General features: G+C 30.5%; 3 protein-coding genes, 1 long non-coding RNA gene, 1 other non-coding gene and 1 pseudogene across 5 annotated transcripts; 4 read left to right on the forward strand and 2 right to left on the reverse strand.

Moving 5' to 3' along the window:
* Positions 1-7689: 7689 nt before the first annotated feature.
* On the forward strand, positions 7690-9143 carry LOC125843126 (uncharacterized; annotated as a pseudogene).
* Positions 9144-23733: 14590 nt separating this feature from the next.
* LOC125878379 (transcription factor MYC2) lies at positions 23734-26150 on the forward strand. Its single transcript, XM_049559624.1, has one exon. It carries the CDS (start codon positions 23842-23844, stop codon positions 25912-25914), a length of 2073 nt encoding a protein of 690 aa, XP_049415581.1. The 5' UTR covers positions 23734-23841; the 3' UTR covers positions 25915-26150.
* Positions 26151-33811: 7661 nt separating this feature from the next.
* Positions 33812-33896, forward strand: TRNAM-CAU (transfer RNA methionine (anticodon CAU)). Its single transcript is given in 2 exon segments — positions 33812-33849; positions 33861-33896. It is a non-coding gene; the product is annotated as a tRNA-Met (tRNA).
* Positions 33897-39469: 5573 nt separating this feature from the next.
* Positions 39470-41485, forward strand: LOC125878382 (protein HAIKU1-like). The gene has a single exon (XM_049559627.1). The coding sequence runs from the start codon at positions 39965-39967 to the stop codon at positions 41078-41080; it is 1116 nt and encodes a 371-aa protein (XP_049415584.1). The 5' UTR covers positions 39470-39964; the 3' UTR covers positions 41081-41485.
* Positions 41486-54441: 12956 nt separating this feature from the next.
* Positions 54442-55338, reverse strand: LOC125841786 (abscisic acid receptor PYR1-like). The gene has a single exon (XM_049520953.1). The coding sequence runs from the start codon at positions 55268-55270 to the stop codon at positions 54575-54577; it is 696 nt and encodes a 231-aa protein (XP_049376910.1). The 5' UTR covers positions 55271-55338; the 3' UTR covers positions 54442-54574.
* A 14690-nt stretch (positions 55339-70028) lies between these two features.
* Positions 70029-70500, reverse strand: LOC125878517 (uncharacterized). Its single transcript, XR_007447759.1, has 2 exons — positions 70268-70500; positions 70029-70153 (listed from the first exon to the last, which is right to left on the reverse strand). It is a non-coding gene; the product is annotated as an uncharacterized LOC125878517 (long non-coding RNA).
* Positions 70501-72089: the final 1589 nt, after the last annotated feature.

Consider the following 72089-nt stretch of genomic DNA (forward strand, 5'->3'; position numbering starts at 1 on the left):
GCTGCTGTACTTTACTTTTTCTGTTTCACGATTTCCCAAAAAATTTAAAAAAGAATATTCAAGTAGCAGAACTCACATGGCAATGGGTAATTATCATTTTTGGGGGTCAATGTAAAAGTATCATATATCTAGATTAATCTGTTTAATTATGTGTAAAATAAATGTTTTAATGGGTAATTATCATTTTTTTTAGATATAAAATAAAATATAAGTTACTAAAACTTTTGCAAATTCAGTATTTGAATCTCCAACAATAAAAGGAAATATCGTTGGTCTGGCTAGGGAATGTACTGCATTTAAAATAGTTTTTAATGATAATAAATATACATATTAATAAAAATATTATAGTTTTTATTGATATTAGTTAATTGTCATTGGATCAAATGTCATTATTATAAGCTTAAGGAAGACTTATAAAGAGTGTTAGTTATCTCTAAAGATATATATTTAACGACAATTAACTTATTATTAATTAATTATCACTAATTTTTTTTTTGATTTACTGATATTAAGTTCCAGTAAAAAACACCGCCCAAAAAAGGCCCCTCAAATTAATATATGCAAATATCATTTACAACAAGGACAAAATATATTTCATAATTGCACTTTTTTAAACGTAAGGTTCGGAGTGAATGCAATTTAGATAAATGTCCCTACAAATTATACATGTGCTTAAGAATCAACCTCCTTTATATTTGTGAATGGAAGTGATGGAAAAGAAAAAGGAAAAGTTGCAAATTAAAGAGTAATTAACTTTATCATCAAGAATGTGGTGACTGCTTTTTCATTAGTCAGAACTCAGAAATCTTGGTTTCGAGTCTTGGATATAAAAAAGTGCTTACCTTGAATGAGAATTAGATAATAAACACGAATTTAAATTAATCAAACTCCAATACATATACTAAATATCAAATGGGTAAAAGAAGGAGGAGGTAGAATTTTCCCACTAATTGGTAATGTTGTGCACTAGTACATCCACTACATTGAAAGGTGACAACATGATAAATTGTACTACTCTCTCCCACCCCCACCCCCACCCCCCACCCTGGCTATATTAGCTTGATTAAATATAAAACTTAAAGATAGAATATATCGATAATTTCTCAAACTTATTTATATATTTTATCTAGACATTTGAAAAATACAAGCCGATTGAAATTAAAGCAATCAAGTACTATGGCCACCGTGTTTGTTCCTCAGCTATTTTCGATCAAATATATTTTAAGATGTTCAAAGGCTAGTCAAGCTCTAGTTGATGGAGCAAGGGGCTGTTGTTTCAAGTCCAACAAAGTATTAAGAATAATATAGGGCTGGATAGAGATTGCCAATCGTTAGTACCAGACTAATTAAAAAAATAGGCTTGTTACCCCCTCTAGAAAATTTAATAAATAAAGAAAAAGAAGAAGGTTCTCTCCTTATAGTCAAGTGGCTTTCAGCTCCTTTCCTTCTCCTCGCTACTGTTAAAATGTTGAATTTCTTTTTTTACACTGGCGCAAATGATTTCACCTAAGGCACCGATGGACCAACACCTTTGTATGTATGTCACCCGAATTTCTTGATTCACGGCGGTGAGTATTTGCACTTTAGATCTTTGCATGTCCTTTCCTAATTATTCCGTCGACACTATACTAAAAATGATCTTTAGTGGCAATTAATTAACGGCAATAGCTTAATTGCCGCTAAAGATGTATTTTTAGCGGCAATTAACACTCTTTGTATATTCCCCTAAAGCCTTTAGCGATATTAGATCTAATGGCATCTAACTAATGCCAGTAAAGACTTTAGCACTCTTTATTAATGTGTATATTTATTGCCGCTAAAAGTTATTTTTATTGTAGTGTGATGGTATGCCTGAGATGACTGTCTTTCTCCTTGGCTTGTACTCGAGATTCGATGTTCAAAAGACAACCAATCCTTATCCGGTAAAGAAATGAAAATTGATCAGCCAACTTTCATCAATCCTTGTCCTAATCAAATTAGGATTAGAATTCGAGACTTGAAATGAAGAAACTTTGGTGGAAAATATCCTATATTCTTAAATTTTAATTGTAAGAATATTTACTTTATTTATTTGTCTTTAAAATTTCACTCTGTTAGGATAAGTTGCTTAGAATGAGCAATGAACAGTATAATTTTCTTAAAACATCAAATATAATAAAATAAATAAATTTACCTTGTCAAAAAATTAAATATAATAAAGTAAATAAATTTGCCTTGTCAAAACTAAAACTAAATTAAAGAATGTTCATGCATGTCAATTGTCAAGGACCACGTCGAAATGAAGAGAAATAAGATGGAAAGCGTTTTATGCTTATTCCAGTTTAGAATTAGTTAGATAATGAATTTCATATCAATTAGAGACCAAATCATAATAGGAAAAACTACATAACTACACATATATCACTACCATATATACTTTATTTATCTCTAGTTTAAAACAATTACATATACTATCACTTTTAATATTTATACCATATATTTTAAAAACTTTAATTAGATACACAAATCCAATCCCTTAAATATGATTTCAGATAATTATCTTAAATTGAAATTCCTTAATTAATGATCCACATTAACAACTCAAATTTACTCACATAAATCACATGATCTCACATCTGCCGTTCCCCACCCACACGTCCACCAACCCTTTTTCTTCGTTCATCTCCTCCCTCTTTCTTTCTTCATCCTCTCAATACATATTTGCATGTTCAAATCAACATTATACATATAGGCTTGTTTCTGTTATTTTATTATTCTCATGTATCTTAATATTGTATTTGAGTTAAAGTTCATAATCTGACGTTCAATTTTAAAAAGTTTTACAAATTAGGTTTTATATTTTTTGATTTGTTGTTTCTCAAATACTTTAATGGCTGCTTATTCTCAAAATTATATTATTCTTGTTAAAGGTACTACACATTAATAATATTATACTAAATCAAACAACTTTTATTTGTTATTTTCACTCGTGAGTTTCTCATTGCAGGAAATGACTCTTCATCCGTTAACATTCATGCCGAGAATAGATCTAAGAATAGGAACTACTCAATCAAAAGGGAAGAATTACACCAAACTTTACTAAACATAACAAATACACCATTAGATATGCAACAATGTTGGATACACATTAGGTGTACATGTATCTAGTTAAGAGTTGATGTATCTAAGCTAAGATTATATGTATCTCTAAGAAAAACATTCAGATGCTAAAAAAGGGAAGAATATTGAATTTTTTTACTTTTTTTGGATCAATGATAATACAGATACTCTAACATCGTGAGTTATTCCTAAATTTGTGCGTTTCAATTACATTCAATAATTAGATGTACATAATTTATGTATATGCTTACTATGTATCCGAGATACGTGTTTTTGAATATAATGTATGAAATTGATATTTGATACATCAAATTAATATTAGATACATATAAAAGATACATGAAATTAAAATTAGATCATATAAATAGATACATAAAATTTGTAATAGATACATATAACAAATAAACGAAATTAATACTAGATACTTCTATGATACATATGAATATACTTGTATGATACTCATGTATCTAAGTGTTTAGTTTGTATGATACATCATCTATTGATAATAGTCACATCAAATTAATGAATTTATTATTTTAAGAGTAATAAAATGAAATTAATCAAATTACATGATCAAGATATACATATTTTTGTTTTTTTATTAATAATAATATTATTAATAATAAATTAATTAATTAAACATAAATACACTCCTTGATTTCTGCCCTAAGAGATTTCAGTAATTTAATTTCCAGAATTAATTGCCTATTTATTCTAAAAATCATCAATTACTCCTCTAATTAAGGAAATCAATTACAACCAATTAATTTTAAAAAATAAAATATGTATCTCGATTTTAAAATTTGGCAGATACATATATCTGGCGGATTTAAAATCATGTATCCTAAGCTTGAAATATGATAGAGGAAGTAATATTTGAAACTATCGAGAATCTTAGTAATTAGGACCTAAACTAGTGGGATTTACATAATTTGCCCATGATAATATGACTAATTAAGACTTAATGGTCAAACACGACTTTAAAATCACAAAGTTAGATTTTTCAATATTGGTTTTCTGAATTTATTTCATATTCATAGTTTAAATAACTTTCAAACACTTAGTTTAAAATATTGTAAATTAAAAGTGGACGGAGGAGGTAATCAACAGTAAGGGTGTGTTTGGAATAGAGGAAAATAGTTTTGATTGATCAAAACTTTTGAAAAACAAACTTTTTAAAAATGATAAAAATAACTTTACTAGTAAAAATAAGTAAATAAGTTTCATAAATAACATTTCGAATTAATTGTGTTTCCCCCCGCCCCCGGCACCCTAAAGGCCGTAGCCATCATCCCCACTACCCTTATCTCTGTCGTATGTTCTACATTATTTGTTTAAATTATATACAAATAACTTTTTTGTTACATACTCCCTCCATTTCATATTAATTGAATTTTTGAGGTGTTTCACATCCTTTAAGAAAAGTAGATTAAGACATAAATTGAACATAATTTCTCATTTTTACCCTTATTAATTATTGTCAAATTTATTAAAGTCATCACATTGAAAATCCAAATGAAGGGTAAAATTGGAAGAACACTCCAAAAGTAGTCTTGAAAACCGAACAATTAAGTTAATTTGAAAAATGAAAAATGCCTCAAAAATTCAATTAATATGAAATGAAGGGAGTATCAAATAGACAAACGCACAGATAAAAAAAATAAAATCTACTTATTTTCTTAATTGTACAATTAAGTTAATTTGAAAAATGAAAAATACCTCAAAAATTCAATTAATATGAAATGAAGGGAGTATCAAATAGACAAACGCACAGATAAAAATAAAAAATCTACTTATTTTCTTAATTGTACGGAACCCTCCCTAAATGTCTCTTTAATTGATAAATTAAGATTAGTTATCGGGGTTGGTAATGGTCGCAATATATAGTCAATACGTTACATAAAAACAAAAAATCTTTAATTGAATGCCGCCTTTATTAATTTAGCAGGGTCCATATATATAAAAGAAGTTTTCAACTATCATCATCACTAAGCAAAACGCCCATGCCCCATGACTTTTATATATTTCAATTGGGTGTAACATTAATTATTAAACAGGTTGCTTTTATCACACGAGTCACCTTATAATTTTTTTAATTTATTTTTTTTATATTTTTTTGAATATTGAAACTCGATTAATTTGAATTTGTATTGAATGTGGCTCCATTTGAAGGAAACATTTCATATTAAAATTTTTTTCATATTTAAGATAACTCAAATTTAAAACCTCTAACTAAAGAAAAAACGGTCTCATCAACTGCACTATATCAAAAGGATAATGCCTCATTTGATATCGATATTAATCAAGACACTCAATAATTCCACGCAAACAATTAGTACAAATTACTATTTCAAATAATCATTACCTCTTCTTCTTCTTTTAAAACCAAAAGAATATCATTCTCTCTATATACGTGCATTCTTTAAAGACAGGAATAGAATATTCAATTCCTAAACACCCCAATTTGGTGCTACTTCAAGTCTCGAAATAATTGTTTAAGTTTTATTTTTCTAGAGTTAATTTAATTAATTTTGGGAGGAATTATAAGAGTACTAATTAGTCATGTATTAGTTTTATGTCTTATTTATTTTCATTACGGGGTATATATATAAAAAAAATCCATTTTTGTTCAATCTCTAAAAAAAACTCTAAGATTTAAGTAATAAGGGGTTTCAACCCACCACAAGAACACTATGGAGATCAATAAGAAAAACAAGAAAATAAAAGGGATAGAAGATTAGGATTTAGAGCAGAGAATATTACAAAAATCTAATTATGAAAGTTTTTTTTTCCTATAATAAACTAATCAAAGATAGAAAATAGGTGAAAAGCATAAATATTCATCTATTCATTCATTTGGTGAAAATATTAACAATTTTACTGATGAACTGTAGAAATGGGAATAACTGCTTTGTGATAAGAGGAAGAAGAATGGTGTGATTACGGAATTCCTTTCATACTGAATGAATTAATTACAAGCTAATGATCTTCTACATATATATACAACTATGATGCTAACAACTTAGCTACATAACCAATAGGATGATGACAGCTGACTGTACAACTTAACTAATCCAACTCAGCTTTAACTAATTTCAGCTAACAACTTTTAGTAACTAACTTCCAGCTTCAAGATTTAGCAATACTCTTTGCATATTCCTCAATACCCCCCTTCAAGCTAGGTGATATGAAGATGTTCTTCATCCCTAGCTTGGATGTAAGATACTCATGTTGTAGACGACCAAGGCCCTTAGTCAACACATCAGCAGGCTGGTCAGCAGTGGGCAAATACTGAATGAACACAGAACCATCTTGAATTTTCTCTTGAAAAAAATGACAATCAATGTCAATATGTTTAGTCCTCTCATGGAAAACAGGATTAGAAGCAATCTGGATGGCAGCAGTGCTGTCACAATGAACAGCGACAGGTAAGCCCAAAGGCAAACCCAAATCTTTAAAGAGGCCAATCAATCATGTAACTTCAGCCACAACAGAAGCCATGCTCCTATACTTTGCTTCCGCAGAACTCCTGGAGACAGTAGGTTGCTTCTTGGACTTCCAAGATATTAAGGATTCCCCAAACTTGATCACATAACCAGTGATGGACCTCCTTGTGTCAAGACATGAACCCCAATCAACATCACAAAAAGCATGCAGAGAACCATGTTGTTGGGCAGCCAAAAAAAATCCTGAACCTGGAGATTGTTTAATGTACTTCACAACTCTAATAGCAGCATCCATATGAGACTTCTTAGGTGCATTCATGAACTGGCTTAAATTTTGGACTGCATATGACAAATCAGGCCTGGTCATTGTTAGATAGATCAACCTCTCAACCAAAGTCTGGTATTCACCTATATCCGGCAATAATGCATCAGAGGTATCACCTATATGTTTGTCAAAGGCTAATGTAGTCAACTTCACATTCATCTCAACTGGTGTTGCAACAGGCTTGGAACCTGCTAAGCCTAAATCTGAAATTATCTCCAATGCATATTTTCTCTGATGCATGAGAATCCCTGCACTATTTCTGGCAAACTATATCCCTAAGAAGTATCTTAATGATCCTAGATCCTTGATCTTGAAGTTGTTTTGCAACACTTGTTTAGTATCATTTATCAGTTGCAAGTTGCTACCAGTGACCAATAGATCATCAACATAAATCAAAACAAGCACAATGCCTGCATCAGACCTTTTGATTAGTAAAGAGTAATCCAAGTGACTCTGCTGAAATCCATCAGCCAATAATGCCTGAGTCAATTTGACATTCCATTGCCTTGAGCCTTGCTTAAGGCCATACAATGACTTAAGCAGCTTGCATACAGGTTGGGCTGTAGAATTGTCATGAGTGAAACCCTGAGGCAACTGCATATAAACCTCATTCACTAAATCACCTTGTAAAAATGCATTGTATACATCCATTTGTTGGACATCCCACCCCTTAGTGGCAGCTAAGGTGACACTGTCCGGACAGTAACTATTTTAATACAGTTCATCAGTAAAATTGTTATGGTATCAGAGCAGGGGTTCGATTTCTGTGTACTTTCAGCTTGATTTCAACACTGAATCCACAAATCTGAGCAAGCATCAATGGCAGGAAAAATTGATCATGATCATCCTCTGTATCTATCATCTTCTGATGTTCCAGGAGCAGTACAAATTGGAATTCAACTCACAGAAATGGAGAACTACACTTTATGGAGCAGAGCAATGAAACTGACTCTGTTGACTAAGAACAAATTAGGTTTTATTGATGGAAGCATCAAGCGTGCTAGTTATACAGTCGATTCTGAGAAGAAGCAATGGGATCGATGTAACGCGATGGTACTTTATGGCTTATGAGCAATGTAAGCAAGGAACTGGTGAGTTGAATGCTTTTTCGTGCAGATGCAGCTTTAGTTTGGAATGATCTGAAAGAACGTTTCGATAAAGTGAATATGTCCAGAATTTTCCACTTGCACAAGGCAACTGTCACACACACACTCAAGGTACTCCCCTGTTTCAGTCTACTATTCAAAATTAAAGGATCTATGGGATGAATTTGATTCAATTGTTCCTCCTTCATCTTGTAATTGTGCACGATCTAAGGAGTATATTGATAGTATGTTTAGGCAGAAACTTTTACAATTTTTTTTTTATGACAAGGGAAACCCGCAGCCGCTACCCTTTGGGTGCGCACAGGGTAAAACCCCCGCTCCTATTCAATAGCTCGCAAACCACATAGGAGAGGTAACCCGCACTAGGTAAGCCCGGTGCGATGAGCTCGATCCAGAAGGCAAACCCCTTGCTTTCGCTGGCAGGGGGTTTCGAACTTGAGACCTCCAACATGGAAGTCCCAAGCCCAAACTACTGGGCCATAATGGGCCTAAATGACAACTATAGTCATGCTAGAAGTCAGATCCTCATGATGAGTACACCACCTACTGTTAATCAGTGTTATGCTATGATAATTCAAGATGAAAGCCAAAGAGAACTAAGTGAAGATCACTATAATATCGGGGGATAGGTTGATTCTACTGCTTTATTCACTAATAGATCTGGAAGAAAAAAGTTTTGGAAATCAAAACTCTAGAGGTCCGGGAGTGGGAGGTTATGATGGTTCTCGTGGCCCAGGAAATGTAAACTTTCACAGATCACAAAGAGGTGGACACTTGTATTGTGATCACTTTGAGATGATGGGACACAGTCGAGCTGATTGTAACAAATTGAAGTATTGTACTCACTGTCACAAACATGGGCACTTGAAGGAAATTTGTTACCAGCTGATTGGTTATCCTACCAACTATAAGGGAAAAAAGTTAGCAAACAATGTCTCCACAGACTATGGATCTCATGCTCATAATGATGAGATGCAACACTTGGGTGGAAGTACTGCACACCAAGTATCACAACGCTATGGAATCAATTTAGGTATTGGAGCTGGTGCAGTTCCATACATTGCACCCAACCAATACAATCAGATTCTTCAAATGTTGAACAAACCATTAATCCATGAAGGAAATGCAACTAATGCAGCATCTACCAGTGCCCAGTGGCAAAGTTAATGTTGCAGGTACTTTTGGAGGAAAATCTCAATTCACTCCCTTCACTCCCTCAACTTCTAATTTTAATTGGATAGTTGACAGTGGAGCAACTGATCGCATAGTTGGTACTACAAGCTTGTTGAATCATAGATTAACTGTGAAAAGTTCAGGTCATGTGCAACTTCCAAATGGTGACTCAGCTAAAGTCACACATTCAGGTTGTTCTCAACTACAAGGAGGTGATGTAGTTAAGAATGTATTATGTGTGCCAGATTTTAACTTCAATCTTCTTTCAGTGGCTAAATTGACTAGACAATTATAGTGTTGTGCTATTTTCTATCCTGATTTTTTCATTCTCATGGATCTCTTCACTGGGAAATGAAGGAGATTGGTGAAGAGGATGATGGTCTATACATTTTAAAATCTTCTCAACTGCTAGATACTGGACAACATAAGAGTTTGACAGCATTGAAGGACGCCTCAGCTGAGGGTGAAACTTGGTATAAAAGGCTAGGTCACATCCCTATGAATGTACTTAGGAAGATAAATATGTTTGCCAATAAAAGGAATTTCATGTTGAATTGTTATGATATCTGCCCATTAGCTAGACAAGTTAGATTGCCATTTCCAAATAGTAGCTCTAGAAGCTCAAAATGTTTTGATTTAGTTCATATGGATGTATGGGGACCTTACAAGGTTGCAACTCATAATAAAATGAGATTTTTTTTTTTTACATTGGTGGATGACTACTCTAGATGGACTTGGATATATCTAATGCATCTTAAGTCTGATGTCTCTACTATATTAAAGCAATTTATTGTTATGGTTCAGACTCAATATAATGTATAAGTTAAGTGTTTACGATCAGACAATGGTGGAGAATTTTTCAATGCATGGGTGGATGAATGGTTTACTTCTCAGGGCATCATTTATCAAAGTTCTTGTCCACATACACCCCAACAAAATGGTGTAGTGGAAAGAAAACATAGACACATAATGGGGACTGCAAGAGCTATCAGATTCCAAGGGCACCTTCCAATCATATTTTGGGTTGAACGTGTTCTTGCTGCAGTTCATATCATTAACAGGGTTCCCTCCACTGTTTTGAGTAATAAATCCCCTTTTGAGATGATGCATAACAGACCCCCTGACTTATCTTATATGGGAGTGATTGGATGTTTGTGTCATGCCACCAAGTTGTTAAGAGTAGATAAATTTGCCCCTAGAGCTATCAAATCAGTGCTTATGGGTTATGGTACCACACAAAAGGGTTACAAACTCTATGATCTTCACAATAAAGTCTTCTTTATTAGTAGGGATGTTGTTTTTGATGAATTCATTTTTCCATTTCACACTCAAGTTCCTGATGATATGCAGCATATTGTACAGAGTAATGAAACTCAAATGGCACATTTGATGCATGGTGCCCATGTTCCTCTTCCTGATCATGATTCCCAAGCTATCAATAATCAGGATGCTACTGATGATCATGTTCCTGGTAGTCCTATTGAGTTTTTTCCTACTCTTGTTCATGGGTCTCATCCTATAGAGTTACAACCAGCCCCAACTGTTGTTACGGATCTTCATGTGAGTCCCACATTGGGAAGGAGATAGTCCACTAGGACTTACAGACCTCCAATATGGCAGAAGGATTTTGTGACTACTAAGTCCAGATCAAACTCTCATTGTTTATACTCTCTTGCAGATAGTCTTGATTATAACAACTTGTCACATTCATACCAGTGTTGTATTGCTCATATCTCAGCAGACACTAAGCCACACTCCTATCATCAAGTTGTTAAAGACAAGAGATGGGTGGCTGTTATGCAAGAAGAGATCCAAGCATTGGAAGATAGTTTCACTGCCAATTGGCAAGAAGGCCATAGGTTGCAAATGAGTGTACAAGATTAAGTACAAGGCCACTGGTGAAGTTGAACGATTTAAGGCTAGACTGGTAGCAAAGGGCTACAGTCAGCAAGAAAGTTTGGATTATCAGGAGACTTTTTCTCCGGTTGTTAAAATGGTTATTGTCCGGACAGTGCTCACCTTAGCTGCCACTAAGGGGTGGGATGTCCAACAAATGGATGTATACAATGCATTTTTACAAGGTGATTTAGTGGATGAGGTTTATATGCAGTTGCCTCAGGGTTTCACTCATGACAATTCTACAGCCCAGCCTGTATGCAGGCTGCTTAAGTCATTGTATGGCCTTAAGCAGGCCTCAAGGCAATGAAATGTCAAATTGACTCAGGCATTGTTGGCTGCTGGATTTCAGCAGAGTCACTTGGATTACTCTTTACTAATCAAAAGGTCTGATGCAGGCATTGTGCTTGTTTTGATTTATGTTGATGATCTATTGGTCACTGGTAGCAACTTGCAACTGATAAATGATACTAAACAAGTGTTGCAAAACAACTTCAAGATCAAGGATCTAGGACCATTAAGATACTTCTTAGGGATAGAGTTTGCCAGAAATAGTGCAGGGATTCTCATACATCAGAGAAAATATGCATTGGAGATAATTTCAGATTTAGGCTTAGCAGGTTCCAAGCCTGTTGCAACACCAGTTGAGATGAATGTGAAGTTGACTACATTAGCCTTTGACAAACATATAGGTGATACCTCTGATGCATTGTTGTCGGATATAGGTGAATACCAGACTTTGGTTGGGAGGTTGATCTATCTAACAATGACCAGGCCTGATTTGTCATATGCAGTCCAAAATTTAAGCCAGTTTATGAATGCACCTAAGAAGTCTCATATGGATGCTGCTATTAAAGTTGTGAAGTACATTAAATAATCTCTAAGTTCAGGATTTTTTTTGGCTGCTCAACAACATGGTTCTTTGCATGTTTTTTGTAATGCTGATTGGGGTTCCTGTCTTGACACAAGGAGGTCCATCACTGGTTATGTGATCAAGTTTGGGGAATCCTTAATATCTTGGAAGTCCAAGAAGCAACCTACTGTCTCCAGGAGTTCTGCGGAAGCAGAGTATAAGAGCATGGCTTCTGTTGTGGCTGAAGTTACATGATTGATTGGCCTCTTTAAAGAGTTGGGTTTGCCTTTGGGCTTACTTGTTGTTGTTCATTGTGACAGCACTGCTGCCATCCAGATTGCTTCTAATCCTGTTTTCCATGAGAGGACTAAACATATTGACATTGATTGTCATTTTATTCAAGAGAAGATTCAAGATGGTTCTGTGTTCATTCAGTATTTGCCCACTGCTGACCAGCCTGCTGATGTGTTGACTAAGGGCCTTGGTCGTTTACAACATAAGTATCTTATATCCAAGCTAGGGATGAAGAACATCTTCATATCACCTAGCTTGAAGGGGGGGCATTGAGGAATATGCAAAGAGTATTGCTAAATCTTGAAGGTGGAAGTTAGTTACTAAAAGTTGTTAGCTGAAGTTAGTTAAAGCTGAGTTGGATTAGTTAAGTTGTACAGCCAGCTGTCATCATACTATTGGTTATGTAGCTAAGTTGTTAGCACCATAGTTGTATATATATGTAGAAGATCATTAGCTTGTAATTAATTCATTCAGTATGAAAGGAATTCCGTAAGCACACCATTCTTCTTCCTCTTCTCACAAAGCAGTTATTCCCATTTCTACAGTTCATCAGTCCAGCTTCAAGATTTAGCAATACTCTTTGCATATTCCTCAATAAATATCTCATGTTTATAATATTATTTTATTTTTTGAATTAATATCTAATCTAATGTATATGGTTGGAGACTTGGAGTTGATTGGATGAGACATGAGAAATTCACAAAGTAAACCGTTCAGAGAAGGCCCCAAAAATATATGCAGCAATTAATAATAATGACACATAAATTATTGAGAGGTGAATATGTCAAATGTATCAAAATATCATTTACTCTTATAATATTAAATATGTTATATGAAAAAAAAGATGTAAAAATTAGGCAAATGACATAGTATAAGAAAGAAATTACTTCCTTTCCCTACTCTTTCATTAATTACCAAAAATCTCTTTTTTTAGTGTTTTTCGAATACATAATATAGCAGTGTGAATACTTAATATAGCAGCGCGGATACTTTAATTAATAACGGGCGGATACTTAAATTATTAAGTTGTTAGCAGCACGGATACTTAATTAACGGGCGGATGCATAATATAGCAGCGTGGATACTTTAATTAATAACGGGCGGATACTTAAACTAATAAAATATCCGGTTAAGTTGAATTGGGGGAAAATAAGGGATTTTTGTATTTTAGTAAAAGAGTAGGGAAATATTGAGAATAGGTAAAGAAGTGTTGTGTATTTAAGTAATTTTTCCAAAAAAGATATCTTCAAACGAACGTCGTAATTAGATACAGGACAACAAAATTGAAATGGACGTAGTATAACACATGCCCGTTTATAATTGTCAGACTAGTTGGAGTGACCTTATTTTTCTTTTATAAAAATGTCCCTACACAATAATACTATCATCTGCGTGCTTTACAACAATGAAAGTGAAAGAAAAAGAAATTAACCATGCACTATTAATCTTTCAACCCCTTACCTACTACTTATCATTTGAGTTGTTTGGCGTGAGGAATAAAAATAAATCGTTATGGGATAAAAAATAGTCCTAGAATAATATTTTGATTTCTTATTTGATTGATCATGTTTGGAATAACTTATCCACTACATAGAAAATAATTATCGCTAAATATGTATTTTTAGCGGCAATTAACATTCTTTGTATATGTCCCTAAAGTCTTTAGCGGCATTGGTTCTAATGGCACTTAACTAATACCGGTAAAAACTTTAGCACTCTTTATTAATATAAATATTTATTGCCGCTAAAAGTTATTTTTGTTGTAGTAATCTCACCATTTATACCATAGTGATAGGATAAGTTATTACATATACATGGTGAGATAAGTTATCCATGACATTTAATGATCGAAAAATAACCTATATAGGAGTTGATATTTTTTAATAATCATCCCCTCGAGCCTAAAAAAGAGTGTAGCTACATTTTTTATCACAACAACATTGTCTAGAGGGTAAAAACTATGAAATAACCAACTTCATAGGGGTAATTAATAAAAATAATTGATACTCGCAATTTAAATGTGCAACTAATAATTTGTGTCAGAGGGTCATTTGCTAGTCTGTTTTTGATTGTTTTACCCTCTTGTGCCTCAGAGATAGACAACAAGTTGGTCCATTAATAGAATTGGATTTCATATTGTGTATTTGTGTGGTGAGGAAATGTTTTATTTCATGGAAGTATCTAGATCTGCTTTAATTGTAGGAAAGCTATGTCACAACTATAGGTTGTGGGGACTTCCATGGAGAAGGATTTATGGTAGGTAGCTATGAAATTACTTCCTCCGTCTATCAATAATTGTTCATTATTGACTTAACATATTCCTTAAAAAACAATAAATAATAAGGATAATATTACTATTTTATCTTTTGACTTTATTAAATAGATTTTTATTTTTACTTGTAATTTTTAACATATAAAAAAATGCAATTATTTTTTATCATATTTTATCTTTAGCATTAATTACTTATTCCCCACATTATTTTTCAAGACATATTATTAAACATTAAAATTAATAAAAGTATTATAGTAAAATATTTTTATCAATCATTATTTTTAAAGAACGTGCAAAGTCCAAAATGGACAAGTGAAAGTGAACGGAAAATATATATGGTTTTTTTTAGTGAATTAAGCATTATTAAGAAAAAATAGTTCTTTAATACAAAGGTATATGTAGTTGGAAACAATTACAATCTCTTGAATTTTTAATGTGACACTTATTTAAAGTCTATTTTTGTTTGTTGATAAAATGGCTTGAAAGACCTTTATACTAATTTAGATTTGTCATTCCAACCTCTTTAATCTACAATGTTTCAACTAGACACTTGAACGTATTTAAAACTATTTGTTATGATTCAATGTATAATGTATGTGATTCAATTGGACTAGACATAGTGTTTAAAAAATATGAAAAGACTTAGCAATGCTTCAAAATTATCCTTAAAAATATTACAAATTTGTGATTTTTCCCCCAAATAAACAGTATCGAACATTGATAAAATATCGATAGTGTCATTAAATAATCGAAAAAAGATTTTAAAAAATCCTTAAATTATATAAAATTGAATAGAAATATCATCAATTAATATTTTGATCTAACAAACCTTTATCATCAATAATATGATTCAAAAATGTCTATATTATTCATCCGCACATTAAAAAGGAAGATCAAACCTAACTCAATATCTGACTAATCAGAAGACCCAGCTAGATTCAATTGAATTTTCAATATACTAGTTAGGAAGCATTTCTTTTACTCTTCTATATTTATTAAGGATAATTTAAATTTAATAAGTTATATTTTTGTTTTTAATACTAAACTGATGCTTATATAATATTTTATTAAAAATATATTTATGGTCAAACATGCTATGTTTAGACAGGCCGTCCAAGAGACCGAGTATGGCATTTCGAAGCGTGTTTCACGTGCAAGCTGCCTCTGCGTCAAAAAAGTAACAAACGGCTATTTTTTAATATTTTACTTAGTTTATTACTTTTACCCTCCGTTCATTTTTACTTATTTCAAAAAAAAATATTATATTTATTTTACTTGTATATTTTTTTAAAAATAAATTTATTTATTATTAACTATAATTAATCTCATAGTGTATTTTCTAAAATAATGAAATTATTATATTTAAGGATAAATAAATTATTATTTTTGAAAAATGAACAGGTGATAATAAACCAAAAAAATATTTAATTAATAAACATAAACAAAATAATCATGCACATTGCAGGCACAAATAAATAGGGAGATAATTACCACTATGATTTGTGGTGCAAAATCTTGTGTATGGAGAAAATTTTGTTCTAATCAATACCCCAAACAAATCCTGCAGTACACAATTCAAATTTAATCAAAGCTTCGATGCGAATACGAAACACCACAAATAAATAGGGATATAATTGAATTACATATTTTGATGACCATACTCGTTTTGGTGTGTGTCCCACTAGCTTTTTACGTACACGTTTTGTTTAAGCCCATTTAATTGAAAGGGTCCTAGTGATATTGAAACGTGTGGCACTAATTTGATGTGTCAAAAATATTGAAGTTACCAAAATTAGTTTCAGGTGAAAAATAGAAATGATTTTTACTAACTTTAATAACAAACAGAACATCTTAAAAGGAATTTTCATATAGGTCAACTGTTTTTCTTAGCCATTTTCTTTCAACCAATTAAGACCTAGGGAAAAAAGAGACAGTGGTAGTAGTTATTTTTGGGCTCATCAAATAGTTCTAAAACTTTCTATGATTTGATCAATAATGACTTTTATATAATATAAACTAAAAAAAATAATACTTTTTAAATAATTTCTTTTATATTGGAAAGCATATTTTGTAAACAAACAGTTATTTTAAAAGAATTATGATGTGTAAGCTATTTTTAATACAACAACCTAAATAGTCAATATAAAATAATATAAGGATAATTAATTTCAACATAATTTGTGTTCCAACAAAACGACCGTTTAGTGCTATAAGAGTACGCTGTTTTCTTTTCTTTTATTTGAGTGTCGAATACTAATTTTGAAGCTTGATTAATTTAAATTTATGCTAAAAGAATTGTTTTTATTTTTAATATAAATTACTGAGTTCTTACAAGCAAAATCAAGTTGATTCTGCTCTGGAGCAATATAGATTTCAAACTCATAATTAGCAATTACTTTAATAGTTAGATTTATATATTAATCTGACTAAGCACATGGACAGCAGAAAAAGCAATTGAGAATATTTTATATACAAACCATTTTATATTTTAATTACTCAAACCTGTTGCTAAGATCCAACGTCTAGAAAATGATTAGGTTGAAAAACCAAATCCTTATAATCTCTTTCTTTAATTAATTAAATCACAGGCCGCAGCAGTTCTAAAATAATAATTATTTTTAATCAACTATTTCAATAAACAAGACTACTAAATAGATCGGGTCTAGTATTCCCTCCTTCTCAAATTATTTGTCATTTTAAACAATTAAGACAAAATTAACTTATAGTTCCCATTTTACCCTTAGATTAGATTTTTGTTGAAGATTACAGTCCTTCAATATTACCTTTTGAAGTTATTAACTTAATTTATTTGTAGATTAATCCTTTCTAGATTTTTTACTCATTTTATTTGATATGCTAGCAAGGTAAATTTGGCAATTGCATACTCATTAAGGAAGAGGACATATAATTAATTGAATAGCTATCAATATTATCAACGGATGAGATGAAGTGGATCGGATGAGATTATTCAATTAATCAAAGGTCTCGATTTTGAGTCTTGGGCATGAAAAAATCCTTAAAAGGAAGAGCTTCTTCCAAATCGAGCCCTATACGGAGAAAAGCCAAAATAGTCAGACTCTAATATGAGTTACACCGGATAGGAAATATTAAACACTAAGCACATGGCCCATGACTTTTATGTAATAGCTGTATCACTTGATATTTAATATTCAAGTCACCAAACAATCCATGTAAAATATTGAACCCTATGATGGAATCTAATTAATTTACTTTTTCTAGACAACAATATCTATTTCCTAATTAAAAAAATTTAGATAACCTCTATGTGCACTCATTAAAGCTGGATTCAAATATTTAATTACCAATTGGGACTTTGGAGAATAAATTGCTCAATCCTTTTGATTAACAAATTAATGAGTAGATTATAGTCTCAATTTGGATGATGAATTTATATAAATGTCAGTTCTTTCTATGGTTTAGTTTTCTTGCTTTAATTTTAGCTATGCGATATGCAAAAAAGATAAGAGCCAGTTTGGATTGGCTTTAAAAAAATATCACTAAATTATGCAAAAGAAAAAAATAAACTATTACTTAACAAGGACACAAATATTTAACGTACTTCATTAATATTATGCTCCCAGATGATACATTGTATTGTGCTATAAGGATATTGTACAAATACGATTACATTTATTATATGTACTGAATACAATATATTTCATTGTTATTATGTGAGGATACAATATATTACGCTACATTTTGTAAATAAATACTACTTCATATATTTGGTAATTAAGCAAAAGCTCAAATTATAGCGCTATATTTATGAAATTTTCTTTCATTTTGTTGGCTAATACTTAATAGTACGTTCTATTTTTATAACATATACATCTACTTTTTTTTTTGGGTATCTTGTATCTCTATTAATAATAATGTACAAAAGTCCTGGTTCTCCATTTTGTTCTCTATCATATGTGTTATATTATTGTCACTACCGATACATATTAGTAGGAACCTGTTGATCATGTTTTTCTTAGTATTCTCCTTCTTTCTTTTTGTTTTTTTGCTACCTAGGTGTAAACAATTTAGAACAAAGATGAGATAAATAACAAGACATAATGTTTTTGAATCGATAGAATACATTATTTACACAATGTACAGGTTGGATATATTACTTTACGCGATATATTGATCGCACTACAAGAAAAATGTGAATTACATGGGGATTTTTCTGGGGATCAATATGAAAATCCGTAAGAAACTTATTTTCCTGCAAATTTTCATACTAATCCCCATGTAATTCACATTTTTCTTGAAGTGTCAGATATATCACTTTACACACTGTATTGGTCGGATACATCACTTTACACGATGTATCGAGACGCTGAGTGATGTATTCTAAACGGGACGTAGTGTATCTAAAATCGGAACGCGATGAATCAGAACGTTGAGTTATGTATCAAAAATCCTTAAATTTTAAGGGATTTTTGTAATTTAAAAAAGAATAACAATAAGATGTATTTAACTCTTATCCCTATGAAGTTTGTATAAAATTGCCGATTAATGCAATTGAGAAGCACACAAAATGATCTGGATATAACAATTTATCAAGAAATAAAATAAAAATCTGATTGGTTTATTATAAAATTTTACGCCATGCACATTAATGTACACAAATAAAAATCGAATTGGTTCAACTACTCCTATTATAATAGCACATTAATGTAATTATTAGGGATAAGAGTCTGAAAAATATCTCAATTTTAATCGAATTTGCTGTTGCGATACTAAACTTTCATAGGGACCTATTACCTCCCTAGACTATTTAATATCGTATTTTTTACCCCCCATGAACTATTTAATAGTGTATTTTAAAGGAATATATGTGCCCACATGGATACATTACTATTTATAATTTTGCATTATTTTTTATGTCCACGTGGATAATTATATATGTTTAAAATACGGTATTAAATAGTCTAGGAAGGTAATAGGTCCTTATGAAATTTTAGTATCGCAACAGTAAATTCGACCAAAATTAAAATATTTTTCAAACATTTATCCCTAATTAAAAGCTATAAGTTCCCTTTAGATAATTAGCTTGATTTGAAAGCTTCCATTTTTTTAATGTGAACACAAATCTTATGATAAGACAATACATTGGATTTAACTTTTTAAGCCGATCAATATAAGTCCACTGCTAAGTGAAAAAGAGACATTATAAGTATCTGACTCAATTTATTTAATGTAGTTTTCATTTTAATCTCTACAAAATAATATCTTTTTATATAAAAATAATTTTATTTTAAAATTCTCTTTATGATCATATAAATATCTAAAATAAATAGATTACATAACTTGAGACGAAAGTACATAAATAAGTAATAATTTCGTGGATCCTGATTCTCTTTTTCACTTTTTTTTCTTTATTCCTCTCGTAAAAGGAAAAGATTTAGCAATCTTATGGCGTAGTATATTTGTATAATAATAATAATGTAAATTATCAGATAGGAATAAGACAGTTTTTATAATATACTTTGTTGATTTCAGTTTTATTTGATATATTCATGTTTTGGGTGGTGGGGGTGGGATGGGGGATATATTTTTTAATAAACAAATCCGAATAAAATAAAGTAAAAAATAGTAGTGGATGAATTAAAAATAAAAATCACGTTATTTCTACGCCAGGCATACCAACAATACAAAACGTGTCTTAACTGTATTTTATTATTATATATATAATAATAAAAATAAATATATCTATAAAAATATTATCAGAAAAAAAATATATTATTCTTCAAAACTATTTGGAAATAGGAACAAACATAGAGGGACCAACTAACCATTAGGATTGTGGTACAATGAATAGAATTGTTCCTACATTAATTAGAGTATCTAATTTGAATCCTGAGTACCACCAGGGATTGTGGTACAATGAATAGAATTGTTCCTTCCTTAATTAGAGTCTCAAATTTAAATCTTGATTTATCGAAATTTTTTTGGTAGGGAGTGCCTCTGGCCTCCCCCTGAATGAGGCCTTATGCGGTATAAATTGGAAATAATCAAACTCTAATATGAATATCAAACCGTTTGAAAAATCAATAAAGAAAAAATAGAGGGACCAACTGGTAACCCATCGTCGTGATGCCAACGCATTTCAATTTGATATTTTAATATATTTTTTCATTTTTTAATTATTTATTGATTAACCTTTTCTTTGAATATAAGTATAATGATTATATAATTAAAATATGGGGAATAAAGGTAAGACGTCGTATAATTAAATATACTTGTTTTAAGTAAAGTTTAAACTAAAGTTGTTAAACTGTAGCGAGTTTTTGAGGAACGCAGCCGACGATTAATTGGTTTCTGATCGGCGGCTCTTCTCGAAGTTCGAAAAAATATATTTACCCAAATTCACTGCAAAATTATAAGAGTAATTAAGTTGAAATAAAAAATAAATAATATTATAAAATAAATATTTACTAATTTTAAGTATTTTTTTGGTTTCTCATCCGGTGTTCGGAGTCCACATTGGAGTTCCGATTAAATCCAGATCGCGCTCTATGGGGCCTATTCAAAGGTGACGCTCCCAACAAGATTTTCTTCATATTCAAAACTTGAACCCGAGATCTCTGATTAAGGGTGAAACACTTTCACCAGTTCGCTACAACTAGGTAACTACAACTCATGTTGATCTAATTTTAACAATTAATATAGGATATAGGATGAAAGAAGTACAAATTAAAGTAACGTAGATCCTTTTAATTTTAACTGAAATGTACTTTCCTATTGATTGACCAAGCTAATTAGCTCTCTCAAGTTAAAATATTCTGACCATAAAGTAGAGAGATTCAAGTATTTTTGTTGGGATCCTCTGATGAATATTTTTTAACTTGTTATCACATAATTTCATTCGTTTCAATTTATGTGGTATTTATTTAAATTTTAAAATATAAATAATTTTTTAAAATTTATTTTTATGTATTTTTTTAAAAAAAAGTTGAATTGTGATTTTTTATAATTTATAATATTTTTATGTAGTTTCAGATAATGTAAAATTTATTTTGAAAAATTTAAATATTTTATGCTCAATTTTAAGGTCAAAATTTAATTGTTTGACTTTTGAGATTTAAAAGTGCTGCATAGATTAAAAATAAATTAAAAAAACTATTTTTTTTAATATTGAAAAGATATAGGAAAATAACTTTTAACATGAAACTAAGTAAAGTATTTTCTACATTTCTCCTAACAAAATATAAAATATTTTTAGGATATGAGTACCATTTATTCATGAAATATGAATAAATATGAGACATATCCACCTTATTTGTTATCCAACCTATTTTTACTCGTACAAAATATAAATAAATTAGATTATTCTTCATTTTGTATTGACTCGTTTTCAATTCACTCAATCCTCATATTTGTATCAATAAATCTAGATTGACTAGATTGATAATTATCGAGTCTTAAAAATAAAAAAAATTCTATTGAGAGCATTCTAGAATGAATCTTTGTAATGCATGCTTCGAATTTAATCGGAGCTCTAATTCGTAAGACTTAGTTCTATGATGTACCACTTCTACTTGCTTTCTTTTTGTCTTCCAAAGATAATCAAACAATCTCTCATACTTTGATTAATTTCCCTGTTTGCTTCTATAATACCATTGCCACCTAACTGAGTAATAATTGCTTATTTGAAAGAATTATCTAATAATTGAAAAGTGGTTAAATATTAAATTAAAGAAAAATTGACACGCTTCTCTTTTTCTAAGTTCTAACTATCAGGCAATTTATTCTTTGCCAAATGCCAATAATATGGTTTGCCACATTCTAATTCACCAACAAAATTGTAATGTTTCATTAAACTTATAAGTTGATTAAATTATTTCATTATTATTTTTTTACTTATTTATGTATTTTATGAATAAACAAACAATTAACTTTTAAACACTTTTTGTTTGGCCAATTATTTTATTGTTCTATTTATAATATCTTTTGTAATTCTCAAAGTATCCTTCCAAAAGAACCATTAATTCAATTTCCATGCAAAATTACTTCAAAATTTTATATTTTTGTAAATAGCTGTTAGGGCATTTGAGTCATTAATAGAAAAAGTATTTTAACGAAGCCACCAATGATTATTGTCAAATTCAACACTCGTATTTGAATACATAACAATTTTATTTATATAATTAGTCTAATATTTTAAAATACATTTTTCATCACTTGATATTTATCAACCTTTTAAATGTAACTGTTGGCTCTCTCTCTATATATATTAAAAATGAATTAGTTATAAATGCACATATTTTCCATTCCATAATGAGATAGCAACAAGGAGCTCAACAAAGCTTCTTGGCATATATTTATTTACTTAACTATCATAGTGATTAAATGAGTATTTCAATGACTAAAAGCTTAAACAATAAAGTAAAAAATCTCTTTAGTAGGAGTATATTTTATTTCTATATTTATGACTTTATTATTAAGTCCTTCAAATATCAATAATTTACTTTTTATTGAAAATAAAGTTATTTCTTTTTCTAAGTTGAAACATTGAACAGTAAGGTTACAAAAATAGTCACTCCATTAAAGTAATTTCTTCTTCTCTAGCTTTACAATTCATTTCCCTTCCTTTTGAGTGGGAAAAAAAAATCAAGAAAATGATTAAAGTATTAGATATTTTTTTCCTTTATTTTTACTTGTTTTGTATTAATTTGATATATCTTAAAAATTAATAAATAAATAATAAAAGTATTAACGATTACAACTAATAATATTTAATATTCTTAAACTATTGGTTATCAGATTGGAAATGATTTGGCTTGTTTATAATAATATTCAAATTTAATCGAACTCTAATTTAATTATCAATGAAAAGGAAAAAAAGATATTACTCCCTCTGTCCCAATTTATGTGACACATTTCGCTTTTCGAGAGTCAAACAATTTAAGTTTGATCGATGATTTGGTCATGAAATCTTCAATATTTTAAAAATGAAATTTATATATTTATAAACTACATAAAAAGTTCTATAAGTCTCAATAATTAATAATTTAAAATATTTAAAAGATATAGGAAAAATTTACGATCAAAGATAAAGAATCTCGAAATTTAAAATGTATTACGTGAAGACAAATGGAGTAGTACGTTTTTTTTACTACAAGAAAATGAGGAGTAGAGTTGCCGATTAATTGGCGGGGCCTTCGTGGAACCCGCCAGCGTTTGTCCACTCTCTTTCTTCACTTCCCTAAATTCAGCTCAAATTCACTTCAAATAAAAACCAAACTCAAATTCTACTCTTAACTCAAAAAAAAGACAAATCTTTTCTATTCTCTCTCATATCTCTCCGCCACCCCCTGTTTTCTCTCTCTCCACCATTTTCACCTGTTTCTTGCTGTGTTTATGGAATGACTGAATACAGCTTACCCACCATGAATTTGTGGAACAATAGTACTAGCGATGATAACGTGTCTATGATGGAAGCTTTTATGTCTTCTGATCTTTCTTTTTGGGCTACTACTAATTCTACTACTACTAATTCTGCTTCTGCTGCTGTGGTTGGCGTCAATTCAAATCTTCTTCATACTAATAATAATAATCCGTCTGTTTTTCCTCTATCTTCTTCTACATCTGTATCCGCGGCTGCGGCTGTTGATACTTCCAAATCTATGCCGTTTTTCAACCAAGAAACTCTTCAGCAGCGTCTTCAAGCTCTTATCGATGGTGCTAGAGAGACGTGGACTTACGCTATCTTTTGGCAATCGTCGGTTGTTGATTTCTCGAGTCCTTCTGTGTTGGGTTGGGGAGATGGTTATTACAAAGGCGAAGAAGATAAAGCCAAAAGAAAATTAGCGGTTTCTTCTCCTGCTTATATTGCTGAGCAGGAGCACCGGAAGAAGGTTCTCCGGGAGCTGAATTCGTTGATTTCCGGGGCACCAGCTGGGACCGATGATGCTGTTGATGAAGAAGTTACCGACACCGAATGGTTCTTTCTTATCTCCATGACCCAATCGTTTGTTAATGGAAGTGGGCTTCCTGGTCAGGCGTTGTATAGTTCCAGTCCTATTTGGGTCGCCGGAACTGAGAAATTGGCAGCTTCCCACTGCGAACGGGTTAGACAAGCACAAGGGTTCGGGCTTCAGACTATTGTCTGTATTCCTTCAGCTAACGGCGTAGTTGAATTGGGCTCGACAGAGTTGATTGTTGAAAGTTCTGATCTCATGAACAAGGTTAGAGTATTGTTTAACTTCAGTAATGATTTGGGGTCTGGTTCATGGGCTGTGCAGCCGGAGAGCGACCCGTCGGCGCTTTGGCTCACTGAACCATCGTCCTCAGGTATGGAAGTTAGAGAGTCTTTAAATACAGTACAAACAAATTCAGTTCCATCAAGTAATAGTAATAAGCAAATTACTTATGCAAATGAGAATAATCATCAATCTGGAAATGGTCAGAGTTGTTACAATCAGCAGCAACAACAGAACAATCCTCCTCAACAACAGGCACAAGGATTTTTCACGAGGGAGTTGAATTTTTCGGAATTCGGGTTCGATGGAAGTAGTCATAGGAATGGGAATGCATCGCTCTCTTGCAAACCTGAATCAGGAGAAATCTTGAATTTTGGTGATAGTACTAAAAAAATTGCTTCCAGTGCAAATGTGAACTTGTTTACGGGTCAGTCCCAATTTGGGGCAGTGGAGGAGAATAACAAGAACAAGAACAAGAAAAGATCAGCTACTTCCAGGGGAAGCAATGAAGAAGGAATGCTTTCATTTGTTTCAGGTACAGTTTTGCCTTCTTCGGGTATGAAGTCAGGTGGAGGCGAAGACTCTGAACATTCAGATCTTGAGGCTTCAGTGGTGAAAGAAGCTGATAGTAGTAGAGTGGTAGAACCAGAAAAGAGGCCAAGGAAGCGAGGGAGAAAGCCAGCGAATGGACGAGAGGAGCCTTTGAATCACGTCGAGGCAGAGAGGCAAAGGAGGGAGAAATTGAACCAAAGATTCTACGCGCTTAGAGCTGTTGTACCAAATGTGTCTAAGATGGACAAGGCATCACTTCTTGGAGATGCAATTTCATATATAAACGAGTTGAAATCAAAGCTTCAAAATACAGAGTCAGATAAAGAAGACTTGAAGAGCCAAATAGAAGATTTAAAGAAAGAATCAAGGCGCCCCGGTCCTCCACCACCAAACCAAGATCTCAAGATTGGAGGCAAGATTGTAGACGTGGATATAGACGTTAAGATAATCGGCTGGGATGCAATGATTCGTATACAATGTAATAAAAAGAATCATCCAGCTGCAAGGTTAATGGCAGCCCTCATGGAATTAGACCTAGACGTGCACCATGCCAGTGTTTCAGTTGTCAACGATTTGATGATCCAACAAGCCACAGTGAAAATGGGTAGCAGACATTACACTGAAGAGCAGCTTAGGGTAGCATTGAAATCGAAAATTGCTGAAACCCCCTTAGAAAGTAGATAGAAATCGTCAAGGGCTTTGAATTAACCCCTTGTGAATTGTGTTCCAAGGCAATGCTTAAATTAAACGATCTGGTTTCTGCTAAAGCTCCAAGTAATGTTTTTGTACTGAAGTTTGAGAGATTAAGACGAAGAAGACTATCTTCGTGTTATTTTTCCAACTTGTACATAGATGTTAAGCCCGATTAACTCAACTTAATCGGGCTTTAGTTCATGTAATTAAAGATAAATTTGCAGCTACGTACGTCTGTAAGATTGCATCCATCCTTGTGTATTCTTTGTTCAGGACATAAATGAAGAAGAAATTTGATGGCGGGTGAACTTGATTTTTAAGTAATTGTGTCTTCTTTCTTTATATACCCAATTTTCGGCTGCATTAGAATTTGGTTTAAGTATTTTAAACAAATTATTCATGAGAAAAATGTGAAAGAGATCATTTCAGAAGCACTAAGCACTATTTTTTCAATTCAAACTTCATGTTCAAATTAAATTTTAAAATAATTGTATGAGAAGTCATTGCTTACGACCTTCATTTCATTATTTTTGACTAAAAAAATAAAAAGGATTATTTCATGAGAATATTTGGATTTAGTTACATATACAAACAAATATACCTTAGAAAAACTATCATCTTTCCTATTGAGTTTGTTTATCTTTGGACGACTCGATTAACATATATTTTGATATATTCTAATTATCTTTTTATTTTCTTAAAGTTTGTATCAAATCTAAACTTGACAAACAAATTAAAACAGAATGAAACCAGCAAGAAAATATGAAAGAAGGAAAAAAGAATTTCTTAAAAAGAATGATGAGATCAGGTGAAATTAGTTTTGTAGACAAGATTAGACTAAATGCATCATCAAAAATAAAAAAGGAAACTAGAAGGAATTAATCATATTTATTCGTTTGGCTGCATGCTTGTTTATATAATGAATTAAAATTGTATATATCCACACATATTTTAGTCTAATAAAAAATAAAATCATGTGTTGTATTTTTCCTTTTGGAGAATTCATTGAACTTGGTTCTTCTTTTGGTCTAAACCCTATTGTATATTATAGACTAAATAAAATTATTTCCATTATAGTATTAGCATATCATGCTGTAGGCTGTAACTGATAGCAACTTTTCAAATGCACTTCATTTGAACACATCCATTCTAAACTAATTAGGCCACTCTCTTTTTCGTAAGTGGCAGAAACAAGATTTTTACTTCATTAAAAGTAGTAATAAAGTATATATACGATAATTTTTTCAGAAACGGAGATGCAAATAAACCCTTTCTGTCCCACACAAGCTCCACCACAACTTTTTTATTAACTTTGCTAGAAGTTCATATGACTTCGATTAAATTCAATAACTTTTAGTTAAATAGATTTTATTAGTATGAACCCGACATCCTAACGGTAGATCCGCCTAGCTTCAACTGCTAATTATTGAACAAATTGTAGGGACACATTTAATGTAATTAAAATCATCTACTTTACTATATATTATAATAATTATAATATTTATAATTTAATACATTTTTCTTTTCATAGACTAGAAAACAAATAATTGTGACGTGACGCAAATTTGGTGGGCAGACAAAAAATAATAATCATGTTTTACATGTGTGATTGGTTAAATAATTAATACTATGTCTTTATATTATATGGCCCACCAATTTATTTGCTCCGATTTTCTTTCTTATATGAACCAAGCAAAATAGAAAAATAAAAGTTTGGTCCATCAAGTTTGTTAATAAGCCAAATTTGTGTGTTCATAATTGTTCAGAGTAGGGTAGGTGGTCTGGCTGCGATATTTGGGTATTGTCATTTTCAATTTGAAAACAATAACTATTTCATCATGCAAATATCTTGTTTGTTTTGTTTTTCTAGAAATATTATTTTATCTGGTTTAATTTATTTGTCTTATGTTTTAGTTGATACGAAATCTAAAAAAATAAAAAATAATAATAAAACTTATGATTTTATACTAAAGATATATAAAATATATCAAAATATACTTTAATCTTGCAATTTTAAATATATCATATGAAAAATTAAAATTTAAAAATTGCTAAAAAAAATGAAAAAAAAACAATTTTCCTTAATGGACTAAAAAAATAAAACAAACAGATTCAAGTGGCGTTTATATTTTTACTTCTATCTATGTTTTATCTTTGCACAAACCATAAAATTTAGAGCTATCAAAATGAGTATTTTAATATGAAATTTTCTCTAATAGTCATAATAATAAATTTAGAAAAAAACTACCTAACTAGACATACATAACTATCATATATATTAATTTTATCTCTACTTTCAAATAATTACATATATTATCATTTTTAATAGTTTATATAGGAATGACAATGAGGCAATGCGGGGCAGGAGGGGTTGAGCTTAACCCACAAATTTTTTTATCCGCCCCGCATAACATTTTTATCATTTTCAACCCGTCCATCCTGCCCTGCATAGAGCCGTCCCGCATAATTTTTTTCTAGTTAAATTTGATACTGAATTTTTTTTTTCATAAAAATAAATTCATTTTTTTATTAAGTTGTATCAAGTTAATATGATAATGACTTAAAGTTTTATTTTTTAAAGGTCAATTGGGAAACATGTAAGAAATTGAATTATTTTTTATTAAACCATTTTCATTTACTATCTTGAATATTTTAGTAGCTTTAAAGAAATTATCTTAATAAATAATGTTCTATCACTCGTATAACATGTAAAACATTAAAATTAAGTTTAAACCCACTTCAATCCGCTCCTCATTAATTTTTTTAAAAAACCCACTTCAATCCGCTCCTCACAACCTAGTCCACCCCCCCGCCCCCCCATTTTTCTTACCATTTTCTAGTTCTAGTAGAACAGATCATTCAGAAATTGTTAGGGTTTACTCGTGCTAGATTTATATGGAGTATGTGTAGTTTTATGCATTGAGTAATCAGTTATAAAGTGTCGTAAATTGAATATAAAGGGCATCCAAAGTGGTTTGTAAAGGACCTTAGATTAGTCGCTACACCATTGTCTGTTTTAGTTGGATGTATAGATTATTCACATAATATCACAACCAATCAGAACTATTTTTTCGTCACTCCATCCTCTTAACATATAAGGTCCCAAACTGTGTTTCTTCGGACTTTCTAAAAATGTTGTTGCATTTGTATCGAGTTCTTAAAAAAACATAATTTTTAGAGTATTCACGAGCAACGGAGGTGGCGTTGGTCTCTGATGTAGAGGAGAGAGATACAAAGGGTATTAGGTGTACATGTATTTAAAAAATATACACATGTATCTAGTTAAAAGTTCATGTATCTGAGACTCTGAGTTAAGATTATATGTATTTATGAGGAAAAAAATTCAAGGTGCTAAAAAAAGGGAAGAACTTGATTTTTTTTTTTGGATTAATGATACGGCATATATTCTATCGTCGTGATTTGTTCCTAAATTCATGCGCTTCAGTTACATTTCATATTTAGATACACATAACTAGTCATGCATTTCAGTTACATTCCGTATTTAGATACACATAATTAGATGCATTTGTTTAACATGTATCCGAGATACATTTTTTTTGATATAACATATGAAATTGATATTTGATACATCAAATTATTACTATATACATATAAATAGATACATGAAATTAATGCTAGATACCGTGCACTATGTATCTTAAGGACGAAATATGGTATATTAAGTAATATTCGAAATTATCATGAATCCTAATAATTAGGACCAAAAGTAGTGGAATTTATGTAGTTTTCCCATAAATTCAATTATGCTTTATAGTTATAGTTTGCATATTTACGTGTTGTAGCTACAATTTAAGTTGTTTCGTTTGTACAATTTGCGATTTTGTATAATTCACGGATTTGTATAATTCGCGCGTGAATTTGTATACTTTACGGGTACATTTGTATAATTGAGCTATTTTTTGTTATATAAACTCGAAATAACGAATTTATACAAAAACAAACATCTGAACTTTAAACAATTATACAAATTATATTATACAAAATAACATTATACAAAAGTTATACAATTTTTGAATTATACAAACATGCGAATTATACAAACTCGAAATTCCAATCTACATAATTATCGCTGAATGTTAATCGCGAGTGGTAATTAATAAAAACTATAGCTATGATGACTAATTAACTTGTATATATTTGCTTAGCCATATAATTTTCCGTATTTTAATCTAGATGGACCGCTATTTAAGTTTTAATCAAGATTTTCAGCAAAAAAGAAGAAGTTTTAATCAAGATATATAAATTACTTAAAATTTAGCCAACACTTATAAAAGGACACTATCACTTCTCCTTCCTCTTAAAAGGACCATTTAAATGAAGGATCGGTCTTATTTAACCCATCAAATTCTACAGCCCACAACGGATTGGTTGGGCCAGCCCTTTCGATGGCTCAATCAGTTGAGAAAAATAATTAAAAAGTTGAAAAAATTAACTAATTACACAATTTATTTCATCATATTCTCTAAAATTTTCTATCATTTGAAAAAATTACAAAATCCCTATTCTCTCTTATTCTCGGATACATCACTTTACGTGATGTATTGGGACGTTGAGTGATGTATACAAAACCGAGATCCGATGTATCGGGACATTGAAGAATGTATAAATATGATGTAATTAGCTCTTAACACTATGGAAATTGTGTAAAATTCCCTAAAAAAATTGGTCTTAAATAAGCTAAATTTAGGAAGTAAGTGACAACCTACAACTAATTCTATCCATGCTACCTTTACTGATCTAGTAGTGATAAATTATCGTAGTTTTTGTTTCTTTATTTACTAACTTGTTGGAAGCGCATAACGCAAAAAATTGTACTATATAATTGTGAGTGATTCATGTAAAACTACAATATTTATTATTATTATTATTATCATGTTTCAATGATATCGTATATATTGATATGAGGTATGGAAGATTTTGTGAATATTATGAGATTCCAAAACTTCTTCTAGTCTCCGTAAAATATTTATTGAAGTCTATGTCTCGTCAAACTGTTAAATGTATTCTTGAGGAATTATTTAGGACCTATCGCCCCTAAAGATTATTTTTCGTCATTTTCTCTCTATTATTCTATTGAAAATACTATATTATTTCTTATAAATGCGTGATTATTTACACATCATTATCATGATTCATGTATTTACAAAGTTAATCTCCTTCAAAGTTTAGAGTCAAAGCTAAGAAATTAATAGTAGCCACTAACTAAAAATTGACATTGAGCTTTAATCTAGGAATCAAACCTCAAAGACCAAAATTTAATGGACATTATTAACACATGCCCTTAAACTTCTCCTTTAAAATGGGGGAGTAAGGGACAAGGGAAGAAATGTGAGGAGATACGAAAAATAAGAAGAAAAAAATTTGAACCTACCTCAAATACTCACCCTCCATAACATATAAAATTAATCCCTCATTTTCTCTTGCAATTACCATCGAGTGCATTCATGCACAAAACTTCAACAAGCTTACACACATCTCGACTAATTTCAAGACTACATTCTGCATGCCACTAGCACAAATAATGAGTAACTCTGTCAGTCAAGATTTGAACAATAACCAATTCTCTTTCCTACCACTACATTTTTCCTAAACCAATTCCACAATCTTTTTGATTTCCATCTCTTTGATTTAATTTAGAGTCAAAAATGAATTTGAATTGCTTGACATGTCAAGTTTTGAGGAGGATAGATTCAAACAATGCTGACAACAATAGTCAAGAAATGTCTAATTTTAGCTCATGTTTGGCAAGAGTTGATAGGAGTTGGTCAGGGAACATGGCACCTAACTCTGGCTATGAGACGTCGAACGAAGGCGCTCACCGCCTTCATAACAGCTATGGTGGTCCGATGGAGTTTCCGAGTGTCACGCCGAGGTTGCAACGATGCACCGGGATGAGAAGAGATTGGAGTTTTGAGGAACTCTGCAGGCAGATGAATGAGGGTTGATCATGGAGAAATATATTGTCACAAGGGTAAATCCATAATTTTTCTGAGAATTTTTTCAATTTTACCAACATCATTTTTCAACATTGTGAATTATACTACTAGTATTTGGTCATTTGGTTAAAGTTCGATTAGAAGGGGTACATGTACAAATATATATAGTACTTGGTATAAATTTGGGTTTTTCGTAAAAAATTGTTCATTCTTTGTAACATATGTAGAGGGTGACACCAATATATTATATTTTGTATTCTTTCCGTTTTGAAATACTTGTTGTCTGATTATATCTGTTTCAAAATACTTGTCATTTTAGGTTGTGAGGCCAACTGTTAATCTAAGTGTTCCTCCAGAACTGAAAAACCACATCTAAAGGTGAACTTTTTATATATATCACCTTGACAAGATTATCATGCATAGAAATTCATTAATCACTAGCAAATCACAACAACAACAACGTTAACATACTCACTCTAATTTCACAAGTGGGGTTTGGAAAGGCTAGTGCGTACATAACCTTGCTCCTACCTGGTGAAGATAGAGAGACTGTTTTCAATCGACACTCGACTCAAGTGAAGTATATCGTAAACAAATATGGGAAGGATATACTGTACAGAAGTGGATGGATCCCATTCTTCTACTTTCAGACAAAAAAGATAAAAGGAAAAAGCTGGTACACATAATAGAATGAGTCCTGAATCCAAATAGACCAAAATAAAAAAATACGCTAAAATTTTAAATAAGTTGGCTATGAAGCAAACTGACCATGTTCCCTATTTAAATTCATTTTAAGCCAATATTTTACAAAAGAAAAATACAATTGAAAATTAACTACATGTTATCTATATATTTCCTAGTGGCATAAAAATGTCTAACAGCCAACACGGGCGAAAAGACTCCTAGAAAGCATATAGATAATAGGACCCAAAATAAACATATTAACATGACTAAATAAGTCTTATTCTTTTGCTAAGTCTGTATTGATTATAAGAGATACAAGTCTTTCGAGATAACTTTCATGCATGCGATTTAATTTATGGTCTACATAACTCATGCACTCACTATGATTTTACATTTTTAGACGGTTGCATCTAGGGATTCATGCAGAAATTGATCAAACATAATGACCTTCTCTTATTGTATAGTACTTAATATATATATATGCTACTTGAACTTCTTTGTCTAATCTTGAATGACCGCACATCACCTTAGCATTAATAGTTTTATAAAACTCATCATCTTGTGAAAATCTTGAACTTTAGCAGCCCAACATTCGATTCCATACAACATTATTAGTAAGCGATCAATGCATAGTTATTTGAAATAATGGGTATTTATAATTCTTATAACGAACCTCAACTAGTTTGTAAGTGAAGCATAGTTATTGTAGCAAATCCTAGTAGTTCTAAAGCATTTCTCACAGTTAGTTGAAATGCAGCCAAGAAAAGAATACTCAATTTTCTCATGCAAAGGTGTAAAGAACACAATATATGAAAGATATTAATTAAAGTAGACTAGCATGTGTATAGTATTCAGGCTAGTTTGTATGCAATTGAAATAATTACACGAAATATATTGCTACCCCCATCAACACAAGTATCGAATAATTCTCTTAGACCAGGATTTGGTCAAATGGGAAGAAAGCACTAGTGTTTCTAACTTTCGGTGCGATTAGAGTTGATCAAAGCTCATGATTCTCAACCTACTTCATTAACTGTGATTGCACATTTTCTTCCTCCCGTTTTGTACCTTATAGGATGGGAAGTCAATTTAAATTAATAAAGGCAATAATAAATAACAGAAATAAGAGCTAGTAGTACAAGATACTCCGTATACATCTAAATTCAAATAAAGAACCAGAAATTTGCTTTTGTACGGTTACAGAATTAACTTATAAATATCTTTTAGGAGAGAGTAAACAACATCATGGGGTGGTGGCGCAGTTGGCTAGCGCGTAGGTCTCATAGCTTCTGAGTAATCCTGAGGTCGAGAGTTCGAGCCTCTCTCACCCCATACTTTTTTTCTCCCCAATTATATTAAAAACCTGTTTGTGGTTCTGTATTCTTTTGGGTAGGGGTGTGCATTCGGTTTTTTGGTTTGGTTTTACACTATTCGGTTTGGATTTTCGGTTTTTGGTTTTGTAAAAGTGTAACCCAATCCGATCCAAAATAAATTTGGTTTGGTTTGGTTTTTCTCTATTCGGTTTGGCTATTTTCGGTTTGGTTATTCGGTTATGTCAATAATTAATAACATATATAACCAAAGTAATAATATTTAATCCCTTAAATATACTTTCTAATATAAATCATAAGTAATACTTAAAACACAATACTTATAAGTATACATATTGTAGATGTAATTCAAACATAAAAGGGAGAAGACACAAGTACCCCCTAGACTATGACCGAAATCTCAGAGACACACCTTAACTAAATTAAGGTCCTATTACCCCCTTGAACTCATTTTTTTTTGTAATTTTGTACACCTTTTGACTTATGTGGCACACCACACGACTCCACGCAGTATATATATATATATATATATATATATATATAATTTGGTTTTTTTTGGTTTTTTGGTTTTTATCTTTTAAAATCCAAACCAAACCAAAAAACCAAACAAAGTAATTTATTAATCCAAAACCAATCCGAAAAACCAAAAAACCAATCCAAATAAAATTTCGGTTTGGTTTGGTTTAGTTATTCGGTTTAATCCGAATAGTGCACACCCCTACTTTTGGGGTTGGTAACGATTCGGCTTTCAATTCTAAGATTTTAAATTAGAGAAAGTACTTAAACATCCTCATCAACTTGACCTAAATTATTAGTTTCATTCTTGAACTATTGACCACTTGGCAAAAATTTAGGGGTATATTTTACTAAAATTGCAAGATCAGTGGTGTATCTAAGTTCAGTTAGTCAAGTAAATGAGTGTTTTTAAGCATGTCAATAGTTCATGATAAAACTAATAATTTATGTCTAGTTTATGGGTGTTTTCAATATTTATTTATGGTTGAATCAATAACTAGATTATACTTTTTTTTATCCCTAATTATACAATAATGGTTTAATATTTTAAATACAAACTCTATTTATTGCGTTTTATAATTGTTATCTTGGTGATTTTTCATTTTTCGTTAATTATTATAGTGCTACTGCATTCAAGTATTCTACTTAACCTAAATGAAGATAAATTTATTTTAGTAATAACTTATTTGAATTTATTTGTTCTTGTACTTCGTGACATACTCTTTTCTGCATGAAAGCAGTATATATATGAACAAATGAAAACAAGAGAAAAAATAAAATAAAATAGCATTTTTGATTAGTTAAATAGAAAATTATACCGTTAAAAATTATAAATCAATTAATAAAAAACTAATAATATATTTAATATTAATTTAAGATATTTGGAAATCAAAAACTGATCAATGAATGATAGCACCTTAATTCCCACTAAAACTAGAATTATAGGTATCTTAGTTTAATGTTAATTAATGATCACTTTTGAAACATCTAAGGCGGCCTCTCTTATTTATATGTTTGATTTTTATTTTTTTTTGGTTTCCATCTGGTGTCCGGAGCCCACATTGGAGCTCCGACTAAATCCGGATCGCACAGGTCCCATTCGGGGGTGGCGCTCCCAACAGGATTTTCTCCATATCCAGGGCTCGAACCCGAGACCTCTGGTTAAGGGTGCAACACTCCCACAAGTGCACCACAACCCATGTTGGTTGTTTATATGTTTATTGGACTTGTAAATCGATTCATAACCTTTTGGGCACAACCAATCTCTATTCGAACTCCCTTTACTTGTAGGAGATCCATCTTGGATTTGTCGATTATGTTATGGCCGTAGTCCTACTCATGGCGACCTGGTTGAATTGGGTGAAGCTGTAGGTATTATTGCAGGTCAATCGATTGGAGAACCGGGTACTCAATTAACATTACGAACTTTTCATATCGGAGGAGTATTCACGGGGGTACTGCAGAACATGTGCGAACCCCATCTAATGGAAAAATAAAATTCAATGAGGACTTGGTTCATCCGACACGTACACGTCATGGGCATCCCGCCTTTCTATGTTCTATAGACTTGTATGTAACTATTGAGAGTGAAGATATTCTACATAATGTGAATATTCCACCCAAAAGTTTGCTTTTAGTTCAAAACGATCACTATGTAGAATCAGAACAAGTAATTGCTGAGATTCGCGCAAGAATATTCACTTTGAATTTTAAAGAGAAGGTTCAAAAATATATTTATTTTGATTCAGACGGAGAAATGCATTGGAGTACCGATGTTTATTATATAGACCTTCTTTCCGTCATTATCACTCTTAAAACCTACGATGTCATAGAATATTTTTTAATGATTTTTTTGTTTCAATTTGTCTTTCAATGTCATCTGGTTAGGGTGCCATTTGGTACATGCTATCATTATTAGATAACATCACCTATAATTTTTTTGATTTTTCATTTGATGTCCAAAGTTCGTATTAGAGTCCGATGAAATTTGGATCACACATTACAGAGCTAGCCCATCTGAAGGTGACACTTCCGATAGAATTTTCTCCATATCTAGAGCTCGAACCTGAAACTTCTAGTTAAGGGTGAACCAATCACATAAAACTTATTAAAGAAAAAAGTGTTCTTTATTTGAATTTTTTGTTTTTATACTTACAGAGGAGTAATTATGAGTTAAATTTGAAATCTCAAATTATTACCAACAATTGAAAAATATCTTTATGTAAAGAGCTTATTATAAGATTACAATAACGACATATATTTTATAAGTGATGATATATTTAAAAAGAATGGTGTGTACGCAATTTATTTTTTCTTGTAAAAGTAATCATTTTTTCTAATAACATAATTAGATCCTACTTTTGAGATTACAATGAATATATTATTGTTACGCTTCAAATACTTAATAAAAAGTAGTCTCAATCTTATTCTTATTCTTCTCTTTTATTAAATTTTATATGTTACATAAACTTAAATCAGTTTAATACATCAAAAAATCATTTTAAAAACACTCTCACTTTAAATAAAATAATTTAATTGAAGACCCTTACTTTCATGTTAATTTAGCAAGTAATTGACCCAATTAGAGTTAAAATTGAAATGATTGGACTGTTGTCTTCTTGACTATCACATCCCCTTGAAAAGTAAGCCCCACACTTTGATGTTAATCTTATTTTTGTCGATGATCTAATTTATCTAACGAATTTTTCAAAGTTGCACCATCTATAATTTTTACGTGTCATTCTAGTAATACCTTAGGTTTTGACTTTTGTTGCTTATGTATATGGTATAATATTAATTTTCTACTCAAAAGTTTCTTTAATCATAGCATGCTGACTGCTATAAACAGTAACCAGACGTACTATATATTCTTAAGCATCTGTCAAAATAATTAGCTACTGGTAATTTCATTGCCTATGAGTAGTGTAAGTTTATGTTTAGACATGCGATATGAAGTTTAATGATAATAACTATCAGATTATTATTGGAGGTGCGTAAATTTGTGTTTTGACATGTAAATGATGTGATGTGAATTTATGATTTTAAATCAACATGCGATTTGAGATCATGATTTGAAATTATGTCTTAAATTCTCCAAAAAATAATAATACATAATTTGAAATCTTATGTTCGGCATTATTAAGAGATTGTCCGTACCATATATTAAAGAATGATTAACTTACAAAACTATGATTGACTAGTGAATCTTTCTAAAATGATGTGAATTTGAAAGTTCGTGATCACAAATATTTATTTTATAAAAGAACATGGAAATATGTGAGTTAACAGCGACGCCTTAAAATATTTAGATTTAGAAAGTATGATTTACTTATATGGTATGATTGTATAAGAATTAGAAAAATTATGATAATTTCCACAAATTATATACAAATATTTCAATTTCAATCAATATAATTTCAAATCATAATTGTATATTACATATTTAAACATGACCGAGTAAAAACTATTAGAGTTTTTTTTTTAATTAAAGAAAACTATTGGAGTTGGTGATTGCAATTTGAAGAAAAAAAAGTTAACGAAAGTCCATATAGTAATAATGCCATTTTAAAGGTCCGGATTTGATAATTCTCATGCTAATCAAATCTAACTCTATTGCCTTTTCTTAATAATCAATTTTTAAATTAATACATGTGTAATATAATGTTAATACTTCATGATTTTAGTAGACGTCTGGACAATATTTAGTTAAAATTGAGTAAATAATTTGATGAATATTTCAAAATTGAAGTTTTTTTCTTCATATATAAATAACTACCGAATTGTCCTATTATTTAGAAAAAGAAAATACTTATTTTTTATATTTTAAAAACTAATTAATATTTTATTGGGTACTTAAACTTAAATATGCCGAAATTCTTTACGTTGTACAGCCGCAACTCGTGCGTTTGGTGAGTGAGAATGTATTCCCTTATGAAAAGAAAAAATATAATTAAGTAGATTTATAAGTAACATTTTAAATTTATTGTCCATTCAGAATTCCCTATTTGTTTAACCCACTCAATTTTCATTCATAGTGTTTACTAGATCGTATATAGTTTTTTAGAATAATATTTTTGAAGGGAAAATAAAAAAATTAATTTATAAATAACAACTTAAATAAATTCCATTTCAGTATTTACTATATGTTCAACACTCTCAATTTTTATTCTTTGACCACCCCATCTTGTAATTTTAGAATTTTAAAGGAAAAATAGAATATTTTTTTTATCATTAACATCTTAAATTCATTCCATTTAAGCATTTTCTATTTGTTCAACGCTTTCAATTTTCATTCTTTGACCATCCCATTTCATAATCTTCTAACCCCCACTCCCATCCTATCCTATTACATAATGTTTTACTAGATAGTATATAAACTCTTAAATAATTTTCCTAATGGAAACAATAATAATTTATAATTAACATTTTAAATTTATTCCATTTTAGTATTTTCTATCTGTTCAACACTCTCAATTTTCATTCTTTGACCATCCCATCTCGTAATCTTCAAACCCCCACTCTCATCCTAACTTATTCCATAATATTTTACTCGATATTATATATATTGAAATAATATTTTTTTCTTTACTTACCAAACATTAGAAAATAAGTTTGATCGTCCTGTTTGTCACTCTAACTGGACCCTACATTCCTTTTTTTTTTTGTCTCACTATTTCTCTATTTATATTTATGTATTTATAGTATTTATTTTCTTCTTGTTCATCATTATCAATTGTTTTTCACTTTCTATTTTTTAGCTTCCAATTTCCGTTTCATTTCCTCGTTGACTAGCAACCCCACCACCCCCTCTGCACCAAGCTAGGGTTTATTCATTTTTTTTCCCCTCAAACTATAGAGAAAAACCTTCAAAAATAGAATTTTTATACTGATTTAAGGAAGAAGAAGAGGTTTCTTGATCAGTTGACATGGGTTATGACAGCTTTACCCCGCTAATCAAGGCGTAAGTTTCTCTTCTCTGACCCCTTTACAGAATTAGTATCTATTTTTTAAGCATATATCTGAATCTTGAAAAATTGAAAAAAGGTGGGATTTTTTAAGTTTTTTTGTGAATTTTCAAGTGTTTGAGAAGGATAAAAGATTCGTTCTTGGAAGTTTACAGAGAGAAACAATAATTGGGTGTTGAGTATTTTGTTGGGAAACTCACTGATTACTCAGATTTCTGTGCTTTTGGTTCATTTTGGGAATTTGAGGAATTTTTTTTTATGCTGAAGCTGGAGCTGATTTGATTTGGGGATTATATACTGGTGTATATTGCTGTTACAGTTTCAAAGATTGCAACTTTGTTTTTGGTACTTGCTTGGGTACCTCTTTTGAATTTGTAAGGATTGGAGACTGCTTTTTTTGGTGCTTTCTGAATTGTATCTCTGGGTTTTTGTGCAATGGTTGAGATTTCTGGAGGGTTTATTGCAGTGGTGTAAGTGCTGAGGTTTTGTGTTGTCTTTAAGCTTAAAGGACTTTGTTTCGATTGATGTTCATTGATGGTTTGATGAAGAGGAGCTATTCTAGGTAAAACAACTGTAGAGAAGTATTCAAATGGATAATCCAGATCGTCCTAACAATCGAAGTCTTGATTATTTAGGTGTGAATAAATTGGGGAAGAATATAAAGAAAAGTCCTATACACCAACCCAATTTCAATAATGCAAATAGCGCGAGACAACAAGCTCAACCCCAAGTTTATAATATCAACAAAAATGATTTTCGGAGTATTGTTCAGCAGTTGACTGGTTCGCCATCTCAAGAACCTCAACCTAGACCTCCTCATAATCCACCAAAGCCTCCTAGTATGAGATTGCAAAGGATTCGACCTCCCCCTTTGGCACCAATTAATCGCCCCCGAATTCCCATGCACCCCCCAGCTCCAATGCCAGCCCCAAGTCAACTGTCAGGTCCTGCACCTGGTGTTGCATACACTAGCAATTTTGTGAGACCTCCTCCTCAGTATGGTCAGCCATCTCCTCCCATGTTACCACCCATTACCCCTGGTGATGCTTGGGCTAATACAGCAGAGTCTCCAATCTCAGCTTACATGCGTTACCTTCAAAATTCGATAATGGATCCAGGGGCTACACAAACACAACTTCAAGGCCCTGCTCATACTCAAGCATATCCTCCATCCTCCGGCTTTCTTCCTAATCCTACAATGCCACCGTTTCCCTCTCCTAGAATGAATGGCCCGCCACCACTTCCTTCTCCTAGAATGAATGGCCCACCTCTCCTCCCATCGCCTAGAATGAATGGCCCGCCTCTCCTCCCATTGCCTAGAACAAATGGTCCACCTTCTCTCCCACCCCCTCGAATGAATGGTCCACATCCTCCTTTCCCATCTCCTAGGATGAATGGTCCGCCTCCACCTCTTCCATCTCCGGGAATAAATGGGCCAACTTTTTTGCCTTCACCCACTTCTCAGTTCCTTATGCAATCACCCACTGGCTTCTTCAACATGTTATCTCCTCGATCACCTTATCCATTGCTTTCTCCTGGTGTGCAGCGTCCTCCACCATTGACTCCGAATTTCTCCTTTTCTCACATGGCTCAGCCTGGGATTTTAGGCCCTGGACCACAATTTCCCCCATCTCCTGGTTATGGATTTCCTTTGTCGCCGTCAGGATTCTTTCCTATAACAAGTCCAAGATGGAGGGATCAGTAGTGTTAAGGAAAAACTACTGACTTTGGACAGTTCCAGTGACTGATATTGGTTTGAGGAATTTCGTGGTGGAAATCTTCTCCAAATTGAATCTTTATACTTGTTGAGATACAATGTACCCTAGCTAAATGTAAGAGATCTCTTTAGTAATTTGCATTTAGTTTTGTTTTTTTAATTTATATTATTTTATTCACACACATTGCCTTCTTATCTTAACTCTTTGTGAGTAGAGTCTGTAGCTGATTCATCTCTTTATTCTCTTAGAACTTTAGGCAATGTAGTTAATTAGGCAACTCAAAAAGGGCTGTAACTTGTTAGATGTTGTTTAAAGTGATCTATATGTAAGGATAAATGCAGGAAAGATTCTTGTACTGTCACATTTGGAATTAAATACTTTGAATTTTCTTCATCTCTTCGCCTTTCATGTGAATAAATTTTCATGTTATGATTCCATATTTTGCGCGATTTTATCAATCTTTGCCACCCTACAAATTCTGTGCAATGTTTATTCATCTTTCATGCATGTGTTTGTTTCAAACCTGGTATGCTACGAAACTCTCAGTGCTTACTTTTCTAAACAGAGGGGAAGGGACAACGGAGAGTGGGAAGGAGAGAGAAGGGAGGGCTGGGCTGGATATAATATTCAATAACAAGTTTGGAGTGGAAGAGTGTTTTATCATCTAGTTTGCTATTTGAGTCATTGCCAGAAGTTTGACAAACAATGTTAAATGGCAAACCTAATTTGAAAGTTCTATTGAATCTGGAATTTCTCGGTCCTGGTAAATATTTCCTCCATAATTTGAAAATTTTGAGCCTCTGAGTGGAGTTAAGCAGTTCCATGAAGAATCCCCTGTCAATTGTCAAGGGAGAAGAGAGATAGATCCACTTTTAGAATCTCCCAACTCCTAATATTATATGTGAGGCAAAGGTTAAAGATGAAAAGGGTGACAAGATGACAAAATGAGAACATGGACATGGTCAGGTAGCCTTGGGACCTCGAAGCATATGGCTGGACTTTAGTTCTGCAGTAAGTTGGGTCTTATTAATAGGTGATATTCTTTAGTGTTCAGTTCCATTAGAACATAGAAAATTATTTATACCATATTAGATTAGCCTTCTTACCCCCCCCCCCCCCCTCCCCTTTTGGTGCGTCCCTTCCCCGGATCTCATGAGAATGCAGGATGCTTCATGCATTGGGGCTGCTCTTTGGTGATCAGTGGTTGGGTGGCCAGTATCATCTCTCGTTTGAGAACCCAATGTAGCTAAATTTGGTTATGGAATCAGTTCAATATTTTCTGTTTTCTGATTATTTGTAATTGATTCTATAGTTTCGGGAAGTCCTCTGGCTGTATAGTGAATTTATAATTAGTATTTACTACTCCATGACATGCAACAACATACCAAGTGTAATCCCACAAGGGGGGTCCAAGGAGGGTGGTGTGCACGAAGCATTACCACCTTGAGAAGGTAGAGAGGTTGTTTACGACATGCTAAGTTACAAATATTATCACACAGGCATGACCCTTCTAGGGCTGTATATCAACTCTCTTTAGTTTGCATAGGATTCTTATTGCAGTTCATGATTCATGGGATAAGATTGGTGGGTGTTAAACTGCTACCTGTGTCTAGCCACCTGAACATTTCTCATCTCTTCGCTTCTCTTGGTTCTTGGTTTATTGCAGCAGTCTTTTCTGCATTGTGTCTTTCATGAAAAACCCGTAACTCGTAGCCAATGAAGCTCTGCCTGGTCGCAGGAAACTGAGGTTGCATTACCATAGAGTCATGGGCGAGAGCTCATATTTGATTATTCATATTCTTCTAGTTTTGTGTTGGTGTTATAAAGTCGGTGTAACTCTCCAATGTAGTGCCTTTGTATTGGCATGGTTTCTCTTTAAAATTAGAAATCTGTCTGCAAACCTTACTCCTACCACAATCTTTTGAGATAGAGAGGTTGTTTCCACTAGACCCCGGGCTCAAAAACATCATATCAAAGTTTAGAACTTGTATAGTTCAACGAAGAAAGTTGTATAGAGATTGATTCTGTCAAGTGTATTCTGGATTTCTCAAAATTGAGTCCAAGATATAAATTGAGACCGAGGGAGTGTTACTGAATTGTCCTGAGGCTGCTGTTTCTATATTGAGACACAGAGTTACTGTTTAAAGATGTCATTTCTTCCTAGGTTTTAGGTCATAAAATTGCATTGGTAGTTAAGTAAGTCAATGTGTTTTTGCTTACTTGCACAACCAGCAATAGGAAAATGCAGTCAACCTGTTTTATATGAACGATTTCCTCGTTTCGAGGAACTATTTTTCTGTATTGACATAGAACTTTATGTGAATTTTTCTTCATTGAAATTGCTATGAATTTTCTCAAAGTTGGAATAATTTATGTGGTAAGTTGACTTGGGTAATCAAATTGATGTATGTCTGTTGAGTCTATTTTAAATTCAGAGCATCAACTCTTAAAAGGAGGACCAAATAGTTACTACAACATGTGTGCCATGAACCATTGTATTTATGGAGCCATGGACACTATTTATTTATTTTTCAAACAAAGGAAAGAGGGAAAAAGTGTCGGTGGGGTGTAGATGAGGTGTATTGAAGGATAGAGAGAAATGCTACTTCTACAACGTGTTTTTATGAAACTTGTTTTTCTAGAGAAACAATCGAACATGAGAAAATTAAAATCATTTTCTTTCCTCCGTTTCAAACACACCCCGTGTCCTTTTTTACTTTCAAAATCTTTGATTGAAACACAATATAAAAGGATGGATCATTCATGATATTTATGTTGGTACTTGATATCTTCAGTTCTTTTTGGAATTACTACTGCCATATATTATATTATTACTTGTTAAGTGTTTATTAATTATATTTAAACATTTTTCCATTGCATGAATTATAGAAGTTTCATTGCGGATTGCATAATAATACTACTAGTAGTGTCCACGTCAGCTTGCAAATGAAGTAGTGTTCGAATCATATTTACGTATTTTGATTAATTTTATAAATACATGTCTTCTATAATTTTGTTTTATATGTGGGTTTATGTCTACATAACATAAGTGATTTCTTATAACACAACTTTGGTTGAGCAATTTTATAAAAGAAAAATTCTAAGTTAGAATGATTTTATTGATACAAAATAAACTAAATGACTTTGCTATATAATTTTTCATAATTGAGTAATGGACTTTTACTCTTTTTTTTCAATTAGGCAATTGATAAATTGTTACTTCTTCAGTCTATTTTTATTTCTCCAATATTAACTTGACACACTCATTCAAGAGAAATAAAAGAAATGATTTTATTATATCACTTAATAATAAATTATTTCTTAATTTTTAAGATTGAATAAATAAAAATAAATAAAATAGACGATTGGAGATACGTAAGGAGCGATAAAAGGTAGTTTTATATAAATACTTCTAGGTAAAAAGAAAACTACTGCTTATTAAAATTTCTTTCTCAAAGAGGGACATACTATGTGAAATGATAAAAAGTGTCCTTTATTTATACTTTAGTCCATTTATGCCCTTATAGCCCGTGAAATGGGCAAAAAATACCCTTAAATAAAACTGAAGCAAACAGAAAAACTTAAACACTGATTAGTGTTAATAGCACTTTTGTTTCGTCAATTATAAGTAATTTTTTAAAAATATTAGTCCTTATAACAAAGTACATTTAACCTTTAACTAATTGATATGTATGTTTTAGTCTCTTTAGGTAGGAAAATATATTATATTTTGAATTATTTTTACTATCAAACATGAAGTAATAATATAAATTTAATAAAACATATATGATTAAGTAGTGAACTGATTGATAATCATGATAAATTTTAAAAATTAATAGTATACGTTTCAATTAGTTGAAGGTTAAATATATTTAATTAAACACCATAAAATTAAAACAAAAATTTATCAATAATTAAGGAATAAAAAATGTTATTATAAAAAAGTGTGTTTGTAGTAATTTTCTCTTTTGAATTCTCATTCTTGCAATTTTCCATTGTGTTAAATTAAACCATGAGTTTGAATGAGGAAGTCGCATCTTACCTTATAAAAAAGTTAATTGGAATTAGAGTTGGGGAGTAGTGTTTGAAAAGATAGAGAGGAAGAAAGTGTATACTATTTGTTAGACGGCAATTATATATATATATATATATATATAATATTTGTTAAACGATAAAAATATATATGCATTATTTGTTAGTTAACTAGAGTGTGTATGCACTATTTTTTTCTTAACAAGGAATGCTTTGCTCCCCTTTTATTTTCCTTCATATATTAACAAAAAATATATTTTAGTTTATATAGCATAGTTAATAATCATTTTTGGACTAATATTATTTCGTATGTTTATTACTAATATAATTTTATATTTTTTATACATACCAAATACTATATCAAAAAAGCAAAAGTACTTCAAAAATCCATACCATAATACTAAATTGTGGTATCAATTTTTATTTTATTTCAATCTGATAAATTTAATGTCACTCCTAAGTCCTAATAAGTACTACCACAAATCAATAATTTCTCTCGCCTTATTGTGGGCTTGTGGCCACTGCACTTTCGAAGCTATCTATTTACTTCATCCGTTTCAATTTGTTTCTCCTATTTTAATTAATTTGTTTAAAAAATACTACATTTTTTTTCTTCTTTTTTTGACATATCTTTAGTTTCAACTTTAATTTCCACATGCATATTTAAAATTAGAGCTGTCAAAAAGAGTTGGCCCAGCCTCCATCGGGACCAAGCCTCAAGGGCCAAGGAGTTTGAAGGGCTTTCATTTGGTAGGGCCTGAAAATGCTCAGCCCAACCCAACCCTAAAAGAGCCGAGAGCTGGGGCGGGCTAGCCTTTCTGTTTTTCTTTTTTAATTTTTTTTTCTTTTCAAACTTATAATTCTATAACATCAAAAAAATGAGAAGCTTTTCAAATCAAATATGACAAACAATGATGTTGTTTCAATAACACTAACAAAAATTTAGTGTAATTAGCATGTATCTCGCATGCTGGATATGCGAGTGAGATAAGAGAGTGACAAGCAAGATAGGAGGGAGGCGAGGGCGCGAGATTTGTATATGCATCCTAGATACATGCGAATCTACTTAGATAGAGTGTATCTAGAGCAAATTAACCCAATTTTGAGTTCATATATTTCGAGATACTATCTGGGTACGAAAATTTATAATATTACAACATTGCGTGTATTCAAATAATTAGATTATATACTAATGAGATTATTGTAAATTACTCTTAGAAAAATGTTTGGCCCATGGGCCGACCCCGGCCCAACCCCGATCAAGCCTCAAGGGCCAAGGGCTTATATGGGCCGGGCTTATAAGTCCTAGTTTTAAATGGGCTTGAAAAATCATATCCCACCCTACCCCAATAACGGGTAGGGTTGGGCCGGCCCCATGGGCTAAGCCCATTTTGACGACTCTATTTAAAATTAAAGAATTAAAGGATACTTCGATACATTTAACACATATAATTAATTTGAGATGACAAGATTCAAAATTCTTTTTTATTTTTTTAAATTTTGCATCAAGTGGAATAATTTTTTATTATTTTTTGGTATGAAAGAGACATGAATAATCTAAGAACAAATTACAAAGAGCATCAAATGATGGAGGCAGAGATTCTTTTCTCAACCCACCAAACATTTCTCCTTCCTATATTTGGACCTTTCTAGCATTTCCCACTTTTATGACTTCCTTTATTCTCTCCTATTTTTCTAAAATAATTCTAATTCATAATAAGTAAAAGATAAATTGATTTTCAATTTTCTTAGTAATTTACTTTGTGATGAATTTATAAACCATCTAAAACGGGGCAATTTGAAATTTAATTATTAATTTTAAATTTATCATTGTATTTACAGTTCATCTGTACTTTAATACAAGATATTAACAAAAGTGATAAGAATTCAAACTCATTCATAATAATATAGCTCCACCCTTACGAATAAGAAATGAAGAAAATCAACAAATTAAGTAAGAGATTCTTTTGGAAATATGCTTCCATATCAGTATAATTTATGAGTCAAAGATCAAGTCAGAGACTACTAGTTATTTTACTGAGTGATTTTCTCAATAAGGACGTTGGAAACATTAAAATAAAAAGAGATTTTGGCTTAATCCAAACGTTCTTGAGCTAGAAATTGCGCCCACTCTACATGCCATTCTAACTTTGGTATACCATCTCATTCCTAGTATCCAAAGAAGGGCACAATTTCAATTCAACATCGATTGTCACTCTTTTTCATAGGAGTAACAACGTCGAGCATTTGCCCCTCTTTCACTTTTAAATAAAGTATTTTCTATGGTCGCATCAAGAACAACATATAAGATACCAACACATAGTATACCAACATCATACACCTAACAATGGTCAAGTAATATTAAAATTCTCTTAAATTTTATGTATAATAAAATTCAATTATTTGATTTGATGTAATGCGATCAACTATTTTCTCTCATAATTTGTACCACATATTTTTCTCCTTGTGCCAAACAATACTCCTCAGTCTTCAAAAGTGGAAGCAAAATTACCCAACAAAGTATTATAGGAAGGGCAACTTCTATGTACCTATTTCTCCCCCCCCTTTTTTTTAATCTTTAATCATTCCTAAATATAGTCAAGTTGGCAAGTTGCATTTTTGGCATGAATATTGCGACCTTTGGCCTAAGTGAAAGATGGAGTCACTTGGACTTTAATTTTAATTTCTCATGTCAAGTGGTTAGTGTTCCTCAAGTGCTTTACAAAATCAATTGACGTCCTTTCAATTCCCCACTATGTCGTTGGTATAATTTGAAGTCGATTTTCTTGTTCCTAAAAAGTAGTAAAATTTACATACTTTCTCAAGTTTTTTTTTTTTTAAAAAAAAAATAATCAAAAATATTCTAATTAAGTTATCATGAAAGAAGAAATTATCTCAAGAGTATAAATTATAATCCAACATCCTATATAGATATATATATATAATATCAAGATTTTGATATAAATTTCATATGAATTTTACCTAATATAAATTTCCCATTGGTTTGACCTAATAACAATGACTAGATACCGAGTAAATGTAATTTTAATTTTACTTCAAAGTTAGAATTACGAGATATATAAATATAATCTAAAATTTAATATCAATATCCTAATCTCGATAATCAAGTGACTCCTAACTTTTCAATTATGAATGTTGTACCAAATAGGAATAGAGAATACATAACAACAACAACATATTTAGTATATTGTCACACAATAAAGTCTGAGAAAAATAAAATATATGTAGTAATATAAACACATCTACCTCAGAAATAAAGTAAAACAATTATTTTCGATAGATCCCTGAAAATACATCATTTTCAAAAAGAATTCCCTATAGAATTGGGGAGTTTTTTTTTTTTGGATCATTTTTTCCCATAGGAGGGGGAAAGTGTATGAGTGAGTCCATCTTTATTATATAATAAAGTTTATCCAATCAAATGGAGAACATAGATATTATTCAAGAAAATGATTTGACTAATATAAGTCGAATGATGAGTAGGCAAGTAGAATATACTCAATTTTTTGACTATTCATATTGAGTATAACACCACATTATATATCAACTTTATGTGAAAAGCTTGTTACGTTATTCAGGATTTGTGCCCCCCCACCAATCTCTTCATCCATTTTTTTTAAAGGATAAATATATTCCCGTTCCTCCACAATCTTTAACATGAAATGAAAAGGACATCTTCGATTTTGCGCGAAATATTTATATTAAATTAATAAATGCATGATATTAATTAATATATGTTTGTGTATTGTCAAGAAAATAATATATGTTTGTACTTTGACATGTCTTAACCATATGTAATTAGTTGGATCAATATGTATTTTGAATAGGCATAATATGTAAACATGATCCTTAACTTAACTTCAACAGACAACTATATATGTCTTTCAACTTTGATTGTGCACAAGTAGACACTTAAACTTGTAAAAAATTGAACAAGTAGATACACATGTCCTACATGACATAATACACGTAGGACGCCATGTAGGACACCAAATAGGACACAAAATTTTCATGTAGGATGTCATGTGGGATGAATGTGTTCATTTGCTCAATTTTGTATAAGTTTAAGTGTCTACTGGCATACCCAAAATTAAAAGTCATAGTTGCTAACTGATGTTAAGTTAAGAGTCATATTTATGTATTATGTCTTTATATTATATTAATATAGTTTGGTATAAATGCTCGGTAAAATATTTTGGGTTACCTTTTCACATCATGTAGTGATCTAAGGTAATATTTGACTTTTTCGTTGGTCCACTACTTGGTTAAATTTGCTCTCAAGTGGCTCTAGATCAAGAATTAGAAATATATATTGTAACTTTTCATTTATAACCAAGTGGTAGAGAAATAGTTTGCATTACCAATAATGAAAGGGGCATAATGTTTAATGAAATGATTATACGACGGAAAATCAAATCTCACTAGTAACATAATAGAAGTTTAAGTTGTCAATCAATTAACCTATTAAGAATTAAAAAAAAAAATCGCTACTAAAAATCTACAATTTTTTCTCAAACGTTTTCATCAAAACACTTATGGTAATAAAAATTCGTCAAAAATAGTTTCCAACAAACACATTTTTGTTAGAATAGAAATTCAGTAAGAAATTCGCTTATTTCTATTAGTGTATATTTTTTGTTACACATTATTGAGCGACTTAGATCACAACAATTAGAAATTGTTAAATTACTTTATCCATCTCAAATTATTTATCGTGTATATTTTTTGTTACGCATTATTAAGCGACTTAGGTCATAACAATTGGAAATTGTTAAATTACTTTATCCATTTTAAATTATTTATCGTGTTTTTTCCGCACCTCTAGAAAAAATACTAAATAATCACCAACTACATCTTATGAAATCTGGAAAATATTGCAGTGTCGATTCTGCAGAGATTTGAAAGCATTGAATTTGTCTAGAAAAACTTATAGAATTTGCTTAATTTTTTCAATAATTTGCAAATCAATAAATCAAATTTAACAGAGAAAATACCATTGACCAATGTGGGAGGCCATTTACACATGTCAAAGTTTTTGACACGTGTCTTGACAAGGCTTAGAATGTGACACGTGTCACATTTTGCTAGTTAACATGTGTCATGTTCTAATTGAGTGACTATTTTTTCATTCACTTATAAATACTTTATTATGTATTAATCTAATTATTTATCCTCGTTCTAATTTGTTGAAGTTTTCTTATTACTATATCCTATAGGTTTGTTTTAATCTTGAAAAAACACTAGACATTTACTTAAATAAAGTTTGTTAAAACAATGCCTAACACTCTGTTTAGATGTTTGTTACATATTGCTTCATAATTTATTATATTATATTATTTTAATAAATACAATATTTAAATAAATTATATCGCTCTCTATAGATGCTTCCAGAAAATCAAATATAAAATATATTTAGTGCAGTGTAGTTTAATTTTGCCAGAAATGCACATGCAATAATTGCTAAAATATGATTTCTTAATTTGCTTCTGTTTGATAAACTGTCTAATAGTTCCAAGACATTATAATTAAACCCATATGAATACAGCTTGGTACCAATCCCATTATCAAGATTCCTGTTTGATATGAAAATCTTTAAATTGAAAATAATAATAATAATAATACAATTTTGTAAGATTAATCGAGTCAGAAAATCAATTAAGATTCTTCGTTAAGCTATATTAAAGTATAAGTAGAACTACTATATATTATATAGTAATTGCCAGCTAGCAGACAAAATATAAGATTTTAAGTGATTAGTGAAATTGCTTTGTTAATCACAATACACATGCTTTAATCTTAAAAATTACCCAAACCTTGCGTTGCTATTAAGTATCTACATGTCACATTTATGTAGCAAATTAAGAAAACACTTATTTAATCCACTTAACCAAGATGCATAATTTAGAAAAGGATAAAGTAAACTAGCCTGCATTTCCATTTTATTTTTTTTTTGAGGAAAGATGAGTATGATTGCTCAATACATCGACACATTATCTCAATTTGTTCCGATTGATTGAAAATCTGGATGCATAATAAAATATTTATATTAGAAACTTTTAATTTAAATTTAGGAAAATCTTTTAAATTGATTTTCAAGTGTTCAATATGTAGATACGTTAAACATTTAAAATGTATCATCGTCTTTAATTATACGTATTAACTTCAATAAACTGTAAAATGTTAAAGTTGTTTTAATCAAGGCTAATGCTTATAACTAAGGAAGATGTCATATTTTATGTGATTAACTTACCTAATAGACGTTTGAAAACACGTGAATACAGTTTACCATTCACACACATTGAACAAACGTTTGTTACTCTGTCTGTTGAGAAAAATAATATAACTGAAAGCACTTTAATTTGAGCTTTCCATCTTACTATAATACATGAAACGTTTTATCATCATATGAATATAATAACATTTTTAAGATTGCCAGTACAAATATTATGATATATTCAAAAATTAATTTATTTTTTTTATCTCCACTCAAAATAAATTTACATAAATTAGAACGGAGATGGTATAATTTATAAACGGCCACTTCCAGGCCAGCTTAATATAATACTTTCACAGTAACAATATTTATTTATTTCTTTGTTGAAAAAAAGAGTTGCTTCGTTGTCCATTACTACCTCATAGAAAAGACCCCACATCATAGCATTGACTATATTTACATGTCAATCTACTTTCTCCNTATCTCCACTCAAAATAAATTTACATAAATTAGAACGGAGATGGTATAATTTATAAACGGCCACTTCCGCGCCAGCTTAATATAATACTTTCAAGTAACAATATTTATTTATTTCTTTGTTGAAAAAAAGAGTTGCTTCGTTGTCCATTACTACCTCATTAACTAATTATTATTAAAACATAAAAAAAAATGGAGTATATGTGATTGGAAGAAAATTACTCATAGAAAAGACCCCACATCATAGCATTGACTATATTTACATGTCAATCTACTCTCTCCATTCAATTTAAGTATCTTTTAATTCGACTGTGCACATAATTTAAAAAGTAAATGTAAATTTTTGAAATTTTATGTTTTTAATTAAAAATAGGTGTAAATAAGACACTTATAAATTATAAGAAAGTACTTACTTTATTTATTGGGTTTGTGACCTTTCTTGATTGGTACATACAAGAATCTTGGGGATGGTGGGCACAATAGTGTAGGATTTGGCTCTACATTTTATTACCCTTTGGGGACACACTCCCATATGTATTATACTTTTTTATTTTATTTAATAATTAGAGGGGCCAACAGAGGACCCTTTTATCAGCTCTTTTGCTCAATATAGAATTATGATTAGTGGAAGACAAAGAACCTGCTGGAAATCCCACCCCCCCAAGACCCCACCCCACCCCTACCCAAAAGAAAAACTGTCCAATAGGTTGAAGTGTATCACAAATTTTTTTAAAAATAAAATAAAATATTCACAATCACTATCATATTTGTCACAACTTATAAATCATTCAGAAGATATAAAGTACGTTAGACAAGTCTTATATAACAGATTTAACTCAAAAAACATTAAAATGAGATTAATCTCGAATCATTAATGTAAAAGACTATCCTCCAAACTAGTTTAGTAATCACAAAAGACGGTATACCATAAGGTTGATAGACAAAAGATAGTGACTCTCATGTTTGAGTGATATTTGTCCTTGAAGTTTGAACTCCACCTGCCTATGTTGTACCTCACTTTCTCTATTTTATATTAATTGTTCATATGATTAAAAATAGTTATTCTAAATTACTTATTAATTAATAAAATTAACATAAAATTAATTAATATTATTTTTATAATTTTTATTTTTTTTTAAGTGATAAGTTTATGAAATTTTTGAAAAGTTTCTTAAAGAGTAAATAAGTAAAATTATCCTTTTTATTTGTAAATTTTTAAGAGGCATGTAATGAAGAAAATAAACGACTAATATAAGACGGAGAAAATACTATCCACTCCGAGCACTATCCTTAAACAATTTCTCCTGTCTTCTTTTTATTCTCCTTTTAGGTATTTTTCTTGATTCTCTTTTCCCTTTTGAGTATTAATTTCCTAATATTGTTGTTTAATTGAGTATCTTTCACATTTAGCCGCAAATGCTTTTTCCAAACAAGTTCTATAGAGAAGTAAACCTTGTTTATTTGGTAACATAACTAAATTATATTTCTGATAAATAAAGTAAAGTTAAAAAAAAAAATCTTTTGGAGTGTTCTGATTTCTGAATGAATTAAAATTTGGTCAGTTATATTTGATGAGAACCATGAAAAAGTAGGAATCCATATTTTAAGGTGAAATTTTTGTAATATATGCTATTTCGATATATTTTTTAAAATTTGATGTAATTTCTAAGATACTATAGAACGTTTTTATTATTTCTGGTTAAATTTTTTTTTTTTTTATAGTTTCTTGCACATGTAATTGATAGAATATTAAAATATCTGATAGAAGTTAAATCGATTCAATTTTAACAAATTTAAAGAACTAAAATTGTTCACAAGTATATTTAAGCAACTACTTTTAACCATTATTTGGAATCCAAACAAAGTAATAATTTTCTAAGAACTTTTTTTATTCCAAAACAGTCAGCAAAACACAAACTGCTCTTCAAATAGATAACTTTAAGAAAAACTTTTCAGAAAATATTCTTGAAAAAACTTTAGCAGGAATATATATGCAAAAAAGTCCTTAGAAATATTCAAATATACCAAAAGAATTACAAAAACTCCTTAGCATAGTAAATTATATTTAGACTAAAGAGACACCAATTACATACACTTCAAGATATAAAAATATACATATATATTAAATCTTAAATATACTTAACAATGAAATTTATAATTTTGACACTCATCAACCAAACACATACCCATCTAATCAGTAGTGGGGACTAAAGAAAAGCAAATAGATTCAGTAGAAAAATATTTTTGAAAATTTTGACTCCGTCAATGAGCGAAATTAGGTAGGTTGATGTCACATACAATTATTCATGTATGATTAATGGAGTATCAATGTTAACAAAGTGATTGGTTGACATAAAAAAAGAAGCAAAGAAAGTTACTTCAAACACACGCTAGGAGCAAATAATTGGTGAATGGAAATGGACAAATAGCTACTATATGTGGGAAAAAAATAACTGGAGAAATGATCTAATCAAAAGCACAAACTTAACAAATATGCCATAGAATAAACAAATTTATAATTCATGTAATCCTACAAAGCAAGGTAATAAAAAATAAGATAAATAGAAGTAAATTACGGTGAAAATTTAATTACCTTTAATTGAAATCTTTCTTTCTATTAATTAATCCATTGTCAAACACATAAACCCCAAAAGGCAAAAGCCAATAGAAAGAACGAAAAAAAAAAACGAATAAAAAAGAACACTTTTTTTTTTATAGTTTGGATAAATCACATAATTCACCTGTGACTTACATCACTACTATCACCACCACCATTACCGGCCTCACGAGCCAAAGTTTCAGTAACAGAAGCCAATTTCTGAAGGTTCAATTTCACAACTGTATCAGCGAAAAGGCGTGTATCTTCCTCCGTATTCCCTTCCGGTACATCTACAACGTACGATTCCAAAACAACCGTCCAGATCTCTCCATCGCGTTCCAATCCATGCACCGTCGTAACTGACCGGTAATTCCTCAACCGGTGTTCTCCGCCAATGATACTAAATCCGGTGACGTGACGGTCATCGTCTAATATATCTAACCGTTCGGTACTGGTAGCGGCCGGTAAACCGGAGATGACGGTGACGTCACGGGTGGATCCGACGGCCATACGGAAGTCTTCACCTACCGAACAGCTTTTGATGAAGTGCTTGTACGTTTGTGGCTTGTCGAACCGGCGAACGACGGTCCAGACAGTATCGGCCGGCGCGTGGATTCGCTGCGCGACTAGGGAAGAGCATTGGCCCGAGTTGATTCGGTATGAGTGGAACTCAGCGATGGATGAACTTAGCTCTTGGAATTCTTCCGGAGTTAAACCGGGTGGAACCGATAAGTGGTGAGTCGTAATTGTTGATGGAGATGAACCGGTTTGGGAACCCGGTTCAGATCGTTGATGAACCGCGTTGTCTAATGACGTTTCCGGTTTATTATCCATTGAAGAAATAGAGAGAGGAAGGAGATTGAAGAAATGGAGATGGAGAAAGCGAGAGATTTTATTTGTTTATATATATGGGTGAGATAATGGAAAAAAAAAGGGTAAAATAGGAAAATCAAGTTTTTAAAAATATTTAAATTAAACATAAATAAATTTAGATTAAATCAAACAAATAGACACACTCTCCGACTATTTACATGTTCAATTTTATACTATTAATCTCTAGTTCTACTAATGGTGCTCACATTGTGTAGGGAATATCTAGTCTAGTCTTTAATGTGCTAGCCTCAAGTCAGTGTTGTACTATTTTTATTTTTATTATTATAAATACTAATTGTGGGGTGCAGGAAAATTTGTCACATAAAGAATTAGAAAAAATAATGAAAAGCCATGTGGGTTCCTGCCATTTTGTCTGAAACAAATTGATTGCCAGCTCGGCCATCTCCAAAGTCAAGCCCGGAATTCATTCTCTATTTTTTTTTGTTCAATTTAATTTTTTCATAAGTCAATCGCATTCATTATCTTAGTTTACTTTTTTATTAGAAGTATTTGCTTATTTCTGTTGTTTTCTTTTAAAAAAAAAAAATTGGCTTCAAATTAGTACTCACAAAGTTTCTCCATGACGAACTCCTTTTGACTTTAGGATATAAAAAGGCACTTTCTCTACCATTATTGTCTGGCCGTTTGGTAACTAAATAAAGTTAAATAATAGAAATATACTGAATGAATTAATTACCAAAAAATTTAATATTATTTATGTAATTATTAAATTCAAAATTTAGTTATTTATGTATTAGTTATTTTATCATTTATCATGCATAAAATAAGAAATAGATTCTCTTATATTATAAACATACATTAATTATGTAAGTTTCTAAATTATAAACTAAGCATCATATTAATCTTATATCTTCATGATAACTACCTCCAAACTAGCAAATAAATATGATATTACTTATATAAAATTTAATACTTGCATAACTCACCTTGAAACCTATTACCAAACATTCCGCCCATACTTCATAAAATAACTTTAAAATCACGAAGCTTATAATTCAATACATATAAATGCTTAAAGTAAGGTAGACATTCACTAATCAAACTATGTCAATCGGTGTTGTTAATACATTCGCCTTTTATTCAGAAGCGATGTATCATTGTTGATGTGAGTTCAATTGAATTTATAATTTTCGATGTAAAGTGTAAATTTATATATAAAAATATATTACGTTTCAATAAATAGTAAATACAAATTTTTATAATTTTAAAATTTAATAAGTTCAATATTAAATTCTCAAAATTTGAACTTATAAAATTTTAACCTTGAAGCCGGCTACGGCCTCTGAAAAGGGAATTTTTATATTCTCTTTTATATATAATCACCTATTTGTAGAGTACCTAACTCATTCACTATGCTACTTTCTTTTAAATATAAATAAATAAAAAGAGATAATCCTCGCCAAACCCTTGACATAATCTACTTGGCTTGGATTTAATTAGTTTTTTTTTTTTTAAAATAATAATCTATATACTTAGTTCTTTATGATTATCCCCGAGGCAAGAACTAAAATCAACTGTGAACTTCATCGTTAAATTCCTCATGGTTAATAGAAAATTTGATAATCTGTGGTTAAGTAAGATTAGCAATGAATCTTATGGTTTAACTACATACAAAATTAATCTGTCACTAATTTATACTATATTTTTTGTGGTGCACCGTGAGTGATATTCATTAATTATTGAGATAAGTTTTGAAAAACACGTTGAACTTGGTGCAAATTGATAGTTTCATCCTCGAATTATTGACAACCTTAAAAACAGTCTTTTATTTGACTAACTATACTTAGATACACCCCGATCTACCACATGACATAGCAAGTACGTAGTCTCAAACTCTTGTAGGAGCATGGAGTCTTAATAAAAAGTCGAGAGAAGTGTTAAAAACACTCTTAAACTTGACGAGAATTTAGGGGTGTATTTAATTGATATTGCAAAATAAATGTATATTTAAGTTTAGTTAGTCAAGTAAACAAGTATTTTTAAGGCTGTCAATAGAGAAATAAATATTTTCCTCTCTTTGTAGAATTATAGAGAAGAGTTGGCGTCCACGTCACTCCTCGGATGCTCCAGCTAGGCAAACCACCTTTAGCTTAATTATCCAGTACAAAAATTGCACAATAAATTCCAAATAAATAAATAAATAAATAAAAACCAGCATAAAAGTATTATACTTTTCCCTTCATCCAAAAGCTAATTAATTAATTTATAATAAGCAAATTAAAAAAAAAACAGGCATTTGGAATCGTTTGCCTATCGTGATTGATAAATGAAAATAAATTAGCTTTGGCCTTAAATTTTAAGAAAGTGTGGAGAACAGAATACAATATCTTCATCCATTAAAAGTGTAATTGTCTAATGTTTTGTTTGTTCTTTTTCTGTATTTATATATTAATATTTTTTCTTTCTTTGGCTTCGAATTGGTTCTTGTCCATTACTTTTTCTTTGACTATGTAAAAAAGTGATGAAGGAATATTGGATATGGATGCAAAATGAAAAATGTATAAACCTTTGATATAACTCCCTTGATTCATTTTAAAATATTTTATTTTTCACATTTAAAAAAAATATTAATTAAAAAGGTAATTTAATCAAATTATTCTTATTATTTTTCAATTATAATTTAACACTATTCTCTTTTTTTACTACATTAATTTGTTTTCCTATTCATCAAGAATAAAAGTAAAAAATAATAATTAATTAGAGTATATTTTGATTTCTAAAAAAATGACAACTATTTTGGATTAATTATTATTACTCCCATTATTATGGTGTTTTTTCAAAATCAACCATTGTTCGTTACTTGTCCACTTGCATTTCCCTAAAAAGAAAATAAGAAATGAAGTAGATATCTCACTATAATATTTATGACTATTCAAAAAAAAAAAAATTTGAAAAATGATCGGTTTGAGAAATCAGTAGTTAATGACATGGATAAAACATGAATTTTTTGGTCTTTCTCATCATATGCTAAAGTGAAAAATAAAAAATGAAATTTTATTTTTTACTGTGGACAAGTAAAAGCACAGAAGAAATAGTAAGCACTGTAACTCAACATATAATGAGATTTTCAACTACACACTTAAATTTTACGAGAGTTCTATCACCTCCCCGAATAATTTAAAAATGAAATAATTATACCCTTAAAAAGTCATAACCAGATCTATGGTGGCACGTGAGTTTCACACGTTTGACACGTCATCAAATTATTATTTTTTCAAATTTTATATTTCTTTACCCTTTTCTTCTATATTCTTAGTTCTTACCCATCCTTCAAACACCCAAAGTATTTTTATCATTTTCACCATCACTAGAACACCATAAGTCCATGAAATTGGGGCTTTAAGGAAGAAAAGTGAATAATGATTTCAGAGCTCGTTTAGAGATATTCGGGTTTTGCTCATTCGAAACTTAAAAATCAAATTTAAAAAAAAGTGTGTGNGGGGGAGAGAAGACGAATATGACGAAATATTGTCATTAATGGTGGTCATTGAAGATAAGCAGTCCTCTCAAGGAAGATGAGGAGGAGGAGCTTACGATGTCTTCCACATCATCATCTATGACGACGACAATTTCAAAGAGGAAGAGACTGATTCTACGGCAGTTGATGGATTAACAAGATTAATAACGACAATTTTTGAGATATAGTTGATTGATTGAGATTTGAGATTGATAATTAAAGGATCTATTAGTAAAAAAATAATTTTTTTCGGTAGGTTCAATCGGATTTAAAGTAAACCCATATTGATTTTTTTCAAATCAAATCCAAAGTATCTTGGGGTGATATAAATATATGTAAATTTATCTCAATTGATTTTGGTTGGTTGGTTTTGCAAGAGTTTTATATGAGTTTGAAAATTTGTTTGGAATCAACAATAGTGAAGATGGTGGTGGCAACAAGACTTAGAGGTGGTGAAAGATTGAGAGATTTGTTTATATTGATGGAGAAGAAAGAAAATAAATAAGAAAAATAAATAATTAAAAATGCATATATTTATTGAAAAGAGATATTAAAAATAAAGTTTTAATAATAGATTTTGATGCTTACTCTCCCAAAGAGAGTGAAATACACTCACTATGCCAGCTAAGCATTTGGGGAGGTAATTATTTAAGTTTTAAATAGTACAGGAGNTGATATAAATATATGTAAATTTATCTCAATTGATTTTGGTTGGTTGGTTTTGCAAGAGTTTTATATGAGTTTGAAAATTTGTTTGGAATCAACAATAGTGAAGATGGTGGTGGCAACAAGACTTAGAGGTGGTGAAAGATTGAGAGATTTGTTTATATTGATGGAGAAGAAAGAAAATAAATAAGAAAAATAAATAATTAAAATGCATATATTTATTGAAAAGAGATATTAAAAATAAAGTTTTCATAATAGATTTTGATGCTCACTCTCCCAAAGAGAGTGAAATACACTCACTATGCCAGCTAAACATTTAGGAAGGTAATTATTTCAGTTTTAAATAGTACAGGGGGTGATAGGACTCCCGTAAAGTTTAAGTGTGTAGTTGAAAATTCGGATATACGTTGAGGGGACATTTGACCATTTTCTCTAACTAAAATGAACATAAAAGATAGTGTTTAGGGCCTAATTTTATCATATTAGCATATGATATGATGTATTCAACTTCAAGATGCATTATTAGATGGATTTAGCCGGCCTGTATAGTTAATCATCTTAATTAGTCAAGATATTTTCTTCTTTTTTCGTTTGTTTACTATTCTATTCCCTTGGTTGATAATATATAATGAATTAATACAGGCTAGATTTGCTGCTGAAAATTAGGATTAATTTATTGGTATATGCGGTTAGGGGTGTACAAAATCAAACCAAAAATCGAATCAAACCACAAATTGAGTCAAACCGAACAAAAAACTCGACTAGTGGTTTGGTATTGAAAAAAAAATCCGATTATATTTGGGTTGGTTTGGTTTTAACTAAAAAAAACCAACCCGACATTATATATGTAATTTTAAAATTTTATTTTATACATAAAAATATTTATATTGATATAATTTAAAAATATTTCTTATACTATTTCACAGTTTTTATCTTTTAATATATTATTTCAAGTTTAAAACTTAGAATTCGAAATGGTCCAATAAAGATTATAGTTCATAGATGTTGATAATTATAATAAAACTTAAGTCAAAATCAAATTTATACTAATGCAAAAAGAAAATCAATTCAACACTAAGAATGACAATATTATTGAATATTTGTTCTTTAGTTTTACATTGGTTTACATAATCTAATTTTAATTTTCCTTAAATATTTAGTAATGTAACTAATTCTTATTTTAGCATGATTTAGTACTTTTAAATTATGATCATTTTCATTATGACTTTGCAATATTTATTGGCCCATATTTATTTTATATGATGATTTCATTATTATTTTTTATTGAATATTTTAATGCCATCACTCATCTCATATTTTGTGTTATTTTCTTAAGAAACACCTTAGATAATTGTATTTTGGTTGGACTAAAGAAATATTTGGAGCACAAGTTAATTATATGTTTGTATGCAAACTTTACCGAAAAAATCCAAAAATTTGAAAAAATCTGAGGTTTATTAGTTTGGTTTGGTTTATAAATTTAAAAATTCGACACAATGGTTTGGTTTGGTATTTGAAAAACCCGAACCAACCCGAGGTTGAAAAACCCAAAAAAATCCGAATTTTATTAGTTTGATTTGGTTTATAAATTTAAAATTTTTACACAAATGATTTGGTTTGATATTTGAAAAACCCGAACCAACCCGATCATGTACACCTCTATATGCGGTCAATGAAGTTAAAACTTGGACGTTATTAAGTGTTCGATTTGTATTGAGACGTAATTAAATTTATTTACCTATGAAAATCTCAATTTAAGAGGTAAAGTATTTCCAAACAAAGATGAAAATTTAATTATTCTTAATTAATTTTTATTATTCATTTTCCTCAACTAAAAAGCTTTATTGAAAATGTTTGCATGACAGAAAAATAGCGTGAATTCTATTTTTTACTATTCTCGATATCCTTTTATTTTATCATAACATAAAGTCAGTAACACATGAGATTTCTTCAGCATAAAGCAGTCATCAAAGAGTTAAAACTTTAAGCTTATTGATTCTAAATTTTAGAAAAAGAAATAAACTAAATTCGTCATATATATTAAATATTTTCAAATATAAACATAACGTCAATGTTAAAGCTATTGAATTTTATTGAATCTAGCTCCAGCTCAAACGCAATCCATTTTGTCGTTGTTGCCAAATAATTATAATATTGCACGAAATAGTGACGTATAATATTGAATAGAGTATGTAGTTGCTAGAACATTATTGCCAATAAACATCAACATTAGTTTCTTATATTTTTTTATTTTAGAAGGTGCGGTCATGTATGACAAAGTATAAATATATAATATGGACTTAATTAAGTAAAATTGATCCACGGGGATTAATTAATATAAACAGAATATTCTAGGATAACAGTTTTNCCAATATGGATGCTAAATTGTATGTCAATCCGTGGTTCTTGAAGAATGATATTTGTATTCATTTATTTTTTTCACAACGTAATGTATTTTTTTCAAAATATTATATCCTTTCCTAAATTGTATTCATTCCAATATGTATGATATGTGTATTTGTATTCATTATGATTTTCATGTTTGGGTTTGTATAATGACATTTGTATTTCTTTATTAGTTTGTATTCATTCTAATAAGTATGCCAAATGAAATACAAATTATTAAAATTTCGTTGACAAACAACTTTGGAAGAAGAATTCCCAACTCGAACTTCGATGTAATCGGTGTTCTCCAAAACTGAAACTTTCTTTTTTTATTATGTTTTCATCATAATTGTATACCAACAACTTTTGCATTTTATGTGCTCACTTTACCATTCAAAATAAAACTTAAAACTTAAAATTGATATTTTACTTTCATAGTGAAAACTAAAAATTGTATCCGAGTGATAAAAAATGTATTACATAACTGCCAAATATATTTTTCTTTTATTTATTACAAAAATGTTACTGATTGTATCCCAATATAATCTAATCATTACATATAAATACGAATTAAGAAAGGATACAAACTTATTTGTATTCATTTTGCGTTTGAAATACAAAGTGATATTGAAATACATAATTATTTTTGGAATACAAACTGAGCTAAAAAAATAGTTACTACAATTCTAAAGTGAAATACTAATAAAATAACAAAACTAGATATTGTAATATAAATACAATTTTTTTTAATACAACTTATTCTATGTTTTCCGAAAACAATATTTTTCAGTGAAATAATAATAATATAACAAACTGGAATATAAATACATTTTAGTTTAAATACAACTTAATTGTATCCAGCAATCACTACAAGTCAATAAAAATATGTATACAACCACTTATTAGTTGATGTTTTTTACTCCATAGTTGTACGCTGTCCAAAATTGTTATACTTGTATCCCTATATTACAGAACATCCGTAAAAAGCTATAAATCCCAATACATATAAAGATTTCACTGGTTTAATCAGGAAAAAAACAACAATTATACTCGACATATGCGAATATCTCATACAAACAAGAGAAAGAATTGAAAAAAATACCTGATTGTTTTTCGATTATTCACTGAATGCGACAAATTTATAGTCCTCAATTTTGAAAAATTTTGTTTAAAAAAATATGCCGTATTCAACTTGAAGAATCTTTGAAAGTTATAAGATGAATGATTCGGAAGAAAAACTAAATTATTTAAAAAAATTAAAAATTGATGTTCTTAAGAAGAAAGAGAAAAAAGCCTCGACAGGAAGAAGGAGATTTATAATTTTTTGCAAAAGGTAACTGATTTGTATTTAAAATCTTTTTTACCTTTTTTGAATTTTTTCGTTCCATGATTTTCTCTTTTCTGTTATTAATTTTTGTATTCTTTCAAATTAATCAAAATAAAATAAATACATAACTAATCCATTAACAAACTAAAATAATGACACTTTAAATAAATAATGAAACTGTTGCTAAGGAGTCCCACTANCGATTTACAATTCGGGAGTTCAAATTATATTTCCCATTTGAAATGCATCGGAAATGAAGATTTTGTTTTTTTCCTTAGAAAACAAAGAACAATTTTTTTTTATAACCGAGAAATCTGTCTGTGACTCACCCTTTGGATCAATCACAGCCTTCTAAACTCGGTGGATAATGGGCCCGCCCTCTACCCTTCTCCACTTAAATACCGGGCTTTACTTTGCATGGTGTGGGGCTTGAATCTGCGACCTAAGCCACAAATCCTCCACCTTTTGCCACTCAAGCTATGCCTTGGGGCAGAAAACAAAGAACACATTTATGCAAAAATATTTTGAAGACAGAATAAATGTCAAGAAATTGCCAAACAATGTGATTTTTGTTATAAAATTAAGATAATTAATTGAAATTAAGAAGAGTAGAGATAGAGAGAGACAAAGTAATAGTAGTAGTAACCCTTTATTATTGAATGATTTTTACTTCTTGTTGTTGTCTCATATTACAAGAGGGGCTATATATATAAGTTATAAACTTGGGCACAAAGTTACTTTACTTGGCCACAAAGTATTTTGCTTGGACACAAAATATATTACGTGGACATCCATTTTACAACGCTCCCTCTTGGATGTCCATGTAAAAATAAATTTAGTGAAAGAAAAAGTTCAGTAATACGCATTGTTTGCTGGCTCATTAAAAACCTTTACCAGGAAAACCCAGTGGGATATAACCTGGTTAAGGGAAAAAGAGTGCAGCGCGTATTTACTCCCCCTGATAAAAACATTACCTAATATCTTGAAGATGACATATTCTAATCTTGTGACTCAGCTTCCCAAAAGTTGAAGTTGGCAGTGTCTTGGTGAATACGAATTGTTGAACATTTGTTTCATCCTTGTTTTGAAGATCATGAGTAAGAAAAAGAACTTCGATGAAATATATTTTGGTTAGTCTCCTTTGATGTGTCCTCTTAGTTGAACACATACAACATTGTCTTCATATAATGTTGTTGGATTATCTCTTTTCAAAGGAATACCACATATTTTCTGGATATGCTTATAAATTTCATCCAAATATATTTTGACAATTACTCAATTTGTGATCATGTCGGTTTAGACAAATTGCTCATTTGAATTTTTAGTAGCAACAACCAAGCACTGAAAGATACTTTCACTTGTATAACAATCAAATTGACTGTCTTATGGAATGATTTGATATGACAGTATTCCGACATGAAAATAAATAACTTTCTTCAGGTCAAACTTCATAATCTCCTGCAATTTCATGGTCAATAAATCTTGACACAATTGATCTAATAATTTAATTATATTGATATTTTATTCACTCTAATATCTCCACTCATAAGAGTGATGTTATATTTTGCATGCATATTGATAAAATTATTTACCACGAATAATAATAGCAGGATACATAAGTGCACCAATTGTACGATGACATGGTATTTTCTAATCATTTTAATGAGATCGAAATTGATCATTATGTTATGCGATCTTACAACTATTGGGGTACTATTCAATGGAATCGCTTTACAACCTTTTAAATCCTTCAGGAATTTTCATATAATATTTATATTCTAGCTAGATATGATAATCATTCATCATGCGTATTCAAGTTTTTCATATATTGTCAGATTGATAGAAACCTCATTGCATCCACCTTAGGAGAATATATATCCATACAATAATGTCAAGACTTTTGTGAAGAATCTTTATTTTCCAATGCACAAGCCGTACTTTATATTTTACGATTTTACTTATCGTACAATAATTCATTTGTACCCCACTGACATTTTATTTTGGTATATGGAAAATAAGTCCAAAACATCACTTTTTCAAGTGAAATATAATATACTGGAATTGTATTTTCGTTGGCCAACCATTTATCTGTCAATTTTCAACAGATTTAATATCAAGATCCTCGTCACCATTTATGATTTTGAATGCTAAATTATATTAAATATATCGTCGAAGGTTTATTTGATATCGATTCTAATATGACATAACTTACCGAGCTCTCTTTATTTTTCATCATTTTCAGGTACCTGGACCTTTGCCAAGGCTTTATGAAGTGTTGTGTGGTGCTTTTTCTAAAGCATCTGCCTCATTATTATGACCATCTTAATCATTTGCTCATCTTCTTTGTCAAGAAGTTTATTTTTTTTTTAATCTATTTATCTATCACGCTTCCGACGTGCCATAGTCCTTCAAGGACCTTTCATTTGAGCATTTACAACTGGATTATAACATATGGTCAGTGAATATGTCTGACAATTGACTTAAGTTATATTTTCAACGAGGATCATATCAATGATATGTCATTATGCATAAACTTATTTTCCAGTTGCTTATCATCTCCCCTAATGTTTGAGAATCTAACATTCACCCAACTTTATTTAGGAACTCATCTTTATGCATTGTGTAGTGGTGGAGCAATTGAATAATATATCACACATTTAAATTTCTAGATGAGAATTATTTGGTTCCTGATCCTGAACCAATTCTGATAGGGGAACCTTGTTCGCTTGATACATACAAGTGTTGCTATACTTTAAATAACACATCTCATGCCAAATTTCTTTTGAGAGTTTTGTTCTCATAACCAATGGTTTAACTATAATTAGAGGCACATAATTTCTGCTTAAATCTTTTGGTATAAACTAGCATCATCAATATAATTTTATAATTTGAAATGTGCTCTTGATTTAACAATTTGAGCAAACAACCTTTGCAAAAATCAAATTGTAGGTTGATTACAAATCACATGTGACCATAGTATAGATGCATCTATTAAAATCATATAATAGTAAATGATCCACATGGCAAGTGAACGGGCCCATATTCATCTTTTTATACATTTCAAAATTTCGGGAGATACAATCTCAACCTTAGCTGGTACAATAATAATTTTATCATGACAACAAACAACACAAGAGAATTCTTGAAGAATTTATTATTTCTTCAATATATATAACCACATGAATTCTCATTTATTTTTGTAACATATTTGAACCGGGATGGTCATCAATCGATCATGCCAACTGATATTTATTTCAATAAACTTCTAGTTTATTTTGCATGTGATTTCATCATCATGCCCTTACTTAGTTACCACAAACAATATGCAAATATGGGTAATCTTTCACGTAAATATTTATAACCCACTTTGATTGTAGTAATATGAAGATCTTAAATCATTTCACATTTTATAGTCTCAATATTATTATTTTTCTTTGACTATTTCTTTGAAACTTATAAAGTTTCTTTAGAGACTTATTAAAATTTCAATATCATGAGCAATTTTATTTCTTTGGGTAGTAGCACAATAGCTCACCAAAGCTCATAATTAACATTGGATACAAGCACATATTTCATAACATTGTTTGTGTGGTAAACATCTCTTTCAAGGAGAAATATATATCATTGTTGTCATGGTCAAAATCAAGTAAAACTTTTTTCTTGATTTACTTTTGTCATTAGTATCTCCTCCCTTTTGTTTAATATCAGGCAAAATATTTTTTTACGTACAGAGATACATAATCAATGACAAATTTTTGTGGCAAGGAACTATTTCTTTCTTTTGCCATTTCGGTAGTTTATACTAAAACATACCATAATATTTGTGATGTATTAAAAGTACTTTACCAATGATCATTTATACCAAAATAAATTTCTTTATTTCTCTCTAACCTCTCATAGGGGTGAGTTGTGGTATTTATTAAGGACAAATTACACAAATCACATACTTTTAAGGAAAAATTACAATATATCCCTTAAAAGTTTATAATTACAGAAATCCCTCAAACGGATACAATAATATAAGCGCTGATACATTAATCTGATGCGCGAGATATATTAATCGTTAAGTAAGATACATTACATTTTATACATGATACACTAATCTGATGCGCGAGATACAATAATATAAGCGCTGATACATTAATTGATGCACGAGATGAACTAATCTAATGCGTGAAAATGAGGAATATTGGAAATCTGTAAAACTTATAAGGGATAATGGTAATAAGTAAACTAAAAGGTAGGATTTATGTAATTTTTCCATTTATTAAATCATATATGAATATGTTCTTATTTATAATTTTCATCATCTCTTGACACATTCACTTTTAAGAATGATCAACTTTTCATGATACTTATCACAAGTCACATTCTCTTCAAGGAATTGACTATAATCATAGACTCATGCTTCATAATTATTACTTTCATTAGAAGTTCATTGTCATGCTTTGAAATTTATCATATTCATATGACATACCTTGAAGTCAATTTTGAAATTTAAGTGTATCACCACTTTTTCATCCTTTTCTTTGATGGAGAATTTATAAATTTATCAAATTATTAGGTCTCATAGTAAACATGTTTCTAATGACCTTTCATATCATTTGATGACAAAAACTACCTTCACTCTTTGAAGGACCATTTTGAGAACTCATAATGTTCTTTCTTTTATAATTTTTACTATGATGAGTATTATTATTTTGTCCATTCACGTCCATATTCACATGTCCAGTCATAAAATAATCTGGTCATCTTTCAAACTTTTCTTGTATTGCTATCACATTCATTTAAAGGAACGGAGAATATTCAGTGGGACGGACTTCACAACTTTTAGCAAGAGCATATCAATTTGCCCAATCATCATTAGATATCAATATATTGCATTGGGACTTTAACCCAGTGGCTTATCCATACAAAGGTGTGTTAGGCCGAAATACGAAGGGACTTGAACCCAAATTCTTATCATCAAGGTGCATCGAGACTTTAATCGATGTCGTACCCCTTTGATGCGGTGAAATTTGAATCCACTGTCTTACCTTAATCAATGGCATCATCATATATAGTCCAAAATAAAGTTTATCCTTGAGACTTTAAAATATTGTTACTTTGTTATTAATAGCACAAATAAATTTTAGTCATAATAACACTTCAAAAGATCATATACAAATTATTATCGAAACAAAGTTGATCCTCATAGGTGGATCTGAATACTATTTACAACTTAAAATTTTTATGAATAATTCACTTATTGAAAGATCAACAAATTAATTCTCAACATTGACTTCATTTGTTGCTAGTTAAGAAAATTTCTTTCCTCAATTGTAATTCATAGATAAAGCAACTAGAGGTAAGCACTAATAATTCCAATAAATAAAATGATATATCAAATTAAATTCAACTTATGAGGATAATTATTTGGCTCATCATAGATATTTTATCTTATTTCATGATTCAAGATATATCCAACCTAATTTGGAATTGTAAAGATTATTACTTAAAAATTGACATAATAATTCATAATAATAAAATCCTTCTAACTTTTCAAGATTAGAAATCATTCAAAAGCATATTTCTAGCAGAAAGAAAACTCAATATGCTAATCCTTTTTTTTTTTTTAAACATAGTGACAAAGGAAATGAAATCTTCCTAAGGTGTTGAACTATTTTCGAATCATCAGTGAAATGACGCTTTCATGTTAGAAAATGAAATTTTAAACATGTGTAGATGATTTTTTTGTAATCACAATACATATATATTCTCATATTTGCACATAGCATGTCAATAATAATCTCACTTTACCTTTTATAGATTAATTAAAGTGAAAACCAAAGCTCAAATAATAAAATAATTTTATTATTATTACTATATTAATTTTGTTTAGTTGTGCCAAAATAAAGCATAAAGAGGAAATATATCTTTAAAGAGAGTGAAAGTAAATCACAAATTTGAAAGTGAATAAGTCATAGCTATTGCTAACTAAAAAACTTATTTCAGTTAATTATATATATTAAAATTCACCGAAATCAAAGTTCATATCATACAAAGATTTATTTACACTAAGATATAACAACTACACCGATAGTAATACAAACATAAACATCTTTTGCATAGTACTAATACGTTCCAAACAATTTTTTAAGAACTCTTGTTATCAAATAAATGTTAGATTCAAAAAAGAGATACGGGAAGGTAATATTATGACATAAAGTTTGCTCATAATTAAATGATTGGTAAAATACATACCCGATACTTACCATACCGAAAGATCTCTCCAATTTTGCTACTCATCTCATGTATATTTTGAGATAGATTAGAGACTCATGCTGATAACGTGTTATAAAATGAAGATAATAAATTGAAATTAAGAAGAATAGAGATAGAGAGAGACAAAGTAATAGTAGTAGTAACTTTCCTTTATTATTGAATNATTTTACTTGGATACAACATATATTATGTGGACATCTATTTTACAACAATTTTCAATTATTTCTTTAATTTGAAGCATGTTTTTCTAGGAGTTAAAATTTCCAAAAGCCCTTTTTTTGAATTTAGGATGAGCCCTCAAACAATACTAAGTTTAGAAATGTGGCCCAGAGAACGGAATGTTATTGTAATATAATTTACCTCCAAAAATTAACTTCACGAAACTCTAGCAATATTTAGATTATAACTTTATAATCAAAGAAACTAAACTCTAGTACCTTTCACCTCTCATACGGTTAACCCAATTATATATAACTATCACTTTCAAGACTACACTCCTAGACTCGAATGTTAAAAACAATACTTCAAAACTCGGTCATATACTCAAAAAGCGAGTTCATCTGGAGGTAACATAAAGTTGATAATAATGTGTGATTGGCTGTCTGAAAGCCTTTATTCAAATGAGTTGCTGGGACAATCCCTCAGCTAACTCTAGATGTATGAAAACCTTTATTAAGATGAGTTGCTGGGACAAGCCCTCAGCTAACTCTAGATGTCTGAAAACCTTTATTAAGATGAGTTGATGGGACAAGTCCTCAGCTAACTCTACATGTCTGAAAATCTTTATTAAGATAAGTTGCTGGGACAAGCCCTCAGCTAACTCTAGATGTATAAAAACCTTTATTAAGATGAGTTGCTGGGACAAGCCCTCAGCTAACTCTAGATGTCTGAAAACCTTTATTAAGATGAGTTGCTGGGACAAGCCCTCAGCTAACTCTAGATCTCTGAAAACTAAAGACATAAACAACTGAAATCAAAACATAGAGGTTGTCCTCGAAAAATGAAGACTCACCAAAATGCTACTAAGTTGGCCAGGGATCGTACTAACATCGAGATGGATGTTGGACATTCAGACCTATATAAAACAACATAGCATAGAGAGTTTGCGGTCAGTGATTTAAATGTACTGAATATGTGGGACATGCATCACAAGTCTAATAAATTTAACGAGATAAATCTAAAGGACTGAACTGATAAGCATGAACTAATCCAATGACTAAGTAAAATAATGTACAACTGATAAGTACTGGACTAAAATAATTAAATACATAGTCATGCAATATCTGAGAAAACTGGATTATGCCAGATATTAGAATTGACATATAACCATGTGAGCTAGATACATAGCTCGATGCTTAATTACCATAAAAAAGGATCAACGTACCATGTCAGGGTATACAAACTAATTTGATCTGACATTGTACCACTAAATTGATAATATGCGCCCACATGGGCTACATAGCCCTGTGGTGATACATAATTTTGGGATTTAGAAATTGCTACTAAAGGTCTCAGTTGACCCTGACAATGAGCCTTCATCCCAAAATTTCACTCAGTACTACGTAATACTCCCAACCAAAAAAGTATAATACTACTAAATAACTCATGATTACTGCAAATTGATGAGTACTAAATAATAGACATATTATCTCAAAGCATCTTATGCATATGGACTGAATAACAAAGAATAAAGTAATCATGAAAATCCTCTATATCTTGACTAAACCATGCAATTTAAAATATACAAGTCCAAAGGCATAAATTTTACTTGTTCTGAGGGCTCATGAATATGTACTTAAGTAAACATGCTGAAATTCATGGTAAAACATATGCTTATGAATTAGTAAAGAGAGGAAATGAGTTACTTCAAAATTCATAATAATCATAAGAATTCTATTACTCTATAAAATTAATTATCTGAAGATATAAGGTTTTCTTGAAACTCAATGAGTGAAAGGATACCTATTGATGAATTCTCACATACCTAAAAGAAATATACTTGAAGAAAATTTTGTAATTGAACTTGAAGGTGAGGAACCCTAATTGTTGCTTAAGATGAGTTTGATCGCAACATCTGATTGTTCTAAGTATTAAGCGTTGAGGGAGGGGTTTAAGTGGATTGGCTTTTCCTTAATTCTAATAATTAGGATAAGCCAAAACGACATAGTATAGGAATTAGAAGAGTAAAAAGACAAACAATCTTGAAAGGAAAACTATCTAAAGGATCCACAAGGGCATCTATAGTGCGTGGTTCCATCTATAGTCCGTAGATGCCGTCCATTAAATACACCAATATTAACAGTCTCTGAAGTTCAATACACGAGACCATCCTACAACCCGTAGTTTCATCTACAGTCTGTAGAATCCATCCGTAAAATGTTTGGTAGTAAAAATTAATAGCTAATTTTTTCTGCACAACATTTCACGAGGCCAATTCACGGTCCGTGTCAGATCCACGACCCGTGATTTGAGCTCATAAAACTTGAGTGGAAAACCAAATCTTTGAATTTGATCTACGAGTATCATCTGCGGTCTGTGATTTCTTCTACCGTCTGTAGATTGCGTCCATAAATTCTAAAATTTGCTGACTTGAATTTCTAAACTCCTCTTGATCTATTAGTTACAATATGATCTAGTCTTAAAATTTCTGACGTGTTATA

Source organism: Solanum stenotomum, chromosome 10 (assembly GCF_019186545.1).
Source record: "Solanum stenotomum isolate F172 chromosome 10, ASM1918654v1, whole genome shotgun sequence".
NCBI classification, from domain to species: Eukaryota; Viridiplantae; Streptophyta; class Magnoliopsida; order Solanales; family Solanaceae; genus Solanum; species Solanum stenotomum.

Bases quoted from the DNA above. Each gene is read 5' to 3' on its own strand.
- LOC125841786 (XM_049520953.1), bottom strand. From the start codon at position 55,270: ATGGATAATAAACCGGAAACGTCATTAGACAACGCGGTTCATCAACGA.
- LOC125878382 (XM_049559627.1), top strand. From the start codon at position 39,965: ATGGATAATCCAGATCGTCCTAACAATCGAAGTCTTGATTATTTAGGT.
- LOC125878379 (XM_049559624.1), top strand. From the start codon at position 23,842: ATGACTGAATACAGCTTACCCACCATGAATTTGTGGAACAATAGTACT.